Genomic DNA, 72,089 nt, shown 5'->3' on the forward strand with positions numbered 1-72,089 from the left:
TCCTCTTCCTCCTCCTCCTCCTCCTCCCTTCTCATTCTCATTATCTTCCTCTTCATCCTCCTCCTCCTCCTCCTGTGCTACATATTTATGCCTGAGACAGTTAATAACTAATCAACCTCTCGAGGCTGAGTTGCATAAACTTAATTTCCTAACTGACTGTGTGTGTGTGTGTGTGTGTGTGTGTGTGTGTGTGTGTGTGTGTGTGTGTGTGTGTGTGTGTGTGTGTGTGTGTGTGTGTGTGTGTGTGTGTTTTTCCTGTAAATTGTAAACGTACTGGGTCCCATATACCTGACCCACACCATCTCTTACAGCCACACCTCCTGACCCAACCCACTTGTCCTCTCCAACACACCTCCAACATAGCAACCTGTACCACACCATCCTACTCTCTCCAACACACCTCCAACATCACCACCAAACAACCCCAAACTTCAAACCATGTCCATAATAATAATGTGAATGAGGCAATTGTACCAAGTTTCCGTTCACCTAATTGACGGGAAAAGTTGATCACAGGGGAAACCAAAAAAAAAATTCAACAACAGAAATTGAACTAAATCTGACAGTGAAAAACAATCCCCAAATGACCAGGTAACTCTCAATACACTTAGTCATTACAGGTAGCGAGTTACACCTTACACCTACACTGTATCACATAGTCCAGGTGAGGTGAGAGAGATTAATTCTTAGAGAGTTAAAAGGTGTGAGAATTGAGAGGCATTTTGGAGCTGTTTTGATCAAGTAAAAAATAAAGTGACACACACACACACACACACACACACACACACACACACACACACACACACACACACACTCACACACACACACACACACACACACACACACACACACACACACACACACACACACACACACACACACACACACACACACACACACACACACACACACACACACACACACACACACACACACACCATGATACTTCAGAGCGTAATACTAACCCAAATATAAGGCTTTAGGTATAATTAGACTAATATTATGACAAGTTTTTTATGTACACAGTAACGTATAATAAAATGTGGTCTTATCTTACGTGTTTTATTGTAGGCGAAAGATAACATTAATGTGGCAGAATATTACCGACTTGGATGATAACTAACTCGGGTTAACTCATTCAACTCAACGTGTTATTAATCGTCATAAGAATTAGTTAAATGTATCGTGTTAAAAAGCGTGTGTGTTGTTAGTGTATAAGATGGTATTGTATTACTGTTTTAATGTATCAGGTGTTGTATGATTTATGTTGCATTATTCTCAGCCTTACCTTACCTTACCTTACCTTACCTTACCTTACCAATCGTCCCCCTCCTCTACCCCCTCACTACCCTGCACAATAAACTAGCAAGTATCCTTTACAAAATTCAGATTCAAATTCACCTGCCGGGCTTTAGAAGAACTATTACCTAATAAATAAACATTACTATGACTTAACAAAATAATTAACCAACGTGTAAAATTTAGGTTTTATTAAGAGACATTAAATATGAAACGGATAATTATTTTCTCTCTTGGTTTCGTGTTTCTTTGTAATAATTTGTCAGAAAATATTGAATCCATTTATTTGGGCTTAATTGTTACGTGTCCGCGGTCAAAGGTCAAACTGATGACCTGACCCTGCATTAAGTGTCTTGTTACTGTCATAGTGAATAATTGAGCGAAATAATAATAATAATAATAATAATAATAATAATAATAATAATAATAATAAGAAGAAGAAGAAGAAGAAGAAGAAGAAGAAGAAGAAGAAGAAGAAGAGAAGAAGAAAGAGAAAGAAGAAAGAAGAAGAAGAAGAAGAAGAAAGAAGAAAGAAGAAGAAGAAAGAAGAAGAAGAAGAAGAAGAAGAAGAAGAAGAAGAAGAAGGAGAAGAAGAAGAAGAAGAAGAAGAAGAAAGAAGAAAGATAAAAAAAGAAGAAAGAAGAAGAAGAAAGAAAAAGTAAAGAAAGAAGGAAGAAGAAGAGGAAGAAAGAAGAAGAAAGAAGAAAGAAGTAGAAGAAAGAAGAAGAAGAAGAAAAATAAAAAGAAAGAAGAAGAAAGAAAGAAAGAAGAAAAAAGAAAGAAGAAAAAGAAAGAAGAAAGAAGAAGAAGAAGAAGAAAGAAGACGAAGAAGAAGAAGAAAGAAGACCGAAGAAGAAAAAGGAATGAAAGAAGAAGAAAGAAGATAGAAGAAAAGAAAGAAGAAAGAAGAAGAAGAAGAAAGAAGAAGAAGAAAGAAGAAGAAAGAAGAAGAAGAAAGAAGAAGAAGAAAGAAGAAGAAAGAAGACAGAATTAGACGAAGAAGAAGAAGAAGAAGAAAGAAAGAAAGAAGAAAGAAGAAAGAAAGAAAGAAAGAAGAAAGAAGAAGAAAGAAAGAAGAAGAAAGAAAGAAAGAAAGAAGAAAGAAGAAGAAGAAGAAGAAGAAGAAGAAGAAGAAGAAGAAGAAGAAGAAGAAGAAGAAGAAGAAGAAGAAGAAGAAGAAGAAGAAGAAGAAGAAGAAGAAGAAGAAGAAGAAGAAGATACTAATAACAATAACAATAACAACAATAATAATAATAATAATAACCCCTCAGAATCGTCCAACAAGATAGAGTATAACAACAAGTTAATTATCTTGGTCTAATATCACGGTGCGGTGGGCGAGAGGATACAACACTCACCCACTCACCTAAAGGTCACTGGTTCAAGCCCAGAGCACCCCCTAGTCGTCCCAGCTGTGAATGGGTGAACAGTTGGAGAAAGTGAAGTTCAGTGTTAGCTACGTTGCCGCCTTGTGTGTATAAAATGACTTAAACTACAGTATTGCACTAACCATTCTCAGGGCTTTGTGTTGTGGGAATCTAAAATAGGTCTTGGTGTTGTACTAAGTTGTGTGAGTGATTGAGGAGTTGTACAGTGCCACTCTCAGATAGTTGTACAGTGCCACTTTCAGGTAGTTGTACAGTGCCACGCCGAGGCAGTTGTATACAGCACTTCAACACGATGAATCACTTAGTACAGTATACGTGACGGTAGATATTGTTGTGTTATCACTTGTGGTGCTTCTCCTCTTCCTCTACCATGACCCTCAGTACACAACATCGTGAGAGTGAATGTGTGAGAGCAGTAAACAACAGTGTGAGAGCAGTAAACATAACACAAACACACACTCTCCTCCTTCCATCAGAATAACGTTGTTACCCTCATCAAAATTTTTCCCATCTTCAATTTTTCAGTCAAACCTGAGGTGAATTTTGGTTGAATCAAACATTTTCTTTTTTATATTTTATGTCACGAGAATTTTAGTAGATTCTGTTGATATTTGTAAAGGTTATAGTCATTATCATCATTATTACATCATCATCATCATCATCATCATCATCATCATCATCATCTTACAACAAGTTATAATTCAGAGAGGCAGAGAGAAACATGTGAATTATAGCTCCTATTATAGGTGGGTCATAATCGTAAGTACGTAATTATACAGGGATTAAAATCTCTCTCCGAGAAAATGGGAGGGACAAGAGAGAGAGAGATGTGAGAGAGAGATAGAGAAGAGAGAGAGATTCGTAATGTAGGGGTGTTTCACTGCTTTTAGATATACGCATTATATACCTTGTGAATATTTTCGATGTAAGATAGTCGATAATCTGTTGATTTTTTAGTTCCTCCTCCTATTCTTCTCCTCCTTCTTCGTCCCCTCCCTTCCCTATTCCCTCTCTTCCTCTTTCTTTTCATTCACCACTCTTCCTTTCCTCCTCCTCCTGGCCGTGACTGCAGCAGGAGCACACCTCAAACAGCAATATGCCAGCACTCTCCACCTGCAGGCAGTGTGTGTGGAGAGCAGGGAGGACTGAGGGAAGGAAGCAGTGTTGATGTTGACACCGCTCTCTCAAGAGTATATGTCGGGGTTCGAATTTCTGGCGGGCTCTTACAATGCTAAGCTCTCAGTGTTTGGTGGAAGGATCTTAGAGTGCCGTGGCGAGCTCTTAGAAGTGCTAGGGGGTTCTGAGAGCACTGTAGGGTGCTCTCGGTGCTGAGCCCAAGGAGTTCTGGGAACTCAGAGTCAATGGCTCTCAGAGTGCCATTATCCGGTGCCACTGCACCTTCAAGTTCTGAATGTGCCCGAGCACACACACTCTCTCCTCCACCTGTGAGTGTTGCTCCTCCCATCTCGTACGTGCTGGTCACGCTCAGGCTTATATATATTAAAAAAAAGGAAAAAAGGAAAAAGTTCTAAAATTAAAATCAGAAAAAAAATACATAAGTTGTTTTGCTGTGAGAAACAAACTGCCCCAAGTCATGAAAATAGGTGAGGGAATATTTCAGAGGAGAAGTTGCGACAGTGAGCCATATATTTTGTGTTTACCTGAGTCTGCCCTCGCGTCGCGCCCTTCACTAAGGGACGGGCCGTATGCCCCTCACAAATGTTTGATCTAGTGAGTGTATTTGCTCAACGGTGGCCTACTTGTGTACTCTTCGCCTCCCCACACACATAAAGTGTCAACAAATTAGCAGTGCGAAAAAACTCTACAGGATAAACTCTTAGTCTTTCTCACTAAAATGTTTGTAGAATCCTCCACCTGCCTCACGAATTAAGTAGACCAACGCTGATAATTTCTAATTAGTAGGAAGTCTAATAGATACGTTTTCTGTTGGGTGTGTGTTTTTTGTACATATTTTTACCCTCAGTCGCCATAACATTAATTCCTGTACGATCATTAACTCTGTAACGTGTGTGTAGCGGGACTCTATTGGTGCAACAAATAATTTTGTCACCTGATTTTTTTTACCTCCTGTGAAAAGTCGAATTCAGTTTGAAGTGACATTACCGCCATTAGCATTGTTTGATGGTCATCACTGTCATTCACTTGTTGACGAGAGAAACATTTGCACGGTATAAAAGTGTTGGCTATTTAATGAGGACATGATTTAGTAATGTGGCCTAACAGGGTTCAGTTGTCCCTGGTGCTGAAGCCACAATTTCGCTTTACGACCGGCCAATTAGGGACAACACAGTGTTTGCAGGCCATGGCAGTATTTCCTCCACCTGCTGTGTACTCTACAATACAATCACCTATTGTAGAATTTATGGTGGCGTGTAGAGTAAAACTTGGACATTATATCTTGGGGCCACGAGAGCCTCCCCTTATACATGACGACTAATATATATATATATATATATATATATATATATATATATATATATATATATATATATATATATATATATATATATATATATATATATATATATATATAGAAGGAGAGAGAGAGAGAGAGTATGGTAAAGAAACTAAAACACTGATTTTTAGTCTCAAAACACACAATAAACGTGGTTTTTACACACATGCAGTACCTGCATGCAGATCAGACCCCAATATCTTCCTAAATTTCATTCTTTTCCAGTACTGTACACCTTGTAGTGTGTGAAGAGTACAGGAGGCGTAGCACCCACTGTACCTCTTCGTGCCTAACACAGTCTCTCTCTCTCTCTCTCTCAACACCTCGTCCCTTAACTAGAATCGATTGGTCGTAAATTTTCAATTAGAGGCGAACACCTTCCCTCGTGGGTAAGCCATCGTTGGGTCGGTCCTGGTGAAGAATACTGGAAGGACCTGCAGATGGTGGTTCCTTCAGGAGTTAACAGGTGGTATATGAGGTTCCTTCAGGAGCTAACAGGTGGTGTAAGAGGTTCCTTCAGGAGCTAACAGGTGGTGTAAGAGGTTCCTTCAGGAGCTAACAGGTGGTGTAAGAGGTTCCTTCAGGAGTTAGCAGGTCATTTTACATCTCCTATACACACATAGACACGCTATTAACGCCTCTACACACACGGTTACCAACTATGAACCAGTGTCCTGTGTGTTAAAATCAGTTATGGTAATTCATAGTTTATTATTTGGTGCGTACCATTAATAATGTGGACGTGTGTTTAATTCATACCACACAAATGTATATAAACTCGAACCCTCATTAGCTTATATGTATATATGTATAAGTACACTGATCACCTGGCTAGTGGGCGAGTGATATACAGCACTCGCCACCCATTCTAAGGATCGTTGGTTCGATTACCCGGGCCGCCCCCAGACCACCCATCTGATAAATGAGTGAGGATAGAAGGTGGAAGAGGTGGATAAGTTTAGTTTAGTAAGCTTGGGTTAGTGAGGACAGAAGGTGGATAAGCTTGGTTTAGTGAGGATAGAAGGTGGATAAGCTTGGTTTAGTGAGGACAGGAGGCATAAGTTTGTTTTAGTGAGGACAGGAGGCGGATAAGCTTGGTTTAGTGAGGACAGAAGGTGGATAAGCTTGGTTTAGTGAGGACAGGAGGCGGATAAGCTTGGTTTAGTGAGGGCACAGAGAGAGGTGGTGACTGTGGGTGTAGAGAGAGAGACTCGCAGTAGTTATAACACGAGAGGGAGGGGGAGAACACCATCATCAGGAGCCTTACTTATTAACCTCTACATAATGAACATAATTACCTCCTCTTATATATTATGTATTAGATGTATTTATAGATCCTCACCCCCTCACTTGAGACCGATCAGAGTGTATATATGGAACACATTTCTTAGGATAGGGACAGTCGAGTCAGTGTCCGCTTAACGATATGTAGTACAGTGCTTGATGTGTTTGTCCCTAGATACCTGTACAACGTTAAGTGGATGGACGTGAAGTTGATGTACGTTAACCAGATGTACGTTAAGCGGACACTGACTGTACTTAGACATACGGTGGGTGGGCCAGGAGACGAGAGTGATTACTTTAATTAAGGTGTAAGTTAGTGTACAGTGTAGTATAGGAGAGACTCAGCCACCCATTGTAATGAGACACAGCTCAGCAGGGGTCAGCCTCCACCACCAGTGTATTGCTTATGTGTGTGTGTGTGTGTGTGTGTGTGTGTGTGTTTTTTATAGATTTTTGTGTGTCTGGACGATAAACTATTGACATTCATCTTTATGTCCGCCAACAGTAGCATAACAACGACAACACAACACACACACACACACACACACACACACACACACACACACACACACACACACACACACACACCCCTATACAATCACCACCGCCTTAAAAACTCTCGCTATTCTTAATTCGGGCGTAAAATTATTCATGGTGGTGACGGCTTGAGGTTCCCAGTGCATGATTATGACCCATTAGCGAGTCCAGGGCGTTTAAAGAGACGGATTATATGTTCATTTCACGCCCATTAGATTCCTCCCCCGTGTGTGGTGGAACGTATCGCGATCTGTTCGCTGAGGTGGGTGATGTAGGAAGGTAGTGAGGGGTGAGGAGAGGTAGTGAGGTGAGGGAGTAGTGAGGGTGAGGAGAGGTAGTGAGGGTGAGGGGAGGTAGTGAGGGGTGAGAGGTAGTGAGGTGAGGAGGTAGAGGGGTGAGGGGAGAGGAGGGGTGGGGAGGTGTGAGGGGTGAGGGAAGTGTGAGGGGTGAGGAGAGGAGGGGTGAGGAGAGGTAGTGAGGGGTGAGGAGAGGTAGTGAGGGGTGAGGAGGTGGAGGGGATGAGGAGAGGTAGTGAGGGGTGAGGAGAGGTAGTGAGGGTGAGGGGAAGTAGTGAGGAGTTTACAGAAGTAGTGAGGGGTGTTAGAGGAATGAGGGAGTTGGTGAAGGTTGTTTGGTCGAAAGGGAGGAAGGGGAAGGGGAGAGAAGGAAAAGGAGGAAGAAAGAAGGGGAGAAGAGAGAAGGGGGAGAAAGAGGATGAGGTCAAGGAGGGAATAGAGAGGGAAAAGAAGGAGAGATGAGGGGAACTTTGGAAAAAAGGGGAGGAAAGGAAGGGTAGGGTAGGGTAGGGAGAAAATAGAAGGTTGGTGAGGAGAAATGGATAAGGGAAAAGGGAGAGAGGGGAAGGAGGGAAACTAAGGCTCGTGAGGGGAGAATTAGCCTATGAAAACGGAAGAGGAGGGAAAGAGGGAGGGAAGGGACAGTTAGAGAGGTATAGTGTATTCATGAAGGGAGAGTAGTCAATGAAAGACGGGGAGAGGAGGAAGGAGAGGGAAGGAGGGACAGAGAGGGAGAGGAGGAAGGAGAGTGAAGGAGGAGTGAGAGGGAGAGGAGGAAGGAGAGTGAAGGAGGAGTGAGAGGGAGAGGAGGAAGGAGAGTGAAGGAGGAGTGAGAGGGAGAGGAGGAAGGAGAGTGAAGGAGGAGTGAGAGGGAGAGGAGGAAGGAGAGTGAAGGAGGGACAGAGAGGGGAGGGGAGGAGGGAGAGTGAAGAAAGACAGAGAGAGAGAGAGAGGGGCAAGAAAGGAAAGAGTGTGAAAAGGGAGGGAAGAGAAGGGAAGGGAAGGAAGAGGAGAGAGGGAAGGGAAGAGAGGAAGAGAGTAAGAAGGTGTCCAGTACATAATGCGATCGACTATTGACTTTCCATCCATCTACCAAGGCGCTGTTTTGTCACGCAGTCCAAACGCTCGAATTAATTTTTAAGTAAACTAGTCGATGAAAGTTCTTTGTTCTGGGAGTGCTGGGTTTGCTGGGAGTGCTGGGTGCTGGGGAACAGTTGGTTGGGTGCTGGGGACTGGTGTTGAGAGTGCTGGGGGCTGCTGCTGAGTCTGCTGGGTGCTGGAACAGTTGGCTGGGTGCTGAGGACTGATGCTGGTTGGCTGGGTGCTGAGGACTGATTGGTGCTGAGATTGCTGGGTCACTAACAACACAAACAACGATTAAAGCTACTATTGTGTGTGTGTGTGTGTGTGTGTTTTCGGACTCATCTCTGTATAACATTTACCATTGCCTTCCCACACATCCCCACGCCCTCCACACATCCCCACGCCCTCCACACATCCCCACGCCCTCTACACATCCCCACGCCCTTCACACATCCCCACGCCCTCCACACATCTCCACAACGTCCACACATCCCCACGCCCTCCACGCCTTCCCACAACGTCCACACATCCCCACGCCCTCCACATATCCCCACACCCTCCACACATCCCCACGCCCTCCACGCCTTCCCACGCCCGTGTTGTGAGAGGCGTGGTACCGGGGGACGACCATGCCTGCCGCTGTTGCTCTGAATAATTCCTGTAGCCTCCAACACCCCGCAGACCTGACTGACCTGCTCTGGATTATACGAATTATACGGTATATATAATCCTGATTTATACCAGTTATACACCAAGGTTAATCTCTTGGATTAGGATTATGTGTTTTGCCTATCTTTAACCTAACCTAACCTAATCTAAACTCCCTCTAACCTAACCTAACCTAACCTAACCTAACCTAACCTAAAGTATGTCACTATAGCTCCTTCCTTTGGTGTTCAGATTTGTACATAATTAAATCAACTAATCCTTCGGGACAAGATCAGAAAGGCAAATGAATATCCCCGTGACCTTCGCCAGGCTCTCTACCAACGCCAGGCTTAATCTTCGCCAGGCTTAATCTTCGCCAAGCTTAACATCGCCAAGCGTGACATTCTTCAGATGGAAATTCTCTCAGCGTTGACCTTCAGATTCTGTGTGAGACTCCCTTTCTGGCATTTGAGTGGTGGTGGATGATTGTGGTAGTGGTGGTGGTGGATTGTAGTAGTAGTGGTGGTGGTAGTTGATTGTGGTAGTAGCTGTAGTGGTGGTAGTAGTGGTGGTGGTGATAGTGGTAGTACAGGTAGAAGTGGTTGTTGATTGTGATAATAGCAGTGGTAGTGGTAGTAGTAGTAGTAGAGGTGGTGGTAGTGGTAATACAGGTAGAATTGGTTATTAACTGTGGTAGTAAGAATAGTAACAGTGGTTGATTGTAGTAGTAGTAGTGGTGGTGATTGTGGTTGTACAGGCAGAAGTTCTTGTTGATTATAATAATCGTGAGTATAATAATTCCTGCTCTTGCCAATAATCTCAATAAATCCCGAGTCAAAATTAACAACGGGTCTATAGATTAATGGTGCCATAAATTCTCCCCAACCAGCATTACCCTTCAGCTAGAATTTACAACCATAACATGAGAGAAAGATATAATTTGCTTCATTACTAAAAAAAAAAAAATAATAATAATAATAATAATAGTAAAAATACACAAATAAATAACAATAGAAGACAATTTTAATGGGATTTATTGTTATTTTTTGTTATATATATCAAAGTGACAGATGGTGACTGTTATTTTTTTTTTACAATATACAACATTATGCAATATACCATACACACAATACAACATGCAATATACCATACACACAATACAACACCACATATCACATAAGACACAACACAATCTACAACATCACAACACCACACCACAATACCACAATCCACAATACCCCCCCCCACCCCCCAACCCCCCGGACATATTATTACACTCTTCAAAAGTCGACAATTTTACACTTGTCTTAACTCGATATATTTAGCGTCTGTTGCAGTGACGTTTATTACAGTGAAGATAAGGTGCTTTGGTGTTTTGTTTTTACCTGGTGTGTTGTGGTTAATTTACCTGTTCTTTATTTCCTGATTGATTGATTGATTGATTGATTGATTGATTGATTGGCTGAGTGAGTGACTGACTGAGTGATTGGCTGAGTGATTGATGGACTGGTTGGCTGGGTGAGTGACTGACTGACTAACTTTTTCAGTCCTCCTTCATCTCCTTATTTCCCTCGCCTATCTCTTCCCTTCCTTCCTTCCTTCCTTCCTCCACCTATTCCATCCCGTTCCTTTTCTTCATCTCTCTCTCTCTCTCTCTCTCTTCCTCTCTCTCTTCCCCCCTCCCTACCCCCCTCCTACCCCCCACTTATTTCCTATGGATGAATCAGTATTTTGCATTATTGATCGTCCCATCTATGGCATCTCTCTTAATTCACTTTGACAGGTGGCAAGGGGGAGAGTCAGTCATTGAGGAACCTACTGGCGGAGAAGGTGGATGAAGGAGGAGGATGAGGAGGAGGTGGATGAAGGAGGAGGATGAGGATGAGGTGGATGAAGGAGGAGGAGGAGGATGAGGTGGATGAAGAGGAGGATGAGGAGGAGGAGGAGGTGGATGATGGGAAAGAGGAAATGGGTGTTGATGAGGAAGATGGGAAGGAGGCGAAGGAGAGAGATAGAAGGAAAAGGAAGAAAGGATTGATTAAGGAGGAAGAAAGGAGTAATTAAGGAAGAGGATGGGGCAGGAAGACAGGAAGAAGGAGGAAAACAATCTGTAAAGCTCTGGCCATACCTAACGAGGGTGACCCAGAACTACTCTCATATGTGTCCTGAATTACTGAGAGAGACTGAGGGGAGGTGATGGTCAGAATCCTCGCTAATTGAGGTGATAATTGACGACGGGGGGCCGAGCACACGTGGAGTTGACCTGTCTTGGTGCACTGAGACACACACACACACACACACACACACACACACACACACACACACACACAACGCCCTCTGGTAAAGACACACTGAGAGTTATTAACCGACGTGTGTTTTTCAAGGTGATTTTCCAATTGAATTTGTAATTATTGTCCCGAGTATTTTTTTTCCTCCCAACAATTGATATTTTAAGCTTATTTAAGCCTCCAGATTTCTGCTACAACGTCCGATTCAAAATATGTTAAATCGGTTTTCCAAAGATATATTAACTTCTTCCTTATATAATCTTTTAGTGTAATTTTTTTGTAAATATCTCATCTGGACCTGACGACTTATGAGGCTTTTAATTTGTCTATCTATCTATTTATCTATCTATCTATCTATCTATCTATTTCCTTCTCTCTCAGTAGTCAGAACGAACTCATCAAACTGCTAGAGTATAAACGCCCCAATTCTCGTAAAATCGGCCTTCCACTTCAACCGTAATGGGAGCTAAAACTGACGCACTTATTAATGAATACAGTTAATTGGGGAACGATTCTGAGCTACAATACATTTACCTCACTTGGAGATATAATATACCTCACTTCTTACATCAGTTACGTAGAAGAGGAAATTATATTAAGAGTGTTTGAGTAGTGTGTAGGTAAGGTAGGTAAGGTGAGGTGGTGTAGGTAAGGTAGGTGAGGTGGTGTAGGTAAGGTAGGTGAGGTGGTGTAGGTAAGGTAGGTAAGGTGAGGTGGTGGAGGTAAGGTAGGTGAGGTGGTGTAGGTAAGGTAGGTGAGGTGGTGTAGGTAAGGTAGGTAAGGTGAGGTGGTGGAGGTAAGGTAGGTGAGGTGGTGTAGGTAAGGTAGGTGAGGTGGTGTAGGTAAGGTAGGTAAGGTGAGGTGGTGTAGGTGGTGTAGGTAAGGTAGGTGAGGAGGTGTAGGTGAGGAAGAGCCGAGAAACACACTGCATATGACTGGGTGACTACAAACCCTTACTCCAACTTAACACAAACTTACACACACTGCAATTTGGTCTCCAGTTTGTCTTTGCACACTTGCCCAACTATACACACCTGCAAGAACACCTGTAATGAGCTTGTATACCTGCACACCTACGAGGAGAATACCTGTTTTGAGTATACAAGTGATTGGTTTGTGAAATGGGTCTCATCCCTATTAATGCCCATTTCTAATAGGTTACAGTTCTAATAGGCGATATATCAAGGAATAACCCCGGAAGAACGGACAACTCGCCAACTGCGCTGGCTCTCCATTTACCTAGGATTGTGAATTTCCAACAGGGTCTCATTTTTACCGCTGGGTAGACAGAGGTTATGTGTCTTATTACAGATACAGACAGAAAGACGGGCAGAGACAAACACACATACATAAACAAAGAGAAAATATAGAGACAGATACAGACAAATTATATTGAGACAATCATACAGACAGACACTGACCCCCCACCTACCCTCACCCCCCCACACACCACCCCATACCCATACTATCCACCACACCCCCTCTACCACCCACCACACCCCCCTACCACCCACCACACCCCCCTACCACCCCCCACACCCACCACACCCCCTACCACCCACCACACCCCTACCACCACCACACCACCCACCACACCCCTCACCACCCACCACACCCCCTACCACACCACTGTACCACCACCACACCCCCTACCACCCACCACACCCCTACCACCCACCACACCCACCCTCAAGAAACAACTGGAGACACATTCCCAACAGACCCGTCACTTGCTTAACACCGTCTACATAATGTATTGAGGGTAGACTACCTCTTCTCTGACGGTAAGCGATGATTGGACATTCACAGCCAGAACTGTTAACCACCTTAGGTAGAGCGATTTAATTTACATAACTTGTGAGGAGTGAGTTGATAGTAGGAGCAGGAAGACGAGGTGAGGAGGAGGAGGTGGTGGTGGTAGGGTTAGGAGGAGCAGGAGGAAGAGATAAGGAGAGGTAGGTTGAGAAGGAAGAGGTGGAGAAGGAAAGGGGAGGAGAAGGGCCTTGTGTTCAGCCTTACTCAAACATATTCAGGAAATACCTCTTGAGTGAGTTAACAGACGGACACATCAGATTAGTTGCCCTTGAGGAACTAGACGTGACCACACACACACACACACACACACACACACACACACACACACACACACACACACACACACACACACACACACACACACACACACACACACACACACATGTTGTCTCCTTATGCCGGAAGTTAAGGTAAAAAAAAATGAACTTAGGATACTTTGAGCACGTGAAGGTCGGCCCCTGACAAGGAATGTGTGGAGTAGGGAGTGGTGGAGTACGTGGGAGTGGGTGGGGGGAAGGTGTACGTGGGAGTGAGGAGTGGTGGAGTACTTGGGAATGGAGGAGGGGGAGGGGTGAAGGTTGGCCCATGGCAGGAAAGTGTGGTAATTAGCCAGCTAGTGTCAACAGCAGCTATTTTATCTCCTCTCTCAAGAGTGTCTTAATTAAGAGAACTTTTCAGGCACCATTTGACTTTGATTATATATTAATTAGCCATTTTTTTGTGTTGGCGGAGATGTGTGCAGCTGCTTTGGGGGGTGAAGCTGCTTGGGGGTGTGCAGCTGTTTGGGGAGGTGTGTGTGTGTGGGGTGGGGTGGAGGAGGTAATTAAATATATAGTCAGGATAAGCCATAAAGAGAAATAAATACATAAAGAAAGTAATAATAAAGGAATGGAAAGGAAGGGAAAATTATGGAAGGTTAGAATGTTAATAGGAGGAGGAGGAGACAATCAGAGGATAATCAGGAAGACGCGTAAATGTCGACAGCTACTAGACCTTATTTTAATATTGATGGTGTACTGAGGTGACTGACCCTCTGACCTAACACACACACACACACACACACACACACACACACACACACACACACACACACACACACACACACACATATCAATATCATCACCACCAATACCACTACCACTCCTACCACCACTACCAGCAGACGTTGGGTGGCAGTCGCTCGGGTAACATCACTGGTTAAGTCCTTAAAGTAGGTTTACCTGGTTACTCTTACCTGTCTCCTGGGTACTCTTAGGGAGCGTGAGCGCTTGCTGCTGTGATCTCCTCCCTTTCCCTTCCTGTCCCCTCCACCCCCTCCACGTGTCTTCCCACTCCCATACTTGTCCTCCTCCTCCCTCCCACACAGGACTATTGTGGGAGGCATGGCTGGCAGTGTTCGTGTTTACGTTCTCCCACAATGTTATCTGATGTGTGTGTGTGTGTGTGTGTGTGTGTGTGGATAAAATTTAAGAACTAAATATAAATGTGTTATATTACATGTTAAAGGGAGACATGTGATTGAGTATTGAGTTAAACCAATACCCTCCCTCACCTCCAAATGCCAGTGTAAACGATAACAAACTTTTCCCACTAACTACATATAAACACACAACAATTATCAATGAACACTACTTAAATGTTTATTAGACATATTTTGAAAAATTTTAAATTTTTTTTTAAGGTATCGGGAAGCTCTAGCAACAGGTAAGGTAAGCTCACCTTAGTCACCTGTATCAAATTAAAGATATCTTACTTTCTTCTGAGTTCTGGCTTGGGTGATTATCCTGTGTACATGAAGAATGGGGTTAAGGGAGAGGAAAGGTTAAAGTAAAGTTCCATCTTGTAGGTGGGATGGTGTGAGGGCGGAATGGAGAAGCCAGGTGAGGTGACAACACAATACACCTGCCTGTAACTGCTGTCTGCCTGTACCTGCTGTGGGAAGGTCTAAGGAAGCGTATACTACATCCTCCTCTGTGACCTCTAACTTGATTTATTGGTGAGAAAGTAAGCTGTGGTATTTTTATTTGTTTATACCAACACCATGGATACATTTTCTTGTCTGATAGCTAAAAAAAAGTATTTAAACGATTCCTTACCTGATGCAGTAATGTTAGAATAGTTGTAATGCAGAGAAGTGAAATTAATATTATAACTTATTGTGGAGGGTTGTGGTTAAGTCTAGATGCCAGATGGGTGACACTGTGAAGGTCAGAGGTCACTGCTGAATCTAACCAAGATAAGATACTTTCCCAGCTGTGCCAAAAACCTAACCTAACCAAGACAAAATACTTTCCCAGCTGTGCCAAGAACCTAACCTAACCGCCCCTAACCTTACCTTGATCTAAACTACCTTGACCTAACCTAACCGTGACCTAACTTATCCATTATATACGTGTTATTCCAGGAGTTTTTACATCAATTTATAATATACAAATCAGGTTGACAAGAAACACTGTATCCTCATTACGTTCTTTGTGGTGAGGATAATTTTGTGCTTTATTATGGAGTGATGAGAACTTTGTGTGTGTTAATGTTACGTTGGTATATTTTTTCACTCTTTTTTCCTTTGTAATACTGAACTTACCAAGAGGGATTTATTCATCAGGGAAATTATGGAGTAAAGAAGCTTAAGAGAGAAAGGAAAAAACGATAATAACAAACTTAACCTAACCTAACCAGTTTTAACCTAACCTAACCTGACCTAACCTGACCTGACCTGACTTGACCTTTTACATTTATACTGTACTGTGTGAATGTTTCTCTATATCACCAGTCTTTCACACACACACACACACACACACACACACACACACACACACACACACACACACACACACACACACACACACACACACACACACACACAATCTAAATAGGAAGGAGTCAGCAGCTAGGATATTTTTATGTGGCTGTAAGGTTGTATAAAGGGCACGGCTAGGCTCCATAGGGCCTTGAAAACTGCGAGGTTAGCAAAAGAGAGAGAGAGAGAAAGAAAGAGAGAGAGAGAAAGCTAAAGAAAGAAAGAAAGAGACAAAAAGAGAGGGAGAGAAAGAGACAGAAACATATGGGATTAGACGGTAAAGGAAGTAATAAAGGCGGGGGAGAAGACGGGAAATGGGAGCCGATACTAAAGTTGTTGACTTCCGGACAGTGAGGGAGGAAGATAATGATGAGGGAGGAAGATGACGATGAGGGAGGAAGATGACGGTGAGGAGGAAGATGACGGTGAGGGAGGAAGATGAGGGTGAGGGAGGAAGATGATGTGGGGAGGAAGATGACGATGAGGGAGGAAGATGACGATGAGGGAGGGAAGATGACGGTGAGGGAGGAAGATGACGGTGAGGAGGAAGATAATGATGAGGGAGGAAGATGACGATGAGGGGGAAGATGACGATGAGGGAGGAAGATGACGGTGAGGGAGGAAGATGACGATGAGGGAGAAGATGACGGTGAGGGAGGAAGATGACGGTGAGGAGGAAGATGACGGTGAGGAGGGAAGATGACGGTGAGAGGGAGGAATGGTGAGGAGGAAGATGACGGTGAGGAGGAAGATGACGGTGAGGGAGGAAGATGACGGTGAGGGAGGAAGATGACGGTGAGGAGGAAGATAATGATGAGGGAGAAGATAACGTGGGGAGGAAGAAGATGACGGTGAGGAGGGAAGATGACGGTGAGGGAGGAAGATGACGGTGAGGAGGAAGATGACGGTGAGGGAGGAAGATGACGGTGAGGGAGGAAGATGACGATGAGGGAGGGGGAAGAAGATGACGGTGAGGGAGGAGAAGATGACGGTGAGGGAGGAAGATGAGTGAGGAGGAAGATGACGGTGAGGGAGGAAGATGACGGTGAGGGAGGAAGATGACGGTGAGGGAGGAAAGATGACGGTGAGGGGAGGAAGATGACGATGGGGGAGGAGATGACGGTGAGGGAGAAGATGACGGTGAGGAGGGAAGATGACGGTGAGGAGGAAGAAGAGATGACGGTGAGGAAGATGACGGTGAAGGAGGAAGAGATGACGGTGAGGGAGGAAGATGACGGTGAGGAGGAAGATGACGGTGAGGAGGAAGATGACAGTGAGGAGGAAGATGACGGTGAAGGAGGAAGATGACGGTGAGGAGGGGGAAGATGACGGTGAGGAGGAAGATGACGGTGAGGGGAGGAAGATGACGGTGAGGGAGGAAGATGACGGTGAGGAGGAAGATGACGGTGAGGGAGGAAGATGACGATGAGGGAGGAAGATGACGGTGAGGGAGGGAAGATGACGGTGAGGAGAAGATGACGGTGAGGGAGGAAGATGACGGTGAGGAGGAAGATGACGGTGAGAGGAAAGATGACAGTGAGGAGGAAGATGACGGTGAGGAGGAAGATGACGAGTGAGGGAGGAAGATGACGGTGAGGGAGGAAGATGACGGTGAAGGAGGAAGATGATGACGGTGAGGGAGGAAGATGACGGTGAGGGAGGAAGATGACGGTGAGGGAGGGAAAGATGACGGTGAGGGAGGGAGGAAGATGATGACGGTGAGGGAGGAAGATGACGGTGAGGGGAGGAAGATGACGGTGAGGGAGGAAGATGACGGTGAGGGAGGAAGATGACGGTGAGGAGGAAGATGACGGTGAGGGAGGGAAGATGACGGTGAGGGAGGGAAGATGACGGTGAGGGAGGAAGATGACGATGAGGGAGGAAGATGACGGTGAGGGAGGAAGATGACGGTGAGGGAGGAAGATGACGGTGAGGAGGAAGATGACGATGGGGAGGAAGAGATGACGGTGAGGGGAGGAAGATGACGGTGAGGGAGGAAGATGACGGTGAGGAGGAAGATGACGGTGAGGGAGGAAGATGACGGTGAGGGGAGGGAAGATGACGGTGAGGGAGGAGATGACGATGAGGGAGGGAAGATGACGGTGAGGGAGAAGATGACGGTGAGGGAGGAAGATGACGGTGAGGGGAGGAAGATGACGGTGAGGGAGGAGGAAGATGACGGTGAGGGAGGAAGATGACGGTGAGGAGGGAAGATGACGATGGGGGAGGAAGATGACGGTGGGGAGGAAGATGACGGTGAGAGAGAAGATGACAGTGAGGAGGAAGATGACGATGAGGGAGGAAGATGATGAGGAGAAGATGACGGTGAGGAGGAAGATGACGAGAGGGAGGAGATGACGGTGAGGAGGAAGATGACGGTGAGGGAGGAAGATGACGGTGAGGAGGAAGATGACGTGGGGGAGGAAGATGACGGTGAGGAGGGAAGATGACGGTGAGGGAGGAAGATGACGGTGAGGGGAGGAAGATGACGGTGAGGGAGGAAGATGACGGTGAGGGGAGGAAGATGACGGTGAGGGAGGAAGATGACGATGAGGGAGGAAAGATGACGGTGTGAGGGAGGAAGATGACAGTAAGGAGGAAAGATCACAGTAAAGGGAGGGAAGATCACAGTAAGGGAAGAAGATCACAGTAAGGGAGGAAGATTACAGTAAGGGAGGAAGATCACAGTAAGGGAGGAAGATCACAGTAAGGGAGGAAGATTACAGTAAGGGAGGAAGATCACAGTATATTGTATTACCATATTAAACCACGCCACCACCGCGACCGCCGCCACTATCTTCGTCTGTCGTCAAAATCATTTAATTATTACGAAACACGGGAGAGCCGACTGTTGACTGCCTCATATGCATACAGGACCTCATTTACACACGGACTCATTTACACACGGACTCATTTACAAAGACTCATTTACAGATAGAGTCATTTACACACGGACTCATTTACAGATAGAGTCATTTACACACGGACTCATTTACACATAGACTCATTTACACACGGATTCATTTACACGGATTCATTTACACACGGACTCATTTGCACATAGACTCATTTACACACGGACTCATTTACATGTTATTTATCTTGAGGGGGGAACATCTAAGCGTATAGAACGTAGAAATATTCGTCACGTATGTCAGAAAGAAATCCTCTTAATATTTAAATGAGGTTGATGACATCTTGAGAGACAGAGTGAAAATAACAGACAGAAGGTAACGGACTCGGGAATTAACGGACTCGAGAAATAATGGACTCGGGAAATAACAAACAAGAAATTATGGACTTGAGAAATAACGGGCTACAAATAATGGACTCGGGAAATAATGGACTCGAGAAATAATGGACTCGGGAAATAATTGATTCGAAAAATATTGGATTCAGGAAAAAATTGTCTCGGGAAATAACAGACTCTAGAAATAACGTACTCACGAAATAACGGAATCGGGAAATAGCGGACTCTAGAAATAACGGATTCAAGAAATAATGGACTCGGGAAATAACGGACTCGGGAAATACTGTCGGTTTCCTGAGAATGAATGGTCCGTGTACTTATTTTTGCGTCGTAAATTATGACAACGGTGAAAGGATGATGTATCGGCTCTCTCTCCTTCTTTCTCAATTCCCCATCCCGCCTTTATGCCCATCCTCCCAACAATAACACACACACACACACACACACACACACACACACACACACACACACACACACACACACACACACACAGTAAAATAAAGAATTCATTTCTTAAATTTGAATACCACAATACAGAAGCCAAATTATATTACATAAATGCAATAGAAAAATACAATAACTAGAATAGTACACTAAAAAATACACCTCATATACAGTACGGTAGTTAAATATACAATATACTATACTCCAAATAACACTACACAAATACAATACTCTATCCCAAAATATACTACAGAAATATAAGGTTATCTCACAGAGGTTCCATTAGTTTCATTCAGTTTTAATTAAATTTTTATCTCTTATGGTCGGTTTCATTTCTAAATAGCGAATCGAGACCACTAGTACGACGCCGAAGCCTGTGTGGATGGTGATATAGACAAGACCAGTGTGTGTGTGTGTGTGTGTGTGTGGATAGATAGATAGATAAGTAGATAGATGGAGAGATAGAGAAAGAGTTAATCGAAAAAATATATAACCATCACACACCATTATTATTCATGAGGTGAGTGTGTGGTGTCCCCTGTATCACGTCCCCCCTCCACCAACACACTCTCTGAAGACGACGTGAGGGAAATATTTGCCACGATGATCATTGTTTCGTCGCTCCAAGAGGGGTTAGTTGTGCCTGCTATCTACGGCACACACACACACATGTACACATATCCCCTTTCCTTCTAACCTTCAGTTTTATATTCTTACCGCTTCCATCCTTCATCTCCCTGATTGACCATCATTGTCAGTTGTAACATTGATTATTATTATTATTATTATTATTATTATTACTTAACCAATTATCGCCTCAAAAGCAAAGTTTTCCTTCTTTAATTACACTAGAAAATGAATTTCGTAGCAAAGACCAGATTAACCCCTTAGTAAACTGATAAATAGTGGAACGAAGAAATGCATTTTAGGGGAGAGAAGATGCCTGACAGATTTGTGGTCGTCCCCCCACCCCTACCCTTCACACATGCTTCCTCGTTTTCCATAAATGTAGCTCAGTTTAGAGACGTACTCGGTATCTCTGTCCGTTGGTAAAATCAAGGAATAGTTCTTGGGTAAAATCGTCTTACAAATTTACATAAACATTGTATGAATAGAAACAATCGTTAACAGTAATTCGGTGTAAATAAGAATAATCTAAGAAACTTGTTAAGAATAATATTCTACTGTGCCTCATTATGTGATACACTCGGCACAGTTCACACCTCAGTAATCTTTCATTTTTACATTATCCTCTTCGTCAGCTGTGAGCCTGTGACCCCTACTGAGGCGGGCGTCCACCAGCTCCTGCTATGGACATTCGACAGAGTAGTGCCCTCTGAGATCTTTAAAAACTTCAATTCGGTCACCCCATGCCCGTCTATACTATATGCTCTAGGCCCTACATTAGAACGCCTGCAACCGCCTAGTCTAGGCAGTTGCAGGCGTTCTAATCTCTCTGGGTAACTGAGGTGCCGTAGCACAGGCACCAGTTTAATGGCCCTCCTTTGGATATTTTCAATCAACTGACGGTCTCTAGCATATCTCGGGGACCAGGCTGGGTTACAGTACTGTACTCCAAATGGGGAAGCACCTCATTCTTGAAGAGCGTTACGGCCTTCTTATATGACCTCCTACAGTATAGAGCTTAAGTTGCTTGATTTACCTTCTTACAGTGGCCCGAGTAATTCAGTTCGTTGTCAACATACACACCCAGGTCCTTTTCACATTTGGTCTCTATTAATGCTGTCTCTTCATTCCGGTAGGACATGTGATACGCCTCCTTAACTGTTGGTACGACCTAGGTGCATCCTCACCTGCCGTCCACCTCCCCTCACCTGCCGTCCACCTCCCCTCACCTGCCGTCCACCTCACTTCACCTGCCGTCCACCTCCCTCACCTGCCATCCACCTCCCTTCACCTCCGTCCACCTCCTCTCACCTGCCGTTTACCTCCCTTCACCTCCCCTCACCTGCCGTCCACTTTCACCACCTGCCGTCCACTTTCACTCACCCAAATCCACCTCACTTCACCTGCCGTCCACCTCCCCTCACCTGCCATCCACCTCCCTTCACCTCCCGTCCACCTCCTCTCACCTGCCGTTTACCTCCCTTCACCTCCCCTCACTTGCCGTCCACTTTCACTCACCTGCCCAACACAAAACATTAATTATCCCTGGTCTGATGTGATGGACATTTGTTAAAATAGCGTCCACATGCCGACAATATTCAACATGCCTAATCAATTTACTCTTGGTCGTTGATGTCAATCCCGCTTAGGTAAAAACAAGCGTTCAATAGAATTAAAATTTGCTCTCCTAGTGACAGGGAGAGCTGTTGATGTTGTATTTGTTGATGGCACTGTAACTGTGTTTGCAGTTCATGACTTTGATATTAACGATGGTGATCTAGTTGCTTTGTTACTAATTAAGAACGAGTTGTATTTGTTGAATTGTTTTTAGTTTTATTTGTGATTACTGATAGTAATAGTAGTAGCAGTCGAATTAATGTTAAGAGTAAATACAGTTTTAGAATCTGTTATAAAGACCGATGATGTTCTTGTCGATTACTGAATTTTGCAAATGTTCGAAGTAGCATCCAGCTTTCTGCACAAGAATATTAAATTGGTACTTTCCTGTAGTGTTAATTAATTTACCATCTTCATTGATTTGTTAAGATTCCCTCACCTGAAAAGGGAAAACAATATGACTTAATTTTTCTGAGACACCCTGCACTACATAAACCTATACACTACAATATTTGTTTGTATCTAAACCATTCATTCTCTTGTACATGACAAGCGCTAGTGTATAACACATCCAATAAGAACTCAACAAAACACACAAAATATTATTTAGGATTAATATAAGAAGCAGTATCTTGTGGTGTGTGGCAGCTCCTCTTGAACTGCCAAAACAAACTACAGCCAGTCCCCGTCTTACTATAGTTGACAATAATATCTTGAGATTTGTTTTATTTATGTTGCCCGTGTCAAATTTTATATCAGTTTCGTCTTTTTCATTTTATAATAGAAAAATAAAAGATGTTCAACATAATTATGAGCTACAATTCCTGTTTATACTTAGGTTATATTACGTCTAAAGAATTTATATATGGGTATGAAAATTAAACATTCAAACACAAGTAATAATTTTCCTCAACATGTAATATTAAGAAGTTTAATCGATGCTAAATACTTTTGATGTTTGACGTCACGTATGTAATCTACTTGTTGCTTCGCTATGGAGTCGGAAGCAGGTTAGTTATCTCTTCCCACTCTCCCTTTTCTTATTATCCCTGGGCTTCTTAGTAATATAAAATTATTTCATATTTAACTGCATGTATATTGAACAGCTACTGTACTATACCTGTGTAGAGTCGACTAACAATGGCTAGTTTATCATAGTCATAAAAGCCCTTTAATCGCTTATATTCATTGTGGTTTAATTAATATTTTACATTTGCTAACCTAGCTTACCGTACATTTGATTACCTCTCATTTTGTTACCATGCCAGTATCGTTTTATTTCCTATAACTAACACAGGCTTTGTAAATCCTAACCAGCAACTTGAGACAAATTTTCTATAAAAGATAAAAGGAAAAATATCCACTGCCAAAGATAATGGATTTTATTCTTTAACCACTAATGTTTAGAGTGGAGGATCAGGATCCCCAGCCCTCATATATGAGGGCAGTGCAATTAGATTGACTAGTGATAATCGTTTCATGTGTAAATGCTTTGTGTTTTGAATTACTAGTATGGCCTCTTTCTCCTTTAATATTACATAGTGGATACAGGTACCGCAGCCATACGCCAAAAATCACACTGGATATAGGTACGGCCCTCATATTGACAGACTGTGTTGTTAATGGGTAGGCTGCCAGAGAGTGTTGTGATGGCACCGAGTGTAAGCTAATTCAAGGTCAGACTTGACCAGCACTGGAGCAGGTTCCAATATATTCAGGAGCCGGTGCATGCCCAGTACTTGCCAACAGTGAGTAACAGAGATGTGACCGACCGCCCAAGTGGCTAACGAGCCGATGAATGGTGAAGAGGATAAAAGTAAAAGTTAAGTTACAGTAGGTTAGGTTAGGTTAGATTAGATTAGATTAGGGCAGGTTGGTTAGATTTGGTTAGGTTAGTCAGAAAGATGGCCATCATTGCATAGTCTACCCACCACATATGCACATTACGCTGCTCTACCAATAGATATCGACAGTTCACATACGGCTGCTGTACCTGTACCCCGTGCCTTAATATTAATACAGTACCTCAAAGTTAGGTTAGGGTTGTTTGTTTTTTAGGTTAGGTTAAATGTTTGTTACACTGCCATAATTTTTTTCCATTTTGATGATAAAGCACCACCATGTGTAATGATGTCACAGCTCCACTGTTTACACCCAAGATGTTTCACCCACAGAGATGTTTCTGGGATGCTTTTGTTAGTTTACTTCATACACAGGAACAACTTACAGTACAAGCTACTTCTACCTTTTATGAGATATCGGAGATAAAATGAACAAACCTAACCTACTGTACTGTAGCAGTACTGTCCATTATTTGGTAAGGTTTTGGAAGTGTTCTTATGGATGAAACAAAATAATGTACAGTATCCTGCTTGTGAACAGGTCAAGGTGTTATAGCATGTAGACATGGAATAGTGTTCAGGGTAGAAAAGATTGTAAAAATAATATGATGACAATTGTTCCTCTGCCCCAAACTTTTTAGGCTCTTCTTGAGGTAAAAAAGCATATACCTTTTTCTTCTAAAGTTTATGGTTAACATGTGATAATCTCTTCTAGCATTACTGATCATTTAAACATGGAGTAATACATGTATATACTGTACTATACAGTAAATACTGTACTGTAGAAGCTTTGTAGATGATGTCACCATAGATTAACTGTTAATGTTGACAAGAGCTTTAGTTGAGTTCTTGGTGTACTGTACTGTATTGTACATTAAAATATAATTAGCCTCTTGTACTGAAGAGTATCGTCTGGCAGTAGCCAGATAAAAGATAAAAAATGGCGTCGCCACAGTGAAGGGGTTAACTGTCATCTCCTTGTTTTTATATTTTGACAGAATATTGGATAAGATGTTCTTCTTGGATTCAGTACTGCCTTAGTGAGGAACCAAACCTAACTGAACTCAACCAGTCATACCTGTAGTCCTTGCAAAGCCCAGGTATTAAATCTCTAGGAAGAAATCTTTCTGATGAAGGGAACATGTCAAAAACTTTATTTTCTTCATTTTTATTTCATAAGTGTTTTTTTGTTCAGTTTTCAAAAACATCTACAGGGATTAGCCCACCCGGGCACTGGTCGTTGACCCACATCTGGGCATGGGGGGCGAAAATGTATTAATAATACTGTAATATAATCATTCATAGTACAGTAACTAAAAATTAAATAATAAAAATACAAAATTACAAATAAAATAATAATGATAATAACAATAATAATAATAATACTGCAATAATAATAATAATAATAATAATAATAATAATAATAATAATAATAATAATAATAATAATAATAAAGAACCATAAAAAAATAAAAAATAAATAAAAAAATATCATAAGTGAGTAACAATTTATGTATGTTGTGTTGTCAAAGTAAGAGAGACAATTGAGACCCTGCAATAGTGTATAAATGAGCCAGGAAGTCAGATCATCAACCTGGGACTTGGTCACAATTTTTGTGAGCCATACGGCAGCAGAGTCTACCATAAGACAATACATTATGCTTCCAATATCCAATTACCTCTGTGTATTCTATCATTTGTATAGTGTAGACAAGCTACATGAGCAAGATTTAAAAAATATTTTGTCTACATTTCAGGACATGATCTCATCAGTATGCCTATGGATCATGGGCCTGCTGTTCGAGGAAAAATGCCCAAAACAGATGTTAAGTATTTTATTAGTGTATGGGTCAATGGCCTAGCAATATCCAACAACAACAATGTTTCAAAGTTCACACTTACATAAGAACATAAGAATGGAGGAAACTACAGTGGGCCTTTTGGCCAAAACGGCAGTCTCGTTTACACCCAACCCCTATCGCTCATATAGCCATCCATCCTATGTTTGAAGCTATCCAGCATATTCGAGTTAATGATGATGTTTGGTAACTTGTTCCACTCATCCACTATTTATTTCCAAACCAATGTTTACCTATTGCTATGAGTTTGCTCCTGGTTGGATAGTTTGAGTGCCTTTGTTATATCAACTTTGTTTAACCCTGACTTCCATTTATACACCTCGATCATATTGCCCCTCACTCTACATCTCGAGGTGTCTAAAGTCACCCATGATCTGGGGTAAATTCGGACAGCTGTGTGGGATGCAGACAACCATTACACTGCACTGTAAACTGCCACCAAGTCACACTAGAGCCTTCCTGGACATCTTGACTGTTTTAAGAAATTGTAAAAAATTTAAAATTAAAATAAAGAGGCATCTGTAGCTCTACCTAGAACAGCTAATTGAAACTATTATATAGCTTTGACATTATAAACATAATTAGTTAGTTTACTATTGTATTTCCACGCTAACCTGGTCCATAGGCCGCGCCCCTCTTCTATACTAATAGCTGATTGGTTCATAGAAAATTCAAAGTAAATGTGTTCACAATTGGTAAGAAGACCTGTTATTATCTAAAATAATGTTAAATATCTGGACTATCACAATACAAATGTACTAGTTGAGACTGTGTGTGAGAAGGACCTAGGTGTGTATGTTGACAATGAGCTGAAGTTCTCGGGCCATTGTGAGAAGAAGGTAAATCAGGCAAATAAATTATTGGGTCTTATAAGAAGGTCGTTCAGATATCTAGACGGTCCGTCTCGTGACGATCTTCAGGAGTGAAGTGCTTCATCTGGAGTACTGTCACCCCATCTGGTCCCCGAGATATGCTAGGGACTGTCAGTTGGTTGAAAATGTTCAAAGGAGGGCCACCAAACTGGTGCCTGCACTTGGCACCTCAGCTACCCTGAGATTGAGCCTGAACTTGCCTAGCTTATACTACAGACGGGCAAGGGGGACCTAGTTGAGGTGTATAAGCATCTCAGGGGCACTACTCAGTTGAGTGTCCTTACTTGAGCTGGCGGACGCCGCCCACAAGGCATCACAGCTCAAGATTGAAGAAGCCGCAAGTCCAGAAAACCGTGAGGGCAAACTTTTTTCGAGGAGGGTTGTAAACTCTTGGAACAATCTACCAGAGAGTGTTGTGACGGCACCAGTGTGAGCTCTTTCAAAGAAGACTTGACCAACACTGGAGCGGGTTCAGGTACATTCAGGAGCCAATGAACAGTGACAGACGTGACCGACGCCCGGCAGCTAGCGAGCCGATCTTTTGGTGAAGAATATAAATGAAAAGAGACGTGACCGCTTCAAGCGGCTAACAAGCCGATCAGTGGCGAAGAGGATAAAAGTAAAAGTAAATAATTTCAAGGCATTATCACTTCAAAGAGGATGTTAGAAAATTAAAAAAAAAATTATTATAAAAGGTCGATATAAATACCCGCTAATATATGTAGGAGGTAAAACACTGAGGGGAACCAATCAGCTATTTGTAGCTATAGATAAGGGCGGGCTTATGGGTCATGAGCATGGAAAGGGTATACTGTACCTGTAGTGTGTGGCTCTGGTTTGAGCATAATAATGAAGAAAAACAAAAAAATAAATGGACAATATGAATGAATACAGTACAGTACAGGATGTACTGTATATCACAATACTGTACATGAAGCATGCTCTTATGGATGTTGTACTTAAGTAGGTTGTGTCACACTTAATTTACCTTTTGCAAGTTCTTCACTGGCACACTCAAAAGAAAAAATCCAGCTTATACTGAAAACAATTTTCTATTACTGTGGATCCCTTTTGTAATTTTGAGTCATGGTGACATTTCGGTATTGCTTACTTATCTCCAAAATAGACAGAAAACAATACCTGTAATACCGTATGCTTTATACTGTACAATACAGTGCTGTACTGTATTACTGTACTGGGATTTAGGAGAAATATTTTGTCAATATTTATTTGTCGGAAATTATCTCAAATTTACATGCAATACATTTATATATATACAGTACATTAATGTTAAAGCACATATTTAAAAACAGATCATCCCCCCCCCTTTTTCAGTCTTCATGGATACATATTACAGCACCATAAATATTTTCACTTATGAAATCATGCTATACGGTATGCTATTGTATGTTTCTGACAAAGTTTTGCATTATTAGATTTTCCTTTTAGAAATTAATTTTATTCCTTCGTTAACCACTCGGCATTTATACATAGAATTGTACGATATATTTACCTGTACAAGGAAAAATATGTAATACCAGAGAAGTGTTTTGTTGCCAAGAGAACTTTGTGTGCTTACTTCATCTAGCTGCTATCTGACATTACTATTTCTTACTCAGATGATATCCGAAGTCACCCTACGTCCAGAGTCAGCCCAGATCACAGCTTAAGAGGTGGATGCCATCCAGTTAAAAGGAAAAAATTGCTTTCGGTCAGTCACCTATTGATACACCAACACAGGTTTCAGCTGTATTGCCACAAACTGCAAAAGGCAAACAAAATTGTGGTGAGATGTGCATCTATGAGGGGAGATTTTCACAAGATGAGTAACACTATGAGAGATATAGACATAAATCAGAGACACTTGTGGGACATAGACAGATAGGGAGAGAGAATTGTGAGGAAGGAATAGTCTCTCTCTCTCTCTCATATATATATATATATATATATATATATATATATATATATATATATATATATATATATATATATATATATATATATATATATATAAAAAAAAAATATATATATATATATATATATATATATATATATATATATATATATATATATATATATATATATATATATATATATCAGGTTTGTTGAGTTACCACTGTCTCGTTCATTTTCTTTTGTGGTCTTTCAGTGGTTGTTCTGCCATCAACCAGTTTGCCACACATCTTTGTGAGCCAATCTTGTTTTGCCTTCAACTAGTTTGCCATATGCCTTTGTGAGCCAATCTTGTTTTGCCTTCAACCAGTTTGCCATACATCTTTGTGAGCCAATCTTGTTCTGCCTTCAACCAGTTTGCCATACATCTTTGTCAACCAACCTTTCACCTGTAATATAGTAATGCAGTACCATCTCAGTGTGCTGTCAACTACTATACAGTATCTGAGTTAACACACACATCCTAACCCCACATATTCCCCCTTATATTTTTAATTCTTACTCCATGAATTCAACAGATTCCTAAATGTTTACCAAACTACCAACTTGAGGTATAACACCCCGGAACATCTGAGGGTATAATGCTTCTTATACAGGACTACAGAATCAAGCTCTACCACTGTCAGTCTTGTTATATAACTACAGTACCCTGAAAAACCAAAGTTATATTGCTTCCGCTCAATGCTGCTTTACGTGCATCCCAGTATGTGTAAACCTTAGTATGGTATAAAAAATTTGTACAAAATAAATGTGGATGTAAGAATCCAGTTTTCCAAATCTGACATAAACAAGGACAACCTGTACTGTAGATTGTAAGCTTCTCTCTACCACCCTTCATGTATAGCTATTTCATCAGCAAATCCTCTTCCTTTCCTAAAAGCTTTCTGTGAATGTTGTTTAAATACTTACAGCAATTTCTCATAATGTATCTTGATCTAATTGGCTAACTTGACCTGTTTCTACACCTTTATATAGATATTTATTTTATCAAAACAGTATCTTTTCACAGGAAGAGTCAAGAACAACAAGCTCTGGTCCTTCTCACACAACCTCTTCAAGTTTACCGTGGGTTATTCCCCCACCAACAAGTAAGTTATCTTCTCTTAGTGGTTTTATTGATTGTTGTGATGTTACTGATGTTTTCTCTCTATATGTGGACATTACTTAAATTTTATTTTTTGTAGATGTTACTAGTACTCAAACTTTCTTTTGTCGCTGTCACTTAAATTTTCTTTTTGTAGGTGTTACTCAAACTTTCTTTTTGTGGATGTTATTCAAACTTTTGTGGCTGTCACTTAAATTTTCTTTTTGTAGGTGTTACTCAAACTTTCTTTTTGTGGATATTACTCAAATTTTCTTTTTGTAGATGTTACTCAAACTCTCTTTTATGGACAGTACTGTGCATAAACTATATTTTGTAGATGATATTAGCTGGGTTTAAATGATTACCATAAGTGTTTTTCTTTGATATCACATGACTTAACCACATCAGATATTGTTCTCTGCACATTCTCCTGGTAATAACAGCTTCATTTACACTTGAACCTTTCTATGTGGCATGACACATTTTCTCAAGTCAAACGTGTTCTTCAGATATTGTGAATTACTGTATATCTCTTAACTTACAGTACAGTACGAGTAGTGCAAGGAATGGAAGAGGTTGTAACTAGTGATGAAGGTATAAAGTTTATGTTAAAGTAATATTAGACATCTAGTACTATATATAGATGATACTGCTTGTACTGAAGATAGTGAAGAGGCTTTACAAAATCTAGTTCACCAGATTAGTGCAAAAAGGTAAAGATTATCACCTTACAAGTTAATATTGTAAATACATACAGTAAATCCTAAGATAGAGGGTATGACAGGCAGCAGAGAACTTAATTAAGTGAAGAATTTTGTGTATCAGGGAAATAAATTAAATTTTTACGGTAGAATCACAATTATCCAGTATCCAAAATAAATAATGATGATAATAAAAATAAAATTCCTACAAAATCAGTAAGTAACGTAAGTATGATACTGCACGCAATGGGGATGAGCTGCCATATTTATTGCTATGATAAATAATAAAATCAATACATGGCATATCATAAAATGCATTCTGTACTCTGTACTGTAATAGCACATATTTTATGTACCAAAAATGGCTCCTTTCACACTCAAACCATCCTCTGGGCAACGCGATCTACTTCAGCCAGGCAGTCAACTGGCTGACTCTATGCTGTGTGTATACCATGACGTCACATCGGGATGGAGCGTGGCTACACAGCTATTGCCCACCACCTCCATGCACATACACATCCATGTTCTTCATTTACTTAGTTTTTAGTTTTATATTATATTTTATGTACAGTATTTATAATCCCATTGTTTATATAAAGTGGAATAAGTGTTAAAGAAGTCTGTTTTTCTGAGACGCCAATTTGCGAGGTCAGCCTGTAGCACTGTGCATTGTAGGATTTATTGGGGGATCTTAAGAGTGATTTTCAACTACCGGTAACTGTAAAACATTTTATCCGTAACCTCTCAATCCCCGTAGATGCCAGATAACTGGGATTCTACTGTATATGAGAAAAACAAAAAACAAGAATACTAAGTCAAGCAAAAAAACAAAGTAAATTTCATAAAAATATTTAAGACTTTCAATATTATTTAGAATTTGTGCACATTTTATTTTGTATTGTCTCATATAGAATATGTGGATCCACTGAATTGCAAGATGTGCGAGAAAAGATACAATACATCAGACCGTCGACCTCGTACCCTCCGCTGTGGTCACACCTTCTGCACACACTGCCTCACACCTACTGGTGAGAAAACATCATTTTCATGCTCTAATTGTTTAATCATGCTTAAAATAAAATCAGTCTCAAAAATCCCCATTAATTATAATATTGAGGAAATGGTGGAATTCTGTGATAATTTGTCACCTTGTAATAAAGTGGACAGAACATGTTCTATACACGAAAAGTGTCCCATTTTGTATGTTTGTCAAACACACAACCTTTTGCTCTGTTGTAATTGTAAACGGATAAACCATCCTGATTGGCAAGGGTGTAATGTTGTTAAATGTAGTGATGTATCATGTAGAGAAGCAAAGTGTCCGGAGACCTAATTTCTTTAAGTACGTCATTATGGGATTATTGTGTCTAATGGTTTGATAAACTTTGTTGTAATCTTAAGCAGTAGACTCAGTTTTTTTGGGGGGGCAATGTTCCTGAAAACCCTTTCATAATCAGATTTTTTTGTAAACCAGATCACATCTTCTCATCAAGTTATACAGGTATTGCAAAGGTTGAGATAGGTTCCTAGAAAAAAAAGAAATATTTCCTCTTAAACACCTTAAAATGCCACAAAAGATGTTTTTAATTGTAAATTTTTGGTACACGATGATTATAAACCAATAATAATACAGTACCTGTACACGGTACATGCAGTGCAGTAATAACTTCTGGATGAGATTTGAAACAAAGTGAATAGCATGAAGTGCTAAACAATCATCTCTAATAAATATATTACGTTAATATTATATTGATTCCTATTCTCCTATTGAAGATACATTCCCATGCTCAACCTCTGATGAGGTATTGCTTCATCCTAAATTGCTGCTACTTTGTTTATATGTCATCAACACTGCCATCAGTTAGCTGACACTACACTCTGGCTTTCACGTGTTGCCAGCAGTGTCACACCTCACAATTTTTGTTCACTTCCGTATTCCACATTTTTTTTTATAACTGTACACCTTCATTGCACAATTAGTATAAAAAATTTATGTACATCATGCCCTTAAAATTCGTGGGGGTTGGGTTCTAAAAATGGCCATGAATAGCCAAATCTGCAAATAACATTAACTGACCTTAGGACAATTATTTCTTTTGCCTGTATTGTATATATGTGTGTGCATGTGTAGACACACACACAAAACACATATGTGTACAAATAAATAATACTGGGAACATTCTCTCACACATAATCAGAAACAAGACAACAAAAATGTATTAAAATGTGAGTCTGCCCTCAAGTTAACTCCATGCTTTGTTATTAAAGTTATAACAAACTTGTTTTGGAGGTCTCCTATTCCGTTGTGTTGATTCTTTTCTCACCTTCTCGTGCATCTTCCTCTCCAATGAAGTCACCACCATCTTCCTTTCCATCCTTTTACTTCCAAGAACTGTTGATACTTGTTAATTTTGTTCCATGTGAGATCATCCTGAGCTGCTTCTTGTACCTTCCTGACTTCTTCCAACTCTTTTCAAATCCATGTACAAGTAAATGGAGTGGAGTGTCTCCAATTTAGTAAAAGCACAATTTTTTGGATGGTTAGGCTCCCTTCTCCCCTCTCTCACATATCTAGAATTTCTTCTTCAACTAAATCAGCTGCTCCTTTGATAGATAATTGGTGTTCTTCAGTGCGACAGTACATACTTGGAGGAAACACTAAATAACTGCCTGTGTGGTTGGAAGTTGTTCAGGTTACATCTCTTTCAGTGGTTGTCTTGTCAGCCAGATCTCAGTTGCCTTTCTTGGTATTATATACGGCAGAAAACTGTCTTGAGCTAACTTAATTTGAGTAAAAGTTGTAAACTCGTGGAATAACCTGCCAGAGAATGTTATGTTAGCACCAAGTGTGAGTGCCTTTAATTTCACACTTGACTAACACTGTTCAGGTACATTCAAGAACCTTTACTTGACTAGTACAGTATTGTACTTCCTAACAGCATTTAACCGAGAACTGATTGGCTAGTAAGGTGATACTTGATGGAAAGATAAAGTATATGAAATAATGAAATAAATTGGATCGTTTGTTATGTTTATCAATGTTTATCAATTAAGTAAAAAAGTTATGCCGTACCATTTATACGTGCCAACTTATCAGATACGGTACTGTTTTGTAAATTTAATTGTTTTTATTGATAAATAGTTTGGTTAGAGGTACAGTACAGTATTGAAAAATATCTCTGAAGTGGCTAGTTAATATTACAGTGCTGTAAATTAGAGGAGAATATACAGTCATAATTATGAATTTTTCTTTTATTATCAGTGTTATTGGAGTCATTCACTGCTCATCAAAGTTACCGATGGTGTCTAATTATTGCATTGTTAGTCTATCTAGGTAATTGTACAGTGTTACAACATTCACTCTTCCTTCCATCTGTCCATAAACTATTTGTACAACTTCACATTTTCAATTCAAAATAAAAATCACTTCTCAAAAGTTCCAGAAATGTTCTTTGTCTCTTAAAATTAATGTATGCAATCTAACATGACTGCTTTTACTTGCAAAATGAAAGAGAATATAGTAAAACACTGATAAATTGGACTTCAATGTATCGGAATTCACTTTATTTGGACTCTCCGGGGTGCTCTGGACTGCCCCTCTACGTACAGTACATCTTGTGTGAAGCTGTTAGGTCAGTTATGCTGAAACCTTGTTGAAATATTCTATGGATGCTGTCTTATTAGATTTTTGTCCAGTGTTAATGTTTGCCACATACAGTACACATTAAGGTGTGGTTGACCTCATGTTACTGTTGTGAACATTTGATGTCTTGTGAGTCTCACTCCCGACAACCAGTAAACTTTTTCCCAGCCCTGTTTAACTCTTGTGCTTGCTATAGTTATGCTACTTTTTTTTAATTAGTAATTGTTTTAAGCAGTAACTTTATAGTTCTTATCATAAAAAACAAAAACAGATGAGCATTAAACATTAGGATTCACAGGCAGTCTTTTGTCATATAAAATAAAAAATGCTAATTTGGGTTAGAAACTGATTCATGTTGGAGTTATATATTTGATAGTTGATATATCATTGTCAGAATTTTTTTGCAAAAGTGAATTTTGATTTCAAAGAGTTTTAATTCCAGTGTAATTTGTTTATAAAGGAGTCATTATGAGTGACCAATAAGAACCATGCAACTAAAGGTGCTCATTGTATCCTTCAAGAAGACACATAATTCAGTAGCTGTACAGTCCGAGCAGATAACACCCCATAATACAGTGGTTGGCTCAATGTCTTTTAAGGGTTTTAAGATCACCAAGTCAAATACTGTAGTAGGATTGTACTTTTGTTAGTTCAGTGGCTACAGTTCCTTCATTCTTCATCCACAAAAGGAGGTTTATAGTACTCCTACAGTCACCTCCTCTTGGTCAAAGTCTCCTTGAGATCTCGTGACTTGTGAACAGGTTTAAGATTTTTATTACATTTACCTGATAATTTAAGAAGGTGAAGAGTGTTCGGTTATCTTGTTAGTTTCATCACTTACAATAGATTCACACTACAAGTCTTCATATATTTTTACCCACATTAGTTATTGTTTACAAATGCTATACGTACTGTACCATACTTAAACTGTTTGGCTGCGGGATGGGCTCCCTAAAGCTACGGTCACACTAGAGTTTTCTGGGCAATAAATCCACGATAGCATTTCATCCACAGGCAATAATTCAATGGTACGATCCGCACACTGGTCACACTGGCGAAAGGAACCATCGGCCAGGCGCCCAGCTCATGCGGCGAGTTTGAGCTCAATTGGAGAGCAAGATGGTTCAGTCTATGTTTCTATGGCAGCATTAACCGCATTTAAGACCCTCTGTCCCAAGGAATACTAGCAGTATCCATCACGGAAATTTGGTGTGCATTTGTAGCATTCAAGTGATGTTTTTTACAAAAGTGACGCAAGTACTCTAAGAGTCAAATGAAATTTCCGTCATGCTGTATTCTTTTTATTATTTTTTTTATTTAGTATGACATTTTTGTTCATGTTCTGTTATTGAAATACATTTGTTATATTTGTGTACATTTTATCATTAATAAGAAAAAATAAGAACGGTGTAAATTTTATTAATACAATAGACTCTCTACAGCAAATTTCAACCCACTGTACTGTGGATTTTCAGACGCTCCGTATCATCCCACTTTCGACAACAAATAAGTTGTCCCTGTAGAGACACCTTGATGAGTTTTTTTAAAAATCAACACTATGGTGGACTTATTCTGGGTAGAAACACTAGTGTGACCGCAGCTTAAGCTGAATGAAATCGTTTGACACTAGCCAGAATGAAATGATAAAGTGCAAGAATCACATTTTTTTTTAGCAACATAGTAACTGAAATTACTATGATTTAGAGAGGTGTTAAGCTGTTGGCTTATTTAATGGTTAAGCCATCAAAGTGAACAAGCCTATAAGACAATTGTACTTTGTTCTCACTTATAACATAAGTTGTGCATGTAGTGAAAGATTGTAACAGTTAAGAATGTATGCCTGCTGCCAGTTTCTTCAATACTGTTGTTAGTACAAGTCACTCTTGTACCTCTACTTCCAACTCAAGAAGAAGTCAATAAGTATCAAAACTGTCGTGTTGATCCATCTTTTAATATGGGGGTGGCATGTTATTGTGAATCTTTCCTAGTGCCATGACAATAAAATGTAAGAGCACCCATTGTGGTGAGGTTCTCTATTTTGGATCTTGTTCAGTCTCACCAGTGAGTAGTGTGTGGTTCCACCTGTGTGCTTTTAAGTTGTGTTGCTAAATTACAACTTTTTTTTAACCCTCTGAGTGTTATGAATGACATTAAGGATTTTATTCTGGTTAATGCCAAGCAATAAGGGGGTTAAGGCTATCTCGATTAATAGTGAAATAGCCTGCACCATGTAGTTACTGAGTTGAGCATTGATCCACTCTTAGGTTTAAATCTTAGGTATAACATAAGTTGTAGAATGAACTACAGTGCAGGTATAGTCCCTCAAATCTGGGACTCTTGGTACCAAGACCAGACTGGTTTGGAGGATGTTTTGCTCCCATATACTCTTAATTGAACCGTGTTTTACTTCTTAAATAACAAAATAAAGAAAACCACATTGTATACTTTAGATAGAAAAAAATACTTTTAATATTGTTTACGGGATTGATTACATTCCAACTCCCAGAAGCTTTGGTGAACGGAAAACAAATCACACTTTTGGCTAGGAAAAAGAGACCTCATTTTTTGTGAATACCATTAACAAGTGAAGTAATAAAACCAAAATAATTTTGGTAGTTGGGTTAGGTTTTGAATGTTTTCTTTGGTCATTAGGCTAGGTTAAGAAAGGATAGGTTAGATTTTAAATGTTTTCTATGGTAATTAAAACTAAACTATCCAAAAGTAATGATTTTTTGACGTGTTCAAAAATGAAAACTAAACTAAACTAAATTGATTTTTCCCTACGTTTGAAGCTTCACCTGCTTAATTTAATAATATTTCAAACCTACATTTTATATATATATATATATATATATATATATATATATATATATATATATATATATATATATATATATATATATATATATATATATATATATATATATATATATATAAAATAATAGTATTTTTTTTCACATAGATATTAAAATCAATATTGGGTAAAATAAACCAAATATTTGAGGTAACTTAACCATGATGCTGCCTGCTCTCACTTGGCCCATGTTTAACAAGCAGGATCTGGCATAGGTCACCTTCAGTTTTTAGTTTAAATTGACCAATATTAATTTTAAATGCTATGTGAAAACAATGATAATATCTTATTGGTACAAATAAATGCATATAAAGATAATCAGGGTATAGAGCTATTTATTTAATCTACAATAACTATTAATTAACTTTATTCTTCTTATAAAGGTCTCCTGACTCAGAAGCTGCTGGCATATAAATTAACTCACTACAGTACAGTACAGTATTGGGCAACTCTTAACTTCTATGCCGACTAGATTTAATATTTTCTTTATTTTAGTACAGTACAGTACAGTACAGTACAGTCTGTATACAATGAGGTTATCTTCATTTTGTTACTTAAGAAGTAAAAAAAAAATTCAACTGAGTTTGTGACCAGTAAATATATATATATATATTTTTAATACTGTATCTGATTTTGAAGGTCTGTACTTGTACATCTAAATATATATATAAAGCAATGAAAACCATTATAGAGTGAAACCTCTTTATAACTGACGTCTCTCTCCATATAACACATTAGATAGAGGTTCATATATAACAGATTCTCAATAAAACCGACTTTCATATACAGTACTCCGTTAAATAGAGGTTTTACTGTACTTGTATATAACATTTTATGTGCACTGCTGTTACCTCAGATTGATATATATCTTGAAATATGCCATGTAGTGCCACTAAACTACCAAATAAAAGTGCTTTAATAAATGTTTGTACAGTATTTTATATGCCTTTCATTGTGCAGTATACATAGCTGGAGTTAACAACGCCAGTATGTGTTAGTCAGTGATGTGACGACACTGAGTGTGAACTGTTTCAAGACCAGACTTGACCAACACTGGAGCAGGTTCAGAAACATTCAGGAGCCAGTTCATGCCCAGTACTTGCCAACAGTGAGTAACAGAGACGTGACCGACCGCCCAAGTGGCTAACGAGCTGATCAGTGGCAAAGAGGATAAAGGTAAAAAGTGAAAGTGAGTAAGGATGGCCATGGGCATCCACAGAATTTTTTACAGGAAGGGGTGCAAGAAAGCAAGGCAAGATCTAACATATCAGTTTATTAAAAAAGTTTAATCATGTATCACCAAATTATTATGGTAATAACTAAAATGCAGTTTTCTTTTGGGAGTATTGATGATGTATCCACATTTCAAAGTTGGACTGTGACTCCTCAGCAAAATTATTGATGTTGTTTATAACATTAAACTGTTATTTTTTCCTACACTCAGCAACCACTGGATCTGTTCTCAGGTTTCCCCCACAACTTGGTTTTACAAGTGACATCCTTGGTTTACATTAACTCACTGTACCAGATTTTTGAAGCATACTTATATCAATATTTTCCCTGGCAATAGACGTAAATAAACAACTATTATACTGTACAGTATATATATCCCCAACTGTAACGAGCTCAAAGCATTCCACCATATTTGTTTGCTCTTATTTTTTTATTTATGAATAATAATATTAACGAATATTATAGTGTTTATAATTGTTACGTATTGTACAGTACTAGAAAAATCGTGTAGTTATCCAAATATCATACCAGTTACCAAAAAAACACAACAATTAGTTATCTAATCAAACCTAACCTAACCAAACCTAATCTAGCCTAACCTTATCTTACCTACCTAACCTTAACTACCTAACCTAACATAACGTACCCTAATCTAACATAACCAAACCAATATACTATTGTACAAGGGTTCCTAATAATCCAGAAATTCATTTATTCTTTTTTTTTTTTTTGCTAATACGGTTAATTTGTAACGTAAAATTCGTTTTGCAAAAATTTACTAAAGTTCCATTGTGATTTTTTTTTTATTATTAAAATTTCAATAGCTAATGTTATTTTTTTAATATAACTCGGTCCTGAATTAATTACATGAGAATTATTCTATACACAGTTAATAATAATATTATTATTATTATCATCACCATCATCATTATTACTGCCGCCAACCAAATCTCGAGTATTTTATCGTTCGAATTAATAGTTCAGATAATTCTAAGACACTTTTCTTTCGCAAATGACCTATATTATTTTTATTGTTATTCATGTAATTAAATTGATACTCGGATGTTCTCTTTAATACTAACTCATTCAAAGTCGCTTTAAACTCATTCAAAGTCTCTTTAAACTCATTCAAAGTCGCTTTAAACTCATTCAAAGTCGTTTAAGTCCCGCATTTAATTTCATTCAAGAAATTTTAGTTTTCTCTGTTGCAATAAAAGAAAAATGGAACTTTTACCGGGGGGATTATTTTACTTTTTATTACGGTTGTGAGCTATAGCAGTTATTGTACTTTAATGCACTGATTAATTTGATTCTCTTCGCCACTGATCGGTCTGTTAAGCGCTTTAGTTATATTTGTAGTTCATACTTATAGTACAGTATATTTATATTGTACATGTGATTAATTGCCAATGTAAAATCAATCGAAATCGTGTCTTTAAAAACTTCTTGTGCATCATATTAAGGACTTACCAGCCTTAAGTATCATTGTTAGCGAGGCAACACTGGAGCAGGTTCAGGTACATCAAGTCTATGCCAACAGAGACATGACCGAGACGATGAGTGGTAAAAAGGAAAAAGTTATTCATATCATAGTTACCAGATTATGCCGCAGGTACAGAAATTGGCCACTGTTTTCGGCCTTTCTAAAGTAAATTTTGAATTGGGCTGACTTTAATATAAGACAGAATATACAGGTAAGTAAGGAAACTTGGTGACAAAAAGGGAATTTTTCGGGGATGGATCAGGGAAATGTGACCAAGGAGACCTGGCAACACTGTATACAAGACGGTAACGGCCGTTGGGGAGTTAATGAACAACAGTAACTTTATTTACAAGTCTTAACCACGGTGGATTTAACAGTTTCAATTCTGACAACTAAAGGTATGTTTGTAACTCATTCCAAATTGTTATTTTAATTGGCTGTAAATCAGTTTAGTGTGTGCTGTATTGAAGCGTCTTTGCCAGTGTACGAAATAGAAGTTAAAGCTCTGTATTCCCGGTGGGTTTTATTGTGTTATGAACGAATTTGGAATCTTTTTTGTTTGGGGGCTAGAAGCGGATTTTAATCGGTACACTAGTACAGTTTTCTCCACCATCGTTACTGGATAGTGGATCATTGCTGTGGAGCAAACTTGGAGGAATAAATGGAGAAACTTAGGTAGGTTAGGTTAGGTTAGATTTTGGGAATCAGTGTAAAAAACTGTACTAGTTTACCGATTTTCATTAAAATCCGCTGCTATCCCCCAAACGAAATAGATCCCGAATTTTATCTTTATTTCTGGTGCAAATCAATAGTGAACCCCCCTTTCCATCTCAGAATCTAGAGATTTGCTGTAAAACTTAGGTAAAAAATGTTGAAAACACATGGAAAACCATTGGAAATACAGTTTTGACTCTAACCTAACCAGGAAGCTCTACAGTCGTTCGATGTTCTGGTTGTGTACTGTCACATACTGTACAAACATAAATAAGATGTTAAATATCTCTCTTAAACCTAATTTGAGCAAGAAATGCTATTGAACAAAAGTGTCGTAGAATTGTCAAATTTCTGATTGCAACTGTAAAATTCTGAGATTCGTTTAGTGGCAACAAGTGAAATAATACCATAGTAACATGATTGTTTTTTACATTGTTACATTGGTTGAGGTGATAGATGTACAGTATTTCAATCCAAAATGAGTAGGCAGTAATAGTGACTAACATAACAGGTATTCATCAAAACTGTTATTACTGTAATTCATTGGTAAAAGTATAATTCATAGAAAATATCTGGCTACAAGTTCTGGTATAGTGTCCTGTTGTCATATTGACAACTGTGGATGGATAGGCTGTACAGGTGCAGGCCATAACTGGGTGGATAGTGACTGTAAGAGAGGTGCATGCCATAACTGGGTGGGTGGATAGATTGATATCATTTTCTATATTTTAAGGGTCAAATTCCAACACAGTTTTTCCTATTTTCTCCCCACCAAACTCTGCTGGTACTCCTGAATTTGTTACCTTCAACAAAGATGGAATTCAATAGCGGAAGGTACCTGTTCGTAACGCCAGCGGGAAAACCCATGCAGTTCTCAATGCGCTCCTGCAAGGAGCATTATGAACTGAACGAACTGATCCCGGTAAGTTGCAGTACAGTATATACCTGTTGTAATGAATATATTTCTTAACTCAATTACGAAGCTTTGGTATATAAAAAATTGGAAGTTAGGAAAAACAATTGCAGTGCTTTGATTTACGAATGAATACCCAAAATTTAAAAGGAAAAAAAAATTATATATTTTTTTAATTTTCTAAGTAATAATATGTTACAAGAATTCTCTCACTTTTTATTTATTTTTTAATTTACTGTATTTATTTATTTATTTGTTCCTACCAGAACTGAATGCTTACTTATTTCATTATTCTCTAACACTGCAACCACAATGATATTAAGTCTATAAATCAGTCGACAGTCTCCTTCAAATACCATATAGTGTACTGTAACTTTTCAAACTCACAGAAGACAAGTAGATCGGTGCTACTAGAGCGTGTTGTCAAGATAGGTGAGGTCAGTTTAGACTAAAGATTTCTTTGTAGACTGCATGCTATAGTAGCACCAGTAGACCTTCCTCCACCAGGCACACAGTCACTCAGCGGTTGTCTGATTGTTCAGTTTCTCCTTATTTACTCACATATAAAACAGTACAGTAAAAAAAGGAAATTTTTCTGTGTTCTTAAATTTCATATACAATATGCTAATTAGCTATGTACTGTACAATAAAGGTATAGAGTTGTAAGAGAAAGTGTTGATTAATTATTGGCTTATGATTATTGTGTACAACAATTTTTGTTTATTAAAAACATGTTATGTGGCTTCTTTTTTCATGGGAATGTACAGTACAGTACTGTATCTCAGCCTTTATAATGGGCATCTATGGGAAAGTGTACTTTGATTTATGAAAGGTTTTAAAGGAGCAGAATCCTTTCAAAACTGGGAATAATTGTACAGTACTGTACTAGAAGGGGAAATCCAGGAGATGGCTAATACCAGAAGGGGTTGTTCAATTCCTTTAATATTTTCCACAGGTATTTTTATCATTATAGAAGGTATTTTAAAAGAGACCACATTTACTAAAACCTAATAGAACCTGACCTAACCAACCAAAGAAACCTACCTAACTTCCTAGCCCCTCTGCCCTCTGAACCCCCACCATATTAAACAGAAAGTACTTACTTTGATATCTGGTACCAATGAAAGTAACTTTCTTGAAGCAAAGTGGTGTAATTGTATGTTTTTTGTGGACTGAGTGGGTTGGTTGTAAACAAACAGTGTAGACGACAACACGAGCTGACTCGGCAGATTTTACAGGGGAGTATATTTGGTAAATAATTAAATTCTTCACATACAAAGCATGTACAGACATCATTTTAGTGTCATATGATCAGATGTACACTGTGTTTTGCAATACAATTTTCCTCCTCCTTCATGCCCTGACCACTACAAGTGATTTATGTTCGTAGATAAAAAAAAAATACTGATAATTAAAATAAAAGGTTGTCTCTTTTTTTAAAATACTATAACAATCGCATCTGTGGAAAAAAATTAACAAAATCGAATAACTCCTTTTGGTGTTATCCATCTCCTTCAGTATTACCCTAGAAGGGAAGGAGAATGAACTCTGTAAGGATTGCAAACTTAACAACTAAACTCTTATGGAACTGGAGAATTGCCACTAAATGCTTGTAATTTTCAAAGATACAATAACTCATTTGACACTGTGTTATCCTCGCAGTTCTATTACGTATATGTAATATACAGTATTATAAGATAAGTGTTTACTTCATATCTATTTTGAATTTTATTGTAAGTGATGAATTCCCTATGTCTGGTTATGTAAAATCACTTAATCAGTCAATTTATTCTTCAGAAATGGGGGGGACACTTTTCCTCTGATAGAGGGCCATACACAATTCGTTTCTGGCCCTCAGGGGAGACATGCCCTGAAAAATATGGGGAATATTATTCTCCTAAATACATAAACGATTGTATTGAGAGCAAGACTATTCTGCCCCTCAAAAGTTATAGGTAAGAGCTTTAAGTTTTTTATACCTACAGTTTTGTGGAATACCCAGTACAGTACAGTACAGTACACTATACAGTACAGGATTATGAAGTCTATTACAGTACTTACTTCCCACTTAATATCTTCAGTTTTCTTGATCTGCTTTTTATATTTTTGGTTATGTAACTAAGTACGACAGTTCAACTCGTGCTTTGTTACCGTCACGATTTTCCATGATATAAACTAAATGACTATTTTATATTTAGCTTAACATACATATAAAAAGGTGGCATTTCATTCTCCAGGTGACCTATTAATTATGGCATTACCAATTGGCCCTCACCCATACTCCATTGGAATCCATGGTAATTTGTTTTATTCCTTTTCTCTCCAGGGTTACCAAAAAGTCTAGCTATGTTGAACCTGTAGAAGTGATGGAGGTTCTCTTTCAACAAAAATGTTGGCAGGATTTACAACCCCTGCCCATCCGGTATGTGCTGATATAAATATAATGTATACATTTTATTCTTCTTCATCTGGGATTTTGTTTAAAGTGATCATGTTTAGGTGGTGTAATTCATCAGTGAACCATATACCAAAAGTTCTGTATTATATATCTGACTTTGAATAGCAACATTCATATCATCCAGGAATACTTTCTCCTCTGGTAATTGAGACATGAGGGTATGGCTGGAAACAGTTACTTTATAGTATTGTCACTGCTTAAAGGAATATTATAGCATGACTGTCATGATAAGATATTGATGTCTTATAATTATGTAATTTGATCAGAAAGAGAAATTTGAGGATTAATCTCTTGTTTATTATTCTATCCCAAGTAATACAGAATGAATAACAGGGAGCCAGAATCAGGGATAAAATACACACTTGTCCTTCCTTTATTAATTCTTACTGCTGTAATAATTTTGTGGTTACTGTTATGTGTAAATTTCAGGGATAGGTCGCCGGACTCCCCGGATGAGTTTGCACAGTTTGATAAACCATCTAGACCCGAAAAAAAAAAGAGACCAAGGTAGGTTGCCTTGTTATTCTTATTCTTCCTTTTTTTTATCTCCACTATCAATGCCTACTTTTAATTCTTTATTTTCATTTTCCCTCCTTCAGTTCTTCCCCAACCTTCATCTCTACTATCACCTACTTTTCCTCTTCCTTCCCTTCCCCAGTGTGTTTGTATGTGTGTGTGTGTGTGTAGAACTTATGTATTTAGTTTTAGATATTTTTTATAAGAATGTTGAGAAATAATATAATAGTATAAATATTCCATTTTCCAGGGGCCGTCCGTACTCAGACAAAGAGAAGTGGAGCATAATTGAGTACATAATGAACAAGCACTGCTACAACCAATGTAAGGGCAGAAAAATGTGGCAGCAGATGGTGGAAGCCAAGGTAAGTTCAAAGTAAACCAAAGAACTTATCCCTACCCAGTCTGCTCGTACTGTAATTTTAACTTTTCGACTTTACCTAACCTAACCCACTTCTATAGGACACGAGAATATAAAAACTAAATTGAAAGATTTATCACGTTAATTGATTGTTAGTTTCTGTTGTGGTAAGTGGTTGTCTTTGTATGTACAAAATAGAATTGGAACATTTCACCCACTTTGCATCACTTAAATAAAATGTTCATTGTAATCTAGCAGGGCCAAGGTGCTAACTTATTCTTAGGTGACATTATCTCCTTTCAGGTGTTTTGGGAAAGTAATTCCTCACTGCTGATGGTCATTGCTGCATATATCAGCTAATCTGTCAACAAGCACATCTACAGCATAAATGGATAGCATACAAAACTAGAGGATTCATTCTTAGTATATCAGTAAATTTTATTACTGTACTATAATGTACAGTACTATAAGATCCTTCTATACATTCTGTTCCTGCCCTTCAATCTTTCCCTTCTCCCTTTACCCCTTCAACTAATAATTGGTTTCAAGACATTGTAGATATACCTATGATAGTGTGCCTACTCTCTCCTCATCTCCCCATTCTTACTTCTCCAGACTTTAAGTTATTTTGTCTTAACACATGTTTCCACCTGAATTGCAGATCTGCCCAGGACGAACCTGGCAGTCCCTAAAAGAACAGTACGTGAAACATATTATTCGTGACATCGACTCTTATAAAGTTGATGAGGATATCAAGACAAGGATACTGTTTGTGTAAGTACAGAGCAGTACATTGTGTTAACAGTACTGTACATGGGGAGGCAAAATGGGACACAGTTTTCACAATGATTGCTAACTGTTCATCAGTGAAGTAAGGTAGACCTATGGCTTTGAACTTAATTCTATAAGCTTCATTAATGTACTTTTGACAAAATTTTTGATGGAATTATTCTCTGTACTACGTACTTGAACTTTTGGCCTTTTAATTCAAGGTAATTTCACAAACTGTTATATCTTTTCTACCTCATACAATTATACAGTATTGACTTGTGTTGAGATTTATACTTTGAGGTCAAACTTCCTCAACATTCCGTATAAAGGCCCATTATTAACTTTATTGTACTACTCCTGTACATCTTGTTTAGTAAAGGCAACTACTGTATTGGTGTGTTGGTGATTAATCAGACAATAATAAGCCCTTGCCCGACTTAGCATAAGCTAACATGTATCCCCCAGTATACATACGGACCAGGTACTGTATACCCCCAAAAAATTTAATCCGTTATGATTCCCTTTATACAGGGTGTTCAGGGAAACTTGTGCCAAGCTTCATTAGGTGTTTATGGCTTATTATAGACTAAAATATTTCCATGAAGAAAATTCCAAATCTCAATCGTTAAGAAGTTATCACTTTGCTATTTAACACACTCCACCAGCCTTTGGTAATGGACTCGTCCCTTCCCGTTAATCTCCCGTGGGTAGTTATGCATATTAAGCATTGAAGTCTTCCATATTGCTATAAGATAGGGCATATGATAGGTAGACATGTGAATTTGCCTCACTCAGGCATGCTGACACATCTCCACGATCCAGACACACATACATCTACAGATGGCCCTCGATATATAAATGGGTTAGGTTAAAAAAAACAAAAACATTTGTGAGGTGATTTTTCGTATTTTGAATAGAAGAACACAAAATCAGTCACAAACAAGAAAAAATCTTCGTAACTAATGATAAATCGTACACAACTTCTGTAATTTACTACCAAACATTAAAACCATTAATAAAATACTGTCTAGATGAAACTAGAAAAGCGAAAACAAATTTTAACACAGCTGCCAGTGGCGCCATTTGCTTAGACGCTGGCTGCTACATGCATGGTTGCCCTCAAGCATCGCCATAGCAATGCAGCCCAACCACCTCTGCCGACCCTTAGCAATGTTTCCCCTCCTGCTTTCTCACACAAAGAAATGTTTATTCCTTTTATGTTTCTGACCTTATGATAATTATTATTATTATTATTAATATTTTTTTTTTTTTTTGCACATTCTGTATGTAGGATTGTGTGTGCATATAACTTAATGAAAATATTATGAAAAAGTTATATTTATACAGGGTATACTAAAGTTTACAAGTTGAAAAATAAACATAATTCCATCTCAGGCTGGTAGGGAGAACACTAATGGGGATGTGGCCACCCCAGTTGACTCTCGGGGGCATGCAATTTGAATTTTTGTCAGGACCCAAATTTGTATAAGCAGTTGAAGCTTCCGTAACACGAAAAAGAGATGGTAATTTAAGAAATTCATATAAGCGAATTTCTTATCTCAAGAGATACCTGTAAACGAGCTTTAAAGGACTTGGTACAAATATGTGTGTGTATGTAAGGTTTTCTCTCCAAAGTGAGTGTGTTGTGTGTGTGTATGTGTGGTCAGGTTATGGAGCTGTGTGTGTGCCCTTCCTGAGTGGGTGATAACTACACATTTGCATAATCCTGTCGTAAGCATGCACACAGTCACTCATAAACATTTCTGTCCTTTATGTGCTATTTTCCAGAATAAATAATTTAGTGTGTTTAACTCTTAATTCTGGTTTGAAAAAAAGAAACCTCCCTGTAATTGTTTCTGTTTATTTTTAAAGCTGTAACAGATGTAGTGTATAAATGACAAATTAAATAAGTTTGTTTGTTATTTGATAATTCAGCTTTGGGGGCGAGGCCAATAAAACACAGGAGATGAAAGAGGAGGAAGACAGAGGAGAATGCATCAGGTGTGGTCAGCCCCATGATGACAATGAAGTGTGTGGCACCTTAGAGGTAAGCTATTGACTAGTAATTGAATTTATAATGTCAATCAGGGTTCAACTCCTCCTTATACTCTTTCTTACTCCTTACAATGATAATAGAAATAAACATTAGTACATGATATTAGGAGAGAGTAATTTGTGACCTATAGTTTACTGTCGCCCTCTCCCTCATTTACACATTTAAAAAGTGACCCATGAAGTTTTATTCCCCTTCCATTATGCCTTAGGGAAACCATAAGGCAGTTTTCTTTATAATTTTTGGTGTTTAAATCTTGACTGTTTTTATTCACTTTATAAATCATAGCATTTATATCATGACTGCTGTTTCTCCGTATGTCTTTAGTGTGTTTTGGTCATCCCGTTTAGTATTAATGAGAAGAATTATTGACTTACCCTTACTGTGAGGTAAACTAGATATGTAGGTAAGTAGGATGCAGGAAATAATAATAAGAAATTAAATGTAGCTGTGGAAATGAAAAAAAAAAAATGGACAGATGCATAGAGTTTGCTGAGGTGGTATGGACATTTCTTGATAACAGGGAGAAAAAGATTGGTAATGAGAGTGTGTAGTTCATAGGTAGGAGGGGATGGAATTATGGGGTGAAGGAAACACAAGAGGTAAGGGATATGAGCATCTAGAGAGCAGGAGGAGGACATAACTGGTAGGAGAGTTTGGTATATAACAGTTAAAGAGTACAGTATATGGATGGAAGGTGAGTGAATGTTTGTTTTCTCTCTTGATTCTGTCCTTTCTGCATTATCTTATATAATAATGGGAAAAAATCTTATTAGCATATAAAGAAACTTAAGTAATGTAAATTAACTAGTACTTTTTTTTTCTTGGGTATCACTCAGTTGCTGCCTGCTGACACCTCATTGTCCCCCTCCACCACAAGGTATCCCACCACCCCCAGGTACTCCACCACCCCCCGATCCCACAGCCCCTCCTCTAATGCTGTAACATCCCCCGCCACCTCCACCCAGCCAGGTACTACCAGGTCCCCTTCAAGTGCTGTAAAGTTAAAGTAAGTATGTCCAAAAAAAATTTGTTTTTTAAGAACTAAATGAGCCATGGGCCAAATTGTTTGATTTCAATCATATCTGGGCTGTTTGTTCAGTAAGAGAAAAATTGTACCCAATAAATTATTCTCATAAAGAATTTCATCACTATTAATGTCTGTTAGTTTTATTAGATTGGCAGTGTCTCATTTAGTAAGTTTTCTTGCATTAACTAATTTTGTTTGATAGATTTTTTATATATACTGTATAGCCTATGTGCCTGGCTCGGGGTTTACATGTATACTCAAACAAGTCTATTAATTGAAAATGTAGAGTTTTCTGGACCCCTGACGTTGTTGACTGCAACTAATTAGTTGACCTTCCTGTCACATCCTTATCCCAAAATGTAGAGGGATCTGGGAGACAAAAGTTACCACGAAAGACCTTTCGGTGTTGTGTGTCTCCTTAGTCCAAGATCCATAGAGGGACCTGGGGGCTTCCTTCCTCCCATTTCCAACTGGTGTGAGGTATTTGAGTTGCCTAAGACAAGTGGTAACTTTTGCATCCCAGGCTACACTTTAATATGGGTTGTTATAGGATGGTCAGCTAATTTGCAAACTTGTGCTACAAGTCCTGGGAACACTAGATGTAAATTTACGAGTGGATAAACATAGGGCTGTAGGTACAATTTTCAGCTGAAATGGCAGGCTTGAGTTCCTCCTAGTACTGTACCTAAGTTCTTCATACTGTATTCAGAAAAAAATGATTAAGCCACTAATTGTACTTGAGAATTGTATGAAACTTTGATTTTTTTTTTTTTGTAACTAGATCAAATTTAACAGTTTATGTGATTTATTTGTTTGTTTTAATGTACTTTTCAGTTTTAAACTGTGAAGTCATAAATGGACAGAAATTTACCGTTGGTTGCTTAAAAATTAGTTTTTTATGGCCTGTATATCCTCCACAGGCGTTCTCCATACACAGTCAAAGAGGATATGAAGATTTTACAATATATAAATGATAACGAAGCCTTCAGTGAAGTAAAAGGCAGGGATTTTTGGCAGAGAATGGAGAAGGATGATATTGTACAAAGTGAGTCATTAAAACCTTTTAATTTGCCTTCACAAAAAGTCAAAGTTATGCAGTCTTTATTACCATTAGCATTAATATCATTCTATGTCTTAAGCTTTATTTCAGTAATGAAACAACCTCGCTTGAGGATGTGCATCATCTTCTTATAAGTCAGCTCCCAGAAAATACTTTCACTTTTAATTATTTTGGGGAATATACAGGTCATGTTTTTTTTTTAATATTTATGATTTACATTTTTTTTCCAGCCAGAACTTGGCAGAGCTTGAAAGAGAGGTTCAGGATGAGAATCCTGCCTAACATTAAAAGGTTTAACCTTCCAGAAGATTTACTGGGGAAATTCAAGGTACTGTACAGTCTCTCAACAACTTTATATGACATTAAAACTGTTTTTTATATAATTAAAGGACAATAGGTATTTCATTATAATTAAAATCTAATTTGTAATCTCCTTATTTCAGTAATGAGCAACACTTGCCATTATGTGCCTGTCACCACCGAGTCCAAGGAAGAGGCGGATGATGATAAAAATACACTGTAGTAAGAAAGATAGTAGCCACTTAGGGTTTTATCATATTGTTTATTTCAGGAGGTATCCATGTGGTAATTTAGCATACAGTTTTACTTCTTTTTTTTATTGTGTTTTATCAATACCAATTTTATCTAATATAATGAAGAAAAATTCACACCCCTACAAATAAAAAATTTGTCATGCCTCATCCCAAATCTGACCTTTATTATACCTAATTGTATTAATGACATACTGTAAATAATTAATTATCGAAGTAATTTGGAATTTTGCATTGTGAGATAGGTAGCTAGAGATAGAGCTATGATGTCGAATCTCAGGTCGGAGGTGTGTCAGATCAACTAGACTCGGAGGGAATGGTACATCAAGGTAGATCACCTACTATTGCCTGGCTCCATTGTGAATGAGAGACAAACCCTGCTGGCTCCAGAGGACAGAAATACTCCCTAGTTAAGTCTTAACCTTTATGTGTTATTAGGTGGGGGATTTAAGTACAGTACTGTATTGCACTGAGTATATATGAGTACAGAAAGTTGTTTGTAGAATGTACGTGAACTCAGACTGGGTTAAGGTGCTTATGTAAGCCATGTGTGTGGTTATAGCATTACTTGAAGGTGTTAGGGGTGTTAATTGAAGTGCTTCTTTTCCCAACTATAAAGTAGACCAAGTTTTTTCTAGTTCTGCGGGTGTTAAAATACTGTAGTGGGTAATAATCATTGAGGGGACTTTATTGAGGTTTTATTTTATATATGTAATGAATGATTTAAGATTTTCAAAGGTAATAATACCTCCTTTAATAAATGATAATTATAATATGTGTATCACCCTTCATTTCTCAAACATAATTTGAATACCTGAAAATACAAATTTTTAAGTGAACTGTTTGTTCCTTAATGTTCTCACAACGGTCACTTGTGGTAAGTCTGTACTTTTGACAATTCCTCTTTGTGGGAGAAGTACGATGTCATTGGCAAGAGCAGCAACTGGTGCCTGGGCTTGGCTGGCCGACTCGGGTAATACCATCATGATGTCCACAACACTGAGGAACTGTGTGTACCTGGTGTTAGGTCATGATGAAGCCATGACCATTTGTCATCAAAACTGACTGCATTATTTTACAGTTAAATTGGCAATTTCCAGAAATACTTTGCCTATTGTAACATAACTACAGTTTAAAGAAGTCCTCCCATGTAAAAGTTACAGTTTCTTTTATTGCAACAAAGAAATTTGACAGTTTCATGAATGAGTTTAAATGTGAGACTTATATGACTTTGCATGAGATTAAATGCAGGAATTAAATGATTGAGGAAGTTTAACGGTGTTACCATAGTATTAAAGAGAACAACCGAGTATCACTTTAATTAAATGATTAATAATAATAGTATAGGTCCTTTGCGAGGCAAACACCATAGAAAAAAAGTGTCTTAAAAATGTCTGAACTATTGATTGCAAAGTTAATATTCTAGAGATTCGGTTGGTAATAATAATAAAAATATGTATTGAATAATTAATTGGTATGTAATAAATTCAGGACAGTTATATTGAAGAAATTACCCTCAGCTATAGAAATTTTAATTAGTTCACATAATGGAACTAAGAAGTCAAATTTATTACGATTCTTTTGTATTCTTTTGTATACGTATAAATATTTTGGCCAGAAAAACCATCTGATAATACAATCTTATTATGCAGGAACAAATGGGCGTAGTCAAGCAAAAGATTTACTGATATGCTTAAAAAGGATATAGTAAGCGATATACATTCCAATTTAATAATTTACCCCCAAAACTGACTTCGGATCTTTAAAAAAGTAATATCACTACAAACTTACTATCGGGCATTTCCAAGCCCTCCAGCTCGTGTAGTATTAGAACTGCTCTGAAATTTATAACAAAAGGATATGTTTAAACTTTGCAAAGGATTTATGATACGGGACCCAATGGTGAGACCAAGGTCAATATAAGAGGTCTACCCACACCTAATCCCCAATGTGACCCAGCTCTTGCCTGACGTTACAGTGTACCTATATTGACCTTGAGTGAAATTGAAAGCTGCGCGCATATCATCTGTCTGACCCTACCAAACAGGTTTTATCCAGGTACAGTACTATGGATTCCTCCTGAACTTGCACTAGACAATAAAGGTTGTAACAAAGAACAGACTGAAACTGAATGGCTAGTACGTTGACAATTGGTGGAAATGATAAATTAGAAACTATTAGGGCAAAGTTTGAGCTCATTCAAGACCAGACTTTACCAAGCGGCGTACCCGTGGTGAACGGAAATATAGTCACAGGGAATAAACTCACATGACTTGAACATATTGACAACACAATATATACAGTATATGGTGGCATTAAACGTACTGTAGGTTAGGTTAGGTTTTTTCCGTGTTTTTTTCTGACTTTTTCTTGACTCTTTTTTCCTGGATTCGTACCCGTAACCTGATCAGTGGCGAAGAGATTAAAGCTAATGTTATTACTGCTCTTCAACAACTAATGTCTTTAAGCGCGTATCAAGGTTAATAATTTCACAAGTCCGTCAAATATTAAATATGATATGAGATGGAACGATTTGAGACACATTTTTTGTCACAAGTATCGGTGAATAAGCGACCTTTTGGGATCAACAATAACAATGGCTGTGTGTGTAGCTGTCATAGGGAAAGAGGTGACAATTAAGAATTTACCTGTAGCTTGATACATTTTAATTCTTCCAAGTCCATGTTTTACTGTCATACGTTAAGTCAGAATGTGTTTTACGCTATGAGTTCCGTCTTTACCTCCAAGCTTATATTTTTCCCTTAATGATGCTTCCCATTACCCATGGAACCAAGTATTGTACTGTAGTGTTCTCCTTATATTCTCTATCGTATCATTCTTATTTAAAAGAGGCGACATTTACTAGAACCTGACCTAACCAACCAAAGAAACCTACGTAACCCCAGGCCATATTAACCAGAAAGTACTTACTTTGATATCTGGTACCAATGAAAGCAACTTTATTGAAGCGTCATGGTGTAATTTTACGTTTTTAGTGGACGTGAGAAACTGTTGGGACCCAGCAGGTTAGTTGGAAACAAACAGGCGACACTGGGCAATATTTTTCTCACTGTAATGGGTACCTTTGGCTTTTGAAAACCAGGTAATCTTTAATTGGTGACTGCCTGTGTTAGCAGTCTATAAGTTTGGAATTCTGTAAGATTCTTAACAAAAATACCGTGATATAAAATCTAGATACTGAAACTGATAAAGAAAATTTAATCTCAGAAATGTTTTGAACAATACAGTGCAGTATTTATTTACACTACAGTACTGTACAAAGGAAACCCGTGTCAAAGAAGGACATTAACAAATGATTAATAAATATACCAGTGAAGCTTTTTAAGTTTAATTTTATGTATACTGTATATTAATGTACAATTTATACCATGTCCTGTGCAAGGAATAAAGTGTGTTAGTGGCTTCCTCGACTCTTACCCTTATTTCCAAAGACTTAAATGTATTTATAATCCACAAATTGTCAGGCATCCAGGCATGTGACCCTTTTAGAGACAAACTTGCCTAAAATTGAGGGTTAGCTAAGACTATCTGGCTTATCACTTCATACAGCCTATCATTCACCCAACAAATGGACATCCGTCATTTCTCTGTAACTGATCTTCAATATTTTCTTCATCAGAATAGCCCACTTTATGTTTGGGTTGGCAGTGGGCGTGAGGAGCTTCATCTCCACTATCTAGCACACACTGCACTCGATGTTATACAGGAGAAGGTTGCTGCGGTTAACAAGACTCCAGGTGACACAAGAGAACTCTACCTAGGGCTTCTTTATGCATCAGAAGAGTATAAAGTGTATCCTTTGCACAGATATACAGTGATAATTAATTTTATTCTTGTTTTACTTTTTTTTTATTTAAACGTTCATCTGAATTCAAGGTTTTGTACTGTACAGTATACTGTATATTTTTCATCTAAGTTAGAGTCTAAGATGAATAATGTACTGTACTGTACCTAGACTTCCATATCCCAATAGCCAGTGACAATGGAAATTATTCTTGGGAGCAAACAAAAGTACCTAATCAAGACTGGTTAGTGGTCTGGGTCCAAAAATTTCTCACTTCAACATGTACCAGTGAGAAGTTTGGGTGGATAAGAGCACTGGTTATTTTGAAAGTGCAGTACATGTTTGGTCCTGCTTGCTCCTGCCATATACAGTAAAAGGAAGTTGCAGACATAATAGCTATTAAGATCTGAGTTATTATAATAATCTAGTAGATATGTTCTGCCTCTTAAATGCAATGACCCTCCTTAACTGACAGTGCAGCTTTGGATACACAACCAACACAAGGATTAAGTTTGTGATCATCACAGATGCAGCCAATACTACTCTCAGAGACAATGAAATTAGAATGGTAAGTTAAAGTATATTTGATCCTACAATGTGAAAATATCGAGGCTAAAGCTTCACTTTTTATATTGTACAGTATTTATGATTTGAAGAACTGCGAAGAAAATTAGAAATACAATAAGTGCAACACATAGCCTACAGAAGACTACTTGTATGACTGCTTTGTACTGTATATGAAAAGCATATATAAAATGGAAATGTTATTTCTTTGAAATAGTTGTGTAGTAAAGGAATACTGTTATTATCTAATTACTATAGTTAAAAATAAAAGTTTGGTTTTGATTATTTGTTGACTGTTGCTTTGATGGAAGATTGATGAATTATATCATTGTAGACTAACCTTTCTTTAAAATCATTAATTTCTGTAATGCTTACTCCTCAGATGTTTAGGCGTCTGCACAACATGTATACAAATGTTGTGTGCAATCCTTTCTATATCCCTGGAGAGCAGATGGCATCAAAGTAAGTCTAAATTTGTGAAAGAAAAACATATAGAGATAAATATCATTGTCCCTCACTTTAGATTTAGATTTTTTAAATGTGTTGTTGCTTTGAATTTTATACATATTCTGTTTTATGCTAGTACAGTACATTATACATTTCTTAGCTGATACAGGTAATGTTGAGTAAATCTCCCTTTCTCAGTAGGAGAACAAATTACCTTCAACTTCAGCAAAATTTTAAATTATGTTATTAAACAATTTACATATTTATTGATCTACTTTTTCTTACAGGGAATTTGACAGGGGAGTGGGAGCTCTGGTTGCTGGAAATTAGAAAATGTCTCTATACTGTACTGTACTAAGTTATATTTTCAAGGAATACCCATATACAGTACTGAATTCAACAGAAGCAGTGGTGTGTGTGTGTGTTGTGTGTGTGTGTGAATGACCAGAACCATTGGTGTCTTGTGGTTTAGGGGGGTGGACATGCTGATGATAATTATGTAATTCTGGGTTGTATGAAGTAACAAGGAAAACAGCAGATGGAAATATTGAGACATTCTTGTCGAGGATCACCACTGTCGAGGACATGTTATAGCGGTTAAAGACAAAGAAAGGAGAGGAAATCTGATTTTGCTTTGATTCCAACCATCCTGCAACATATCGAGAGGAAGTTTGGAAAAAAATAGATAAAAATCAGTTTGTATAGTGTATACAGTACAGTACCGTACAGTATTGTGCGGCTGACTGGAGATGTTGGCACTGAATATCCTGGATTATGATTCTCATTTATTTCACATACCTTAGTACATGTACATAGTGTATAGAAGAAGGTATGTGTTAAAATATGCATATTTGTCATTGCTGTTTATCTATAATCGGTTATATTTACTTTTCTTGCTCTTTTGTGTGGGAAGGGTCAGGGGGTGCAGAATCCACAAAGAAATGGGGGAAATTTTAGGGGAGAGTGAAGCAAGATTTGTATAGAAAACATCAGAAACAGGTTAAGTAAAAGTCCACACATGCTTGTTCATATCTTCATCTTTTATAGTGTAAAGAGTAGACACCGTGAATCTTTACTTTGAAATACTGTATACAGTATAACTTAAGTACAGTATTGGACATTGACATGGTATTTGACCTATTACATGCAGAAGGATGCCTAATGATAAACAGTAAGATTAGACAGTCAGTGCCATATTAATGTATTTACAGTACTCTTGTACACTTCATGGTGAATTTTATTGATAATGTTGTAAAATATCATAAGTAAAGAATTGGAAGATGTGGCATTTCTCATATATTTGGTATTGGTTATTATACAGTATTATATTATTTAGGAGAGATGATCTTTGATGGTGTATGATAAAGGAGTCGCTTATTGGTTTTAGCGTACAGTACATCTATACCAATCTCTTATCATATGGCTCCTCTGAAATACAATAATCTTGTATGCAGGTATAGTGGTAGTAAAGGTGTTAAATGTGTTAAATGAAGTTATGACAGGATGCAGCAAAAAAAATGTTATTATCTATTAGTCTTATTTTTAGATATAAGTACAGTACAGTATCTCCATTCTACTGGTATATTATATTTTAGATTTAGTAATACAGGACATAGTATTTCCAGTGCTTTGTATTAATTAGAACTACACATTAACCTGTCTTGGTTAGTAATACAATGTGTTCACTTCACTGTATAATAGTTGTTTTGTTTTTTAATTTTGTTACTTTAAATGTGTTCACCAGACTACAGTTGTTTTCACTTATACTCTCCCTCCTGTGTATGCTTCATGAGATAAGCCTTATATATTTTTGTTACCTTTCTACCTTGTCTGACAGAGAGATCCATATGTTCAGCATCATTGTTGGCATTGGCTTTTGCATTATCACTTCATAAACAAAAGGTTAACATATTCATCTGACTATTGCATTACATTTTGTGGCAGAAGATTCCTCTAGTACAAAACAATTGTAAAAACAATAGTGTTTGCAGTTTGTTTAACATTGCACAGCAGATTTTACTATTCAGTTTGTCATTACTGTACTTACAATCTATGTTTTGTAAAAAAAGCAGCAGCAGTTATGCTTTGAATATTTTTTCAAGAATTCTGTTTGTAATGTATTCTCATCAAACAAAGTTGTGGCTTTCTGGTTGTGTTTTAACCCTTTGACAACTTTGAACCACTTAGGGATTTTGTTCTGGCTGAAGTCAGATGATTGTATTTATGTGAGGGACTACCCTTAGCAATCAGGAAGGAAGTTTTATCTTGCAGGTATGGGAGATAACACCCTCTGTCACGTTCCAGAATTTCCTGTAATGGTAACAGTACAGTATTTTTTTGGTGTTATGTATATTTTAATTATAACAATTATAATGTCATTGTAATAAAGCTACTCCAGTTTAAGAGATTGGTCTTTGTGTCATTGATGAAAACTGCAAGAGATTACATATTGTACAGGTCACAGTAATTTATATAATATCTTTGAAGGGATGTAGTGAAAATTTGAAATACTTGTAGTTTGTGTAAATCATTTATTTAATTATTTGACATTCTTAGTAATTTCTCAAGTGGTCCTTATCCATCAAGGTTGCTTCTTAGGTAGGCCCGAGTGGCTATGTGTTTATGGACATAATTCTCGTTGATGAGGGAAAATACTTCATGAAAAAGCTAACTGACTATTTACCCAGACATGTCAATGAAACTGAACAGCTCATGCATGACCTTATTGAAATGTGGACACAGATTTACTACCACACTGTGCTGTAGACTGTAGTGTACATTGAGCTGGCCATTTAAATCACACTACAGTGGTTCTGAAAAGCAGGGGAGGTACTGTATTAGAAATCACAGGGTTGGAGTATTTTTTCCAGTGCACCTAGCAAAGACAAGTGTAGTATATGGAACAAGGAAGCTACACAGCCTTGAGTCTTCCTTTGTAGATCAAGTCAGTAATGTTGGGATCATTCAGTGTTTATGGATTCGTAGAGTATGAAGACTGGTGCCATATTTGGTTTAATGAGCATGGTAACTAAGATTGTGGTGGTGACTTTAAGAGGTTTTTGATGATTGTGTTTGACTAGAACCATGTTTGTGAGTGAAGAAGACTGTACTTATAACTTTAGGATTCTGTTGGTGAATTTAGGATTGTGATGGTAACTACAGGACACAGTACATTATTTGTGACCAGAAGGGATTGTGTTGGTAATACTGTAAGGAATTATGAATTTCTTAATACTGTAGGAAACTTAGTGACTTGGAGACTGCTGGTGACTGTAGTAGACTGTTAGCAACTAGGTAACAATGCTGGCGACTGTAAGAAATTGTGTTGAAGATTGTTGGTAAGTCATGGATGAAATGCCTAATAATACGTTAGTAGGTACTGTAGCTGTATTTTATGTAAGTGAAGTGCTTTAAATAAGAAAAAATATTAAGTTTTGTACAATGCAAATCAGAAGTTTTGTGGGAACCTACTCTTTTATGAACACCTTAATGATGTTCACTTTGTATACAACTGTTATTTTTATATAGTATTATTGATTTACTAGGAAGGTTTTGCACAAGTATGTCTAACTTTCAATTGGCATATTTTTACAGGATCCTTATAGATGTATCTGGTGTTGGATCAGTTTGCAGGTCAAATAGGCTCCTGTCCTACTGGGCCTGAACTTGATCTAATCTGATCTGATCATTTGGATTGAGGTCCTTGGGAATGGGGCATATTAGGTTAGGTTATGTGGAATCTATTAGGACCGAGGCCCTCATGACTTGTCACTACACAGGTCTACTGCATTATCCCATGGCTGCCTTCAGAGCTTGAGTCACATTCTCTTGAATATCCTCAATGGTGGTAAATCTTCTTCCTTTGAGGGGATTTTATTTTATTATTATTTTTTAAGAGCCAAAAGTTATCCAGGACCAAGTGTGGTGAATGAGCTGAGTAATACCGTTTTGGGTCATAAACTTCAACAGAAAACGCACTCTGAGCCTGGACATAGCCACGACGAAGAAGCCAATCATATGGCTGCAGTTCACTCGTTTGGCGTTGCACATTATCTCAAACGATTCAGAATTCATATCTATTGAAGTTAATTGACCAACCTTGTGGAACGAATAAAGGAAACTGCAGTAGGCCTGTTAACACCCAACCATTACCACTCGTATATCTACCCAAACCTATGTTTACCCAATTCCTTCTTAAATTTATATATCTCTAATTTAAAACCATTGTTATCTATTCACCTCGATTATGTATGTTTGTATGGTGTATGTATTATACCTTATGTTATGCCTTAAGTGGATATAGTATGTATGTATTTGTGTACTGTATATTTGTTCCGTGTGTGGTATATGATGTATGCTATGGTGAAAGTGTGTTCTTATTTGTATGTTTACGTGTATTGTTTAAATTCCCCCAAATGATTGGGCTAAAGCACAGAATAACGTAAAAAAACAAAGTAATTACACTGAAACAATAATTTTACTTTGTACACTTGACATCAATTAATGGAAAAAAATATGGATAAAATCTTGGGTAATATCCTCTCTGCTATTTTTGTTCCTGAATTGGTAGCGTCTGTAATTCTTATACCATTTTCGATATTAATTTTTGGTTTTAGATGAAGTCAACCAGTCAAACGCAGTCTCAATTTTCAATTTATGAGGAAATTTTTACTTACGAACCCTTGGGAATCAACTGGAGGCTGGTAAATGGCGAGGCAAGTTTCCCAGGAACTGCGTGCGTGGGTTTGGGTGCGGCTCGCCGGTCATCCCTAGCTGCGCAGATATAACCCAAACCAAAGTTTAATCATTATTTCTTCATGGACACTGTGGCAATCTTTGTTAGAATGGCCGAGTGCTCATTAACCTCAGAAATCAGTTGATGTCAGGAGTAATAGTAATATAGATGATGCGTTATTGATTATATGTCAAGTTGGCGAATTAAATGCTGATATGAATACAACTTTCAAATTATAACTCAAACTAAGTAATTTTGTAACAAGGATTCCAAACACAACAGTAAATCTAATGGTTTTCTGGGGATATCTTTGGTCAAATCGACTTGCCGTTTACCATTTGTTTATATATCCACACGATGTATAGTGTTTACATACGCACTTTGTTTATTATGTTGTATGTATACCTGCAGCGTCTATAACAATTTGTAAACAGGTACCGCCTTTGTGTTGTTAGTATACCTGCCCTTTCTTATACACCTTGACAGTGGTGGCTCGTGAAAAATAAAATGGTGGGACTGCAAGCCTCACACAACAGTAGGATACACAAATTTGACCTACCTCAGGTATGAGTTGTAGTTGATGTCCACGAATTCCCAGGGCATGGTAGTAGTGTTGGTGGTAGAAGGTGGACCAGTATTAATTGAAAATAAAGTCGGCGTGTCTGCTCTTCGATGTAGCAAAATTGTTTATTACTATTTCATTAAAATCCTTTATTTCTGTTATCATTTTATTTTCAATGGATATCACTGCTAAAGCAGACAGTCTGTCATTCACCATGTATTACTTGAAAATAAAGTCCGCGCGTCTGCGAGTCCCCACCAAACAATAAGCATGGAAAGCAGAATAAAGTATTTGCCTCGTCACAACCACAGAGCCATTCACATTTCTGATAAACACTCATGTTAAACTGGCGTGTATATTCTTTGTTCCTACTTGTACTGTTCTGTTGAATGGATAAAACTGGTGTAGGTCTTCCTCTTGCTTTGATTTCAGTCTTTTCATTTAATGTCAGCTGGGAAAAGTTGATGTTTTGCAAATACTTCACTCGATTTTCCATCGTCAAAGGGTAATTAAAGAAAGCACGATTTAACCACACCGTCCACACGTTGTACGAGACTGAGCTGCTTCAAGTGCAGCTCATTGTGCGGCGGCGGCGGCGGCGCCAATTAATAACAGACATGAATCGTACAGCATTGACAGCAACTATGAAAGTAACTTAAATTTTGGTCTGATTTTAATGAAAATTCACTTAGCAACGTATTGAAAATAATTAAATAACATATAAAATGATATATTTGTTGGTAGTGTATTATTCAGCTGTCTCTCTAAAGGAATCATACGCCTGGCAGTGAGTGTCTGAGGGGACTGCAGCCCTATGCACGAGCCGCCACTGCACCCTGAATCTTTGTAAACTAACAGTACAATATTTTATTTTATTTAATAAATATCTGTCGACCACATACACACATTTGTAAATGTTTAAATATACCCGATATATTTATTATTATGATGTAAAGTTATTTGTATTAATAATCTAGGTAGATTAACTTTTACAGTTGTATTATTAGTTAAGGTAGAGTATGGCAATTATGATCATACATGTACAGTATGTCGCAAACTCTTAAAATAGGTATGGCCGTATGACGAATAATGTTTGGCTTCTCCATTTTGGGTTTTTCCATATTTCACAAGATAATTAGATGACATAGTGTAAACCAACAACTCATTTTGAACGTGTTTTTACGATATTCCGTACAATGTTTTGTTTGGTGACGATTTAAAGCAGGCGCCCTTTAAACCCTTGTGTATTGTGGCGCTTTTTGTTTACATGCGTTTTGTTGTCAACTGTAAATATATGGCTTAAGATCGTATTACAGCTCAAGTCTTTGTGGAATATTAAAAAAAGAAGAAAACATGAAATACATTATAAAATAAAGTTAACGAACAATGTTAATGTGATTATAATGGGTGATGAAACTAGTTTTTATCGCGTTGGTGTTGTGAGCAGCGGGCGGTTGGACGTCCTCCATCAGCTGATCTGAGCAGACGACAGTCAGTTAACATTCAGACAACGGAGGGGGAGCGTGAGAAGGTTGACGTTAAACTCCATTATTAAATCGCCAAAATATTAGTTGCCAGGTGATATACAGCATTAAATATAGCGAGTTCAACCTATCCAGACTTAATAAAAAAGATGTCGCTTAATGCCTAAGAGTGTTATAATCAAGATAAGGGCGCGATATTCAGTATTGATCCAGCAAGTGTTGTTGGTGAGGCACAGTCGGCGGCCGCCATGGTGGAGTTGTAAGTGATTAACCCACGCCCGTACACCCACACAGTATCCACACCGCCATGGAGGTGGTAGGGGAGTACGAGTATAGCACTAAGGACCTTATAGGTCACGGTGCCTTCGCCGTAGTCTTCAAGGGGCGACATAAACAGGTGAGTAGACCGTATGGTTGACGTCAGTTTATGGTGGTGCATGTAGAGCCTGCGCCTTGTTGTCCACCAGTCCCGCCTCCCTTATCTTGTTTTGATTCTGTTGATGCTCCTCTCTCCTCGAATTTAAAGGGATGGTGAACACCTGGAGCCGTCTATAGTATGGTGTAGTCGTAAGTTTGTAATAAAAGTCAAATTTAAAGGATTGGGCATTTAAAAACGTAATTTATTTGAGGCGAGTCAATGAAGGCTGTCTCGGGGTGCAGCCTCTGCATGATTTCCCGTGTTCATGATAACGCATGTTACAACTTTCTGCTCAATGTGGTGATCTCATGTCTCGGTTGCATATAGACTGTGATTATTACGCACGTATATTTAACGTAATTTACTTGACTACATCAAAATGGACCATTTCTGTGCTATTTACCCGTAAAACTGTTTAGGGATGAGTAAATAACTGTGGTATTGTCTAAATATTGCGTAACCTTTTCATGTCTGCTGCATTAATTATCTTACACAATACAAGTTACCCCGAACTATAGGCACTACAGTAGCCTAATAAGTGGTTGATGTAAAGTGATTATTGAAACTACATTTCATTATAAGCTAGAAAAATGTCTTGGGGACTTGTGGGAGGGAAACATGACAGTAGAACACATTTGTCTTCGTATTAAGTAATTGAATATCAGTAAAAAGGGAGAAGAGTTTAAGTTTGTTCCGGTCCGGCCATCTTGCAATTTGTGAAAAAGACTTGCAAGAGAGAAAAAAAAACATCCTATTATAAACGGTTTCATTCAAACTGTCTAAGCTTGGCTTATTTATTAAATGTGACATATGTTCCCAGACAGTTAAGTGTATGGCTGTAATACGATTTTGTAAGCTGGGTCTTTATTTACAAAATGAGCAGAGCGTTGTTTACTAAGTACACTGGACTGTATAAAGGCTGTCTTGTTCTGAAAGTAAGTGACAGTTTCATGACCAGTTAATGAGAACTACCATAAATACAGTTAAGATATTCTCCCTCAAAACATAAAATTGGTCCAGAACTAAATTAAAGATATAAAGGATTTACAGAGTTGTCCCTGGAGGAAAATTTTGAACTTTACACTTGTTATTTACTATATAATCATGTGGTAGTGTAAGCAGTAAGGTATTTTTGTGGTTTTAAATTTTTTAAAAGGTAATTATGTTGTTTGTTTTTATAGTGTGATTTGTTAGTGCAGGTTAAGGGGTAACACCCTTCATCACGGTAGCTCTGGCTAGATGCCAACAATCTTTCTTGCTGTTTGGTACACGTACACCCCTTATGGGAGTTCATCCACAGTAATCTATAGGCCATGTGTGATGATGTCATTTTATCTTTATAAACAAGTACCAAAGGAAAATATTTTCCACTTGATGTTGACACAAGCTAATTCATTACTATTTAACAATACTGTATATCCAGTTGTTTACAACTTATCTGTGTCAACAGTGTCATTAGCAAATTTTTCATAATGGATGACAGTGCAGTAGTCCTTTCTTCTGTGTACAGTACCCTGTATTTGGACTTATACTGAAGATATTACACTGATCTTATGAGTTTAGTTTTCTGCTTACTTAATTCTATTCAGGTGACATCGAATAAAATTGTGAATAATAACTAGGTACTTCACCTGACTGTAGGTTATACATTAAGTTGTGTAATAATGCTGCCATTATAATTTCCCTGTATGGAAATGAACTGAAACTTAACCAATTCTCCTTAAGATCTAATTAACTAGTTTGTTGATATATGATTAATAGTAAAATTATAACCTGATTTTTTTAAATTCATATATGTAATAGCTGTAGTAGTACTGCATCATTGAGGAGTATTTGCAAACATTGAAATAAATTTTTTTAATAAATCTGTAATGAAAAGTCAGTCTAAACTCAGTCTCATCCGTAATTGCCATCAAATTTGTTCGTAGTTTATAGCTGTCAACCAAGTGCTTCTTCTGTCTTTGTGTTGCTCGGGAACTTCGTGTTTTCTTTTTCCTATATGGTTATCAGAATACATTAACACCAGCTAGGTAAGGCATGAGGAGTTCCACTAATCAGTAAGCTTCGAGGTTTCATAGATACAACCTAGTCAAATGTTAGGTAACGGAGCCTAGTACAGTACTGGTAGAGAATAATGAAAATGCATACCATACTTAAACACTATATACCTAGGTAAGTTTAGGCAAGATGGGGCATTAAGTGTTCTACCAAGGCACCTTAACCATGACAGGAGGTCGTTCCTTATAGATAAGATAACTTCCCATCTAATATACTGTACACGTTGTTTTCATTCTGTATCGTAATGGTGTAATATTGTACTGTGCGTTCCTGATATATACCGGTGCAGTACAGGTTGATCCTTGACAAGACTGATCCTGGGCATTAGGAACCTTGAGTACAGAGACATGTTAAAGTATCTTAATTTGCACTCCCTCGAGAGACGTAAAGTGAGGGGCGATATGATCGAGGTGTATAAATGGAAGTCAGGGCTAAACAGAGGGGAGATTACAAAGGTACTCAAACTATCCAACCAGGAGCGAACTCGTAACAATGGTTTTAAATTAGACAAATTTAGATTTAGGCGCGAAATAGGTAAACATTGGTTTGGAAATAGAGTAGTGGACGAGTGGAACAAGTTACCAAATATCATCATTAACTCGAATACGCTGGATAGCTTCAAACATAGGTTGGATGGATATATCAACAATAGGGGTTGGGTGTAAATGGGACTGCCCAGTATGGGCCAATAGGCCCGCTGCAGTTTCCTCCATTCTTATGTTCTAATGTTCTTATATATCCCCGGAAGGGCAAGAACTCACGTGTATAACAGACATGTGAGTTCTTTTCATGCTAGACATCTTTACAACGTCATGATTTAAGAAAGACAAAGATGGTTTAACTGTCCAAGTGAGAGGGAGGAGAAATGCAATGACGAGGAGTGCAGTAGATGGAGTTGAATTTTACGGTAGATAATGGGACATTACCCTGAGTTAAGATAAACATCATTGGGGGGAGGGGGGTAGGCAGTGTCACATGGAGTTTGTTTTGCCTCATTTACACATGGTACAATACCAGGATGTTGACACTAGTGACCACAGGAAGCCAGCGCGCCGGGAAGGCCATTTGTAGAAGTCTGGGACACACACGTTGAATAAACCTTCGGTGTCCCTTTCATCAACTGATTAATATATGCAAGAATAATTAGATTGTAATGTCATTTTCAGATTGATTAATTTGAAGTGGCAATAAGTTTTTATTGGAGCCATAACTATTTAGTATCAGTTAAGAGCTTTATTGGCTATTTCAAAATAACATTAAACCAAAGGGATACAGAAGTGAAATATACAGTGATATGTTCTGTACATGGACCACCCAAAGGCTTGCTACAAATTTATTAAAGGTATTTCTACGTTGAATATTTCTCCTTCCTGGGAGTGTAAGACTGCCAGAAAACAAAGATTTGTATTCGTGAGGAAATTGGCTTGTCACTCTGGATTGTAAGCGTAAGAAGTGTCTGAGTCACTTAATACTTGTACATCATTAAAAAAGTTTGCATTCGTTCATAAATTTCACATTTTTAAGAATAAATTTTACGTTTATCATTCAATCTCCATGTCGAGTTCTCAAGAGCACACATATTGGGGAAGATTGAAAGGTAGTGGCCACGTTACCTTCCCTCCTCATATCTCTACTGAATATGTTTAGTTTATGTTGGTATCACACTCAAAACATCCACGACCTTCAGAGATCATTGCCATAAAACTGTAGGAAATGTATGACTAACACTTTTGCCTAGCATGAAGGGATGTGTGTGCCCCAAACAGCCATCTTCACCTAGCTTATGGTAGCATTACTCTTGTATTTTGAAAGAAGTGTAACACGTTTCCCTTAAAAAGAGTTAAAATGCCAGGAAATTACGGCTATAAGGGAATAGTGGAGGCTAAATAAATCGAATGTAAATATGATCAAAAAGTATCGTTCACATTTCACGCGAAGCAATCTGACACCACAGACGACGGATATTGCAAAATGCCATAATATATAATATCCATCTGTTACAACGAATGGAAAGTGTTTGCTCATTATTTCAGGCTTGAAAGTGTGTATGAACATAAAAGACGAACATTTACCAGCTGATGAAACATTTACACTAACAACAGGTTATTTTTCCCTCAATAAGATACGAGAGTTTAGGTGTATTGAACCACGGAACAAACCAGCCAAGCTTCTAATAGGTGGAAACTCGAAGGAATGGCGCGTAATTGTTAATTATGTGAGACAAAAAAAAATCGCTGAGGTTTTTCACCTAGGTTGTCATCAAATAAAAGAAAATGCATAAGTCCATGAGATTAGATCATTTTATGGGAGTATTTGAGAGGCGAGTCTGCGCGCTGCACTCTCAACTGCCTCTGGTCGAAGATCGGGTCGTGCGGTAAAGAGGAACCCCTGAAATCTGCTCCGCTTAAAGGGTGAGTTTTGTAACCAACTTGGCTGTGTCTCTTAACTTACACCTAGAACACTGTGGTCTGGCTAATCGGTATCATCAAACAGTGTAGCATTGTAGTATCAAGGAAGACACGTCGATAGATACCGTAATTAATATGGTACATCATCAAGGTCAGGTCATTAAGAGGAATTACTGTACCTGTAGGTGCATCAGACCGTAGTACCGTCGTAGCCGCCTTACCTGGAGGTGTTTATTGCAAGTTCTCCCGGAAGTGTGCATCGGTAACCTTGATGACGAGTTAAGTGGTCGAAGCTGCCCACCCGAGGATATTAGGTTATGTTGTCTAAAGAATAATTGTTGATGTTTATACCGCGTTCGTCAATGGTTGTGTTGAAATAGATAATCCAAAAGAAATCCTACTTAATCTCTTAACTCCTGGATGCTTGTTTGTAATACATTCAGGCAGTGTTTAGACCAGTTTCCCACCCCTCACCAACCTGTCCTTCCGGTCATTGTCTGCCTTCCGACTGCAGCTGTGTTAAGTCCTGATGGAACAAACGAACCCTGGATATTAGTCTGAAGTGACACCATTTTTTTTACGTGAATAACAATATTTACCCTCAGTGAATTCAAGGGTTTATTCACCTATGTTTTGAAGGACACTAGAGAGTTTTATGGCTGTTGTCGTTTGTACAGTACCTCAGAAGTCACCACATCCACCACCCTACTGATCTATAGGGTAAAAATTTGCTTTATCTTACCTCGAACTTTGGTGGTGAAATAGCCCTGGTTGAATAATATTGAGGGGGGGGGGGCATATATCCCATTCCCCGAAACTTGTACTACTGTAGTCTCGGACCACGGCCTGAATTACATATCGACATAGATTATAATATGTATTAGTGCGGACAGGTGGTGGTTATGATTATATATATGTTGTAATTAGCTGTGGTTGTGGACATGTTAGTGTGGCTGTGGACTCTTTAGTACTCGTCATGCCCTCTGTGTCACTGTCGTTTTTGTTTCACTGTACCACTGCGAACACTTGGTGTGTGATGCATGTTGTCAGCGGAGATATCTGCTGCAGCCGTGCCAACACAGGTGGTGGTATACAAAGCAAGATGCCAACAAATATAACTTCTGTAGTAGTGCCAAAACTCATGACATCATTTGCCAACAGTGACAGTATCTGCTGGACTGATAAATTTTGATGATTCACGATGCTTTACTGGCAACACTTGATGATGTTTGTTGCAACACTAAAATCGAAGGTGTCATATATAACAAACAATACTGGTATAGTGCTATGCTGCAACACTAACACTGCTGTCTGCTGCAACCATAACTGGTGTATGCTGCAGTAATGTCAACACATTGTCACAGGTCCCTCTATTGTACCTTCAGGAAAATTAGGTTCATTGAGTGATCCTAGTGTTTCCTTCATGTGGTGGCACTACAGGGGATGTCTGGCTTCAACACTACCAATGTTTATTGATTAACAGGCATTTACACCGTATTTCACCCCATGAATACTAAATTTTACACCAAGATTCCTAAGTTTTCATTCATTTAAAGTAACGGAGACCATTGTTCCCCCAACAAACTTAAGGAATTTGTTTTAAAATAAGTTTCAATTTAGAGCGAGACAAAGCCTTAGTTGTCTTCAAACTACAGTTGGCTAGGAACTTTCCAGGACTTGGCTTGATCATGATAGCGGGGTCGTTAGCAGCTGTGGGACTGACTGGCCACCGCGGATGAATTAAACCTTCATATGATCCCCGGACAAAAACATGGAGTGGGTTTTATATGTTAACCTTGGTTTATTGTTGGCGTATGTCGTCCACTAACCCATTCTGTTATCCCCGTTGTGATGTTTGGGTTTAAATTACTATGGGATGCACGGTGCTAGTGGTGGTGGTGGTACTGTACTGTGTTGTAGGATAAACGCTCAGGAAATACCGTACTTGCCACCCTCCCACTTCCCTCTCCTTGTCTAACCCCCCCCCCCACACACCATCCGTATCTACCCCTCTCTCACCACCCACCCCACCCCCTTCCTACTCTGCCCAGACGCTGACTCCTTGTCTTCGTTGCTTTGTCTCTAATATTCAATTTGTATCTTTGTCTGACTGTGCGTTTTAATAGTCTCCTCGACGCCTCCTGACTGAAATAACATCTTCATCTGCCTTTTATGTTTAATGAATCTTTATATCCTTTGTTTGGACAGAAGATTCTCCTTAATGCTAAACAAATGTAAGAAAAAATAATCAGTGGCATTGTTTGCGAATTTTGTATAGGAAGTTTAGGCTATTTTTTTTTAACAATTTGTCTCTTAGAGTAGTGTGGTGTTGAAGGCATTGACCTTCCACTATGCTGGGGCTGTCGACTCGGATTCTTGAAAGTTTGTACGTTAAATCCTTGGAACTGAAGGTGTAAGAGGGCATTTAACTGGCTATCCTAAGTTAAAACGCAAAAAAGAATGATCCAGATACTTTCTCTTGGCAAGAGATTAATGACAGAATTAAATGTTAGAATCTGTTGTGAATCCTGGCCCTGCACTCCGCTCCCCCCTCCTGACCAAACCTTGCCAGCCGGTCGTGCAAGGGCCGTATGTTCACCCCTCCAAGCCAACCTTACTGGGGGGTGGGCGTATGAGCGTGGCGTGGGTTAGTGGGTGGCCGCCTGGGGGTTGCAGCTGTGTGTGTGTTTATATACCATAACATAAAAGAACTTGTCAGTTAGTAAACGACAGCCAGTGAAGTGAATATCTTTTTACCCTTGAATTTGCGACACTCTGCAATATTCTGTTATCGAGAGAGAGCTTAACTGGTAAAGGTACACAGATGTTCATGTAAATAACCAGTTATTAAGATAATTGGGTTAGTAACAATAGCTCACCTTGGCAATGCTGTAACGTTACCTAGGTCATACCATCACACGTGTCAACCTTGATAACTTAGGTGTTTATTCGAACTTAATCTAACCTAATCTAACCTTGGTAGCCGAGGTGTTGATGCACTGTTTGCCGTGTCAGACATAAACAAGGTCAATGGTCGATGTGGATTTAATCATTTATTCTAGTTTTTAACAGGTTTATCTATTTATAACGGGTAATTATTAATATACAGTAAACTCCCTCATCCGGATTAATTACGGAAGGGCCTTGTCCGGTTTGGCCGAAATTCCGGATTAGGTGGAGGTGGGGGCTGTACTGGTCTGTATTGTCTTATATTTCAAGGTGGAAACTTCAAAAGGATAATGGGGAGGATTTCCGACTCAAGCTACTTAAGAACCGAACCCAAAACACACGCTGAAAGACCTTGGTTGTTGAGCTGAGCGATACACTTTTAACATTAACGTGTAAGATGGGCTGTAACACGTGTCTTGTCCAATATATTACCAGCTTGGATTTCTCTCATATCTGTACTGTTTTTCTTAGGCTCTGTGAAGGGACCTCCTGTGTGGCGGTGGTGTTAATATTTCATGTTTAATGCCTTTGTTGTAATGCTTGTACGGTTGGTGTTATCTAATTATCTTTTGTGTGTTACTGTTATTAATTACTTTTGTGTGTTACTGTTATTAATTACTTTTGTGTGGTAGTGTTATCTTATTAATTACCTTGATTATGTGTGGTAGAATTGTTATTGTTATCTTAATCATATTTTTTATGAATGAACCTTTGAGTCGGGTTATATGTATGTTATAACTGCCTTGTGTTGTGGGACTGTTCAACCTGTAGTCTGGCTGTATGGTATAGTGTAAGTCAAGTGAATCCATAACAGTATTGCCAGCTAAGTTCAGTGAATCTATAACAATGTTGCCAGGTGTGAAGAGTTTCTGTTTTGGTGGGGGTAGTTGGCAGTACTGTTGGGTTTGTGTAGTGAGTTCAAAGCCTGGATTTTTTTTATTTGACTGATATTGCTAACCTAACTTAACCCCAGGTAGCGTTAGGGTGTTTAATTCATCAGGTGGAATAACCAAAGGGGTTAATACTCACATGATCCATTTTTCTAGTCTTAAATTTAATAATAAATTATTTATCACAAATGACTAAACAAAAATAACTTGTCTGTATGAATGTATGAGAACTATTTGGCTACTACATCACGTTTGGTAGTCATGGGTCTAGGGTATAGGCTTGTCTCTGAGTACAAATTGTGTGAGATAATTCCCAGTCACACTAAGCTATCATTGTATCCGACGGGGAAACACTACATAATTATCTAATCAGTTTGCCCCGAGACGCAGTGGGTGGTGACGAAATGAGGAACACTTGGTAATGGGTTCGAGGTAATGATGTACAGCTCTTGATAAAGTTTGTTTTGTGGAACGTGTGAGCGAGGGAAAGGTGCTGGCTAGAGTTGAGTTATTAAGAAGACTTGTGCTACTGTAACACACACACACACACACACACACACACACACACACACACACACACACACACACTTCTCCTATAACTATGAAAAGATACCATGACTGTGGGCTATATTTAACCCAGTTATTAGAGATCTACTGAAGTTGCTATATTTAACTGGACGTATATAACTGTTGTGTGACTGTAGTGTGAGACGTCATTCGAGTTAGTAGGCTATTAACTGGCTAGTGGCTATCATTAAGTCAGAATACACTAGACTATAATATGTAAATACAAGTGTAGCTACATTAAGCCCCCGTGAATATGACTGCTTTAAGAAGCTTTTATGTGTCGTAAATGGCCAGATTTGAAGCTTAGAATATGTGACTTCATATGGCAGGGTGAAAACATATGCTGGTATAGTACATTGCTTCCTGTTGGCGCTATGTGGCTTCTTCGCATAAGTGACTACCTTGATATTGATTGTATATGGTAAGGATAACGCAGTTTAGTATGTGTATTTTAAGTATATTTAAGTATTGTTTTTTATGTATGAATGTATTGTAGTTTGTATGTATAAGTAATAGGGTTTTTATTATTAGAAAGTTTTATGGAATTGTTTAAATTGCGTTTTTGGGAGTTTTATGTTATTCGTGTTATGTAATTTTGTCGCGGCGTTGGGTGCCATTTTGATTCATGATTTATGGTAAGTATAAGACAAGGTGTCTTCTCTCCTCCTCATCCTCGTGTGTGTGTGTGTGTGTGTGTGTGTGTGTGTGTGTGTGTGTGTGTGTGTGTGTGGTTTATATTACACAGCCTCAACCACAGCAAATCCCCCTAAAGACACAAACAGAGACTCTCAAGGGGGTCCATAACTTACTAAAGGCTCACATTTATGACGACAAGACGCTCACCCTCCCAGATTTAAAGAGACCATTACAATTTTGAGTTTTTTTCCCTCCTTTCTTCTCCTGCTTTTGAGAAAAACAAATAGAATTTTCTTTATAAGTTTTGAAGGGGAAAGTTTAGGAGAAAATATGCGAGAGATTATGTTTGGGAAATATTAAAGAGAGTGGTTGTTTGTCTTAGGTTATTTGTGTTATGGTGAGGGGGTTTTATGGTGTGGGTAAGGGGGGGTAAGACCGAGAGGGGGGGGATTGCTTAACTGTGTATTAAATGCTCCAGTCACAGGCAGCTATGAGGGAAGGTAGAGGCTGTCGTGGTGGATGGCGGTGGATGGTGAGTGGATAAGATATATGGTTCAAGGGATATTGTGGATGGTGATTGGTGGGTGGGTGAACGTGTTGTTGACTGTGGGTGTGGAGCTGGTGGAGGGATATTGGAGGTGGTGGAGGGGTAGTGGAGGTGGTGGAGGGGTATTGAAGGTGGTGGAGAGGGGTAATGGAGGGAATAATCAATCATATAATTATTTACACAGTGGACTAAATTAGTACATTCCTGCAGTATTCAAC

General features: G+C 38.5%; 4 protein-coding genes across 15 annotated transcripts in view; all 4 read left to right on the forward strand.

The window, feature by feature from the left end:
• The first annotated feature begins 22,714 nt into the window (after positions 1-22,714).
• On the forward strand, positions 22,715-38,243 carry LOC121863569 (E3 ubiquitin-protein ligase ORTHRUS-LIKE 1-like). 7 transcript variants are annotated; one of them, XM_042362278.1, is made up of 6 exons: positions 22,715-22,862; positions 25,450-25,518; positions 28,043-28,209; positions 29,386-29,464; positions 31,073-31,189; positions 37,619-38,243. In XM_042362278.1, the coding sequence occupies exons 1-6, from the start codon at positions 22,847-22,849 to the stop codon at positions 37,654-37,656; spliced, it is 486 nt and encodes a 161-aa protein (XP_042218212.1). In that variant the 5' UTR covers positions 22,715-22,846; the 3' UTR covers positions 37,657-38,243. The 7 variants fall into 7 exon arrangements, with proteins under 7 accessions (XP_042218212.1, XP_042218211.1, XP_042218209.1 ...); XM_042362277.1 differs by lacking the exon at positions 37,619-38,243 and adding an exon at positions 37,042-37,585; XM_042362275.1 differs by lacking the exon at positions 37,619-38,243 and adding an exon at positions 34,819-37,585 and having other exon boundaries at positions 22,717-22,862.
• Positions 38,244-39,034: 791 nt separating this feature from the next.
• LOC121863567 lies at positions 39,035-50,574 on the forward strand. Of its 3 annotated transcripts, none has more exons than XM_042362268.1 (12): positions 39,047-39,503; positions 40,903-41,010; positions 42,799-42,956; positions 43,328-43,423; positions 43,889-43,966; positions 44,226-44,340; positions 44,998-45,110; positions 47,043-47,154; positions 48,000-48,169; positions 49,111-49,235; positions 49,481-49,578; positions 49,694-50,574. In XM_042362268.1, exons 1-12 carry the CDS (start codon positions 39,495-39,497, stop codon positions 49,694-49,696), a joined length of 1,185 nt encoding a protein of 394 aa, XP_042218202.1. In that variant the 5' UTR covers positions 39,047-39,494; the 3' UTR covers positions 49,697-50,574. The 3 variants fall into 3 exon arrangements, with proteins under 3 accessions (XP_042218204.1, XP_042218202.1, XP_042218203.1); XM_042362269.1 differs by lacking the exon at positions 39,047-39,503 and adding an exon at positions 39,534-39,772; XM_042362270.1 differs by lacking the exon at positions 49,111-49,235 and having other exon boundaries at positions 39,035-39,503.
• A 1,710-nt stretch (positions 50,575-52,284) lies between these two features.
• LOC121863570 (trafficking protein particle complex subunit 2-like protein) lies at positions 52,285-57,020 on the forward strand. The gene is made up of 5 exons (XM_042362279.1): positions 52,285-52,430; positions 53,442-53,614; positions 54,087-54,174; positions 54,553-54,632; positions 54,905-57,020. Exons 1-5 carry the CDS (start codon positions 52,398-52,400, stop codon positions 54,945-54,947), a joined length of 417 nt encoding a protein of 138 aa, XP_042218213.1. The 5' UTR covers positions 52,285-52,397; the 3' UTR covers positions 54,948-57,020.
• Positions 57,021-61,391: 4,371 nt separating this feature from the next.
• LOC121863571 (serine/threonine-protein kinase unc-51-like) overlaps positions 61,392-72,089 on the forward strand; it is a 117,703-nt gene continuing 107,005 nt past the window's right edge. For 3 of the 4 annotated variants that reach the window (XM_042362280.1, XM_042362282.1, XM_042362283.1), the window contains exon 1: positions 61,393-61,795. In XM_042362280.1, coding sequence (XP_042218214.1) covers positions 61,706-61,795 — 90 coding nt within the window. In that variant the 5' untranslated portion in view covers positions 61,393-61,705. Of the gene's footprint in view, positions 61,796-72,089 lie in introns of all 4 variants that reach the window. The other variant, XM_042362281.1, reaches the window with a different exon arrangement.

The sequence above is a fragment of the Homarus americanus genome, unplaced genomic scaffold, assembly GCF_018991925.1.
Source record: "Homarus americanus isolate GMGI-L3 unplaced genomic scaffold, GMGI_Hamer_2.0 scaffold41366, whole genome shotgun sequence".
Classification (NCBI taxonomy): domain Eukaryota; kingdom Metazoa; phylum Arthropoda; class Malacostraca; order Decapoda; family Nephropidae; genus Homarus; species Homarus americanus.

Excerpts from the sequence above, each read along its gene's own strand:
- LOC121863569 (XM_042362271.1), top strand. Across the intron at positions 25,519-28,042 it reads AAAAATGCCCAAAACAGATG|ATGATATCCGAAGTCACCCT; the intron begins TTAAGTATTTTA and ends TTTCTTACTCAG. Across the intron at positions 28,210-29,385 it reads AAAAGGCAAACAAAATTGTG|GAAGAGTCAAGAACAACAAG; the intron begins GTGAGATGTGCA and ends ATCTTTTCACAG.
- LOC121863567 (XM_042362268.1), top strand. Across the intron at positions 47,155-47,999 it reads AAGTGTGTGGCACCTTAGAG|TTGCTGCCTGCTGACACCTC; the intron begins GTAAGCTATTGA and ends GGTATCACTCAG. Across the intron at positions 48,170-49,110 it reads TCAAGTGCTGTAAAGTTAAA|GCGTTCTCCATACACAGTCA; the intron begins GTAAGTATGTCC and ends TATCCTCCACAG.
- LOC121863570 (XM_042362279.1), top strand. The coding sequence starts at position 52,398 with ATGGCTGTGTGTGTAGCTGTCATAGGGAAAGAG. Across the intron at positions 53,615-54,086 it reads GCATCAGAAGAGTATAAAGT|CTTTGGATACACAACCAACA; the intron begins GTATCCTTTGCA and ends CTGACAGTGCAG. Across the intron at positions 54,175-54,552 it reads GAGACAATGAAATTAGAATG|ATGTTTAGGCGTCTGCACAA; the intron begins GTAAGTTAAAGT and ends CTTACTCCTCAG.